At 37.9% G+C, this 58,287-nt stretch overlaps 2 protein-coding genes across 2 annotated transcripts; one reads left to right on the top strand and one right to left on the bottom strand.

The window, feature by feature from the left end:
• Window positions 1-10,363: 10,363 nt before the first annotated feature.
• On the bottom strand, window positions 10,364-12,261 carry LOC5568782 (facilitated trehalose transporter Tret1). The gene is made up of 7 exons (XM_001658097.2): window positions 12,088-12,261; window positions 11,794-12,026; window positions 11,604-11,734; window positions 11,204-11,541; window positions 10,724-11,139; window positions 10,603-10,668; window positions 10,364-10,540 (listed from the first exon to the last, which is right to left on the bottom strand). Exons 1-7 carry the CDS (start codon window positions 12,146-12,148, stop codon window positions 10,397-10,399), a joined length of 1,389 nt encoding a protein of 462 aa, XP_001658147.1. The 5' UTR covers window positions 12,149-12,261; the 3' UTR covers window positions 10,364-10,396.
• A 5,444-nt stretch (window positions 12,262-17,705) lies between these two features.
• LOC5568783 (facilitated trehalose transporter Tret1) lies at window positions 17,706-37,363 on the top strand. The gene is made up of 6 exons (XM_001658098.2): window positions 17,706-18,007; window positions 18,090-18,322; window positions 32,998-33,469; window positions 36,455-36,870; window positions 36,940-37,005; window positions 37,069-37,363. Exons 1-6 carry the CDS (start codon window positions 17,860-17,862, stop codon window positions 37,243-37,245), a joined length of 1,512 nt encoding a protein of 503 aa, XP_001658148.2. The 5' UTR covers window positions 17,706-17,859; the 3' UTR covers window positions 37,246-37,363.
• Window positions 37,364-58,287: the final 20,924 nt, after the last annotated feature.

Raw genomic sequence — 58,287 nt, 5'->3', positions numbered from 1 at the left:
CATGGCTGGATTCTGGTAATAAGCATCATATGCATTTCTCAACTGTGCGTAAAGTCTTTGGTACTCCGCGTGGAAGATGTTCATCGCTTCCCTGGACTTCCAGCGGTAAAACGATTTGATCTTCGGTTTCGCAAAAGATATCCACCATGCCAACCAGCTGGAGAAATTTCTTCGCTGTCGTGTCCAAAATTGCCACCGTATTTGGAACTGTTCAATATTTTCGGCGGTCAAAAGATGAGGCCGAAGGGACCAGAAGCCACGTCCTTGTTCGCGGCCGAGGTGGGGAAGGCAGATTCGCGCTGTTAGTGCCTTATGATCAGTGAACGAACATACATGTGTGGTGGCATTCCGCGGATGCTCACACAGCCCTGTGCTTACGTATATTCGGTCGAGCCTTGACGCCGCATTGTGCGTGACGTACGTAGGTGCTGGTGTTGTAGGGTATAGTTTTATCCACACATCGTGGAGTTGCAGCTGACGAATAGTTGCTTGCAACGCTGGGCTCGTGTTGGCACTTGTTGCGTCACTCTGACGTAGCACGCAGTTGAAATCGCCTGCGAGGACGATGTGCGGTGTGTTGAAGCGAAGATAATACGAGATAGTTCCATTAAAGAATCTTTCTCGCTCGGCTCGGGCAGCTGTGCCCGATGGTGCATAAACGTTGCAGAGAGTCGTATTGTGGACTCGTACAGCAACGAGCCGGCCATCTAGGCTTTTTTCTACATGCGAGAAACCAATGTGGTCTTTTAGAGCAATCGCAGTTCCCCGCCTGGCGTGGTCTACATTGCTGATTACGGTGAATCCGGGAAGAGAGAGCTGCTCATTCTCCACCTCTTGGAGAAAAACGATATCCAAATCGAGCATTCGGATGAAGGATCGAAGGGCGTCAATTTTCGTTGCGTTTGTGATATTGTTGATGTTTATAGTTGCGAGATTATAACTGGAGAACTCAGCCATTAGTTCGCTTCGTACCCCACTTCCCGCTTGTTTTCGTTATCCTCTTCCACTCGTGGCTTCTTGCCGGGTGGTCGGACACGAAGTTGTCGTTTGGAGTTGGTTGAGCCGACGGACGAATCTGTTTCGTTGCCATCTGATATTCCACTAGTAGATCTGCGCACCATTCCGTTGCTAACAGAAGGCTGTTGACCTGTAGTGGCGGTCACTGACCCACCTAGTGGGGGAAAGAGTTGTTCGGAGGAGATTGATGGTGGATGCTGCTGTTGTTGCTTGTGTTTCGGGATTGGTTTCGGCGGTGGCATCGCTTCGGTCAGCGCCGAGATTGGGTTGGTTTTGTTCACTTTGGCTGTGGTTTGGGTTTTTGTTTTGTTCTGGTTTGCACCAGCAGCGATCGTGATATCGATCGCTTTGGAGCCGGAGTGGCTCATCTGCTTTGCGGCATCAGCATACGATTTTTGCACGAGCAGTTTTTTTATTTTGCACGCAGGTTAGTCCTACATGGACATAATCGCGGCAGTGCTTACATGTATTACGCTGCCCGAAATAGCCAACGGCTGTCAGCTTTCCGTCAATCGTAACCCATGATTCAATGTTGTGTTTCACAATCATTTTGACGATGCGAACGCCGGTCAGAATGCCTGGAAAATCAACGTCACTTCCGCTCCGCTGCTCACGTATCTCGATTACGTCACCGTACTTTCCGAGAAATTCGAAGATTTTGTCATCTGATACATCTTCGGATAAGTCGTAGAGTCTTACTTCCACTGCTCCATCTTCCATTGTAATGCGAAGCGGATACTTTTTTTCCATCAACCGATATTTCATGTTGGTTGTCGTGTTCTTCACAAATACGCTGTGCCAGCGTTAGATCGACAACTTTCACGAACGTAACACCGAGAGCTCTGCTGTTTTGGATACGCAACACTTCACCAGGTTTGATACCCAGAACAGTCGCACAAAATTTATGGACTTTGGCCACACCTGGCTTCTTCGGCACATTCGAAAAGTCTATACGAAAAGTATTCTCCCGCCGGCCCATGACGGAGTTGCACGATGCGCATCGACACTAGATGACACGGCGTTGAGAAAAGGAAAAACCGAAAAAAACGGACTAATAAATTAGCTTGTGTTCGACTTCCAGAGAACGATAGCAAAAACGCGTCTATTCAGCTCGGAAGTTGAGCGCTCACTAAGTAATAGCAAACTTTTGAGGAAAAGACAAGTGTAGGCGTTGCTAAAACTTCCTTCACTTGCTTAAAAATCTGTTGGTGAGTGTTGGTAGTGAAAGGATTCAATAAAGCTGTCTAAATCATGGATCAAATAGTAGCAGCAGTTGAATAATGATTTAATGTTAGTGGAAATTCCTCAGTTATAAATTAGATCCGACAACTCGACGTAGTTGGGAGGAATATGCTGCGGTGAATCGCAAGTCAGTTCCAACTGCATTTTTGTCAAAATTGAGTTGAGTTCAGTTTTCAGCTAAGCTTAGCTTTGCTTAGCTTAGACTGACTACACATATCAAAATTTTTGTTTCTTAATTGACCAAAACGCTTTTTGATTTCTTTCTGCAAATCCTGCCATATAATTTTCATAGCAGGATCGCGAGTGCGTTGAAATTGCCTTCTCCTCACGTTTTTAAGACGAATCAAGAGTTTAAGATCATCGTCTATAATCACGGATTCACATTTTGGAATTGCAATGCTCCTGGCTTCAACAATGGAATTTGTTAAAGTTTCAAGAGCATTGTCAATATCAATTTTAGTTTCTAAAGAAATGTTAACATCAAAATTAGAGTCAACATACGTTTCATATATATTCCAGTCGGCTCGTAAATAATTGAAAGTGGAGCTGATAGGATTGAGAATCGCTTCATGCGATATTTGAAATGTAACAGGGACATGATCAGAATCAAAATCAGCATGAGTAACTAATTGGCTACAAAGATGACTAGAGTCGGTTAAGACCAAGTCAATCGTAGATGGATTTCTAGGAGAGGAAAAACATGTAGGGCTATCAGGGTATTGAATTGAGAAATATCCTGAAGAACACTCATCAAATAAAATTCTGCCGTTGGAATTACTTTGAGATTTATTCCATGATCGATGTTTGGCATTAAAGTCACCAATGACAAAAAATTTTGACTTATTGCGAGTCAATTTTCGCAAGTCAGTTTGGAGCAAATTAACTTGCTGTCCAGAGCATTGAAAAGGCAAATAGGCAGCTATGAAAGTATATTTACCAAACTGTGTTTCAACAGAAACACCTAAAGTTTCAAAAACTTTAGTTTCAAATGATGAAAACAGTTGATGTTTTATACGCCTATTAATGATGATTGTAACTCCCCCACATGCCCCATCAAGTCGATCATTACGATAAACAAAAAAGTTAGGATCTCTTTTGAGTTTAGATCCAGGTTTTAAATACGTTTCGGTAATAACTGCTATATGCACGTTATTAGCTGTAAGAAAATTTAACAGCTCGTCCTCTTTACCATTCAGAGAACGAGCATTCCAATTTAAAATATTTAAATTATTATTTGGATCCATTAGAAAAACGTAATCCAATAACAATTTGATTTGTTAATTTTACACCTACTTGGACTGCTTCAGTCATAGTGGTGGCTTTGAACATTGCATCAATCATTAGATTGTTCAGTTAGAAAATTAAAATCAGAGGCAGACATGTCATGTGATTTCCCATTAGAATTTCCGGTAGACGAAGAAGCGGAATTACCTGTGGCGGTAGGGTTTTTTCCATTTGATTTGAAACAAGTAGAATGGGTACTCATAGTACGAATAGGGGAGGAGTTCAAATTTCCTGCTACGGTATCGACAAAGGATTTACCGTGGGTAGATACATTCGAAATTGAAAGATTCGAACGGCTACCCGACGGATTAAAATTAGTTTGCGAATGAGCATGATTATAATCTTCCTGATGGGTATGATTCCTAATCAAGCGATCGTTAACTGAAAAATGAGCATTGTTCGATACTCTACCAGGCAAATTTCGGAAACGACCGTTATCGTAACGGATATTATCTTTCATCTGCCTGGCACGAGCATCAATGACCCTTTTGCGTGAAGGGCATTCCCAAAAGTTAGCTTTATGAGGGCCCTTGCAATTGGCGCATTCAAACTTTCTAGTATCTTCTTTCACAGGACAGACGTCCTTAGCGTGAGAAGAACCTCCGCAAATCATGCATTTAGCATCCATGCGACAATTTTTTGTACCATGACCCCACTTTTGGCACCGACGGCACTGAGTGGGGTTCTGGTAATTTCCTCCAGGTTTCTGGAAATGTTCCCATGTCACACGGACATCGAACATAAATTTTGCTTTTTCTAAAGCTTTAATATTATTTAATTCTTTTTTGTTAAAGTGAACTAAATAATATTCTTGAGAAAGCCCTTTCCGAACAATGCCAGATTGGGTTCTCTTTTTCATAATGATTACTTGAACTGGGGAAAATCCAAGTATATCATTTATTCCATTTTTGATCTCTTCAGTTGACTTATAGTCACTTGAGAGACCTTTCAAGACAACTTTGAACAAACGTTCAGTTTTGTCGTCATAAGTAAAAAAATTGTGGTTCTTCTCTTCAAGATGTTTGAGAAGAAGTTCACGATCTTTAAGAGTTTCCGGCAAAACGCGACAGTCTCCTTTCTTTGCGATTTGGAAGGAAACCTTGATTCCCCTAATGGAGTTCAAGATCTCCTGCCTAAATCCCCCAAATTCGGAACAACTGACCACGATAGGCGGCACTCTTTGCTTCCTCACTTGAATCAAAGAGCCTAGGCTAGAGGTTGCTTCGATTTGGTGTTCGGAAAATTTGTCTAGAGCATCGAACTGATTGCTCATTTCGATACAATTATTCATTTCACCCTTGGAAGAAAGTTCGCATACCGGGGAAGCGTCCTTTCTTCCATTCTTGCCACGTGTAGTGACAGTTTTAAAACCCACTTTTTTGGAAGGAAGTAGTGAATTAAGAGATTCACCCTTCCTTTTGTTAGTTGTTGATACCATGTTTAGTTAATAAGCGAAAGAAGACGTGACCTTCGAGAGGTTTTTTCCCAAGACGGTGTCCAAGAAGGATTACCACCGCTAGCTTTCGCCAACGGGTCCAACGAAAAATTGAAGGCACGGGTCCAAACACGGATCCTAAAGGGATCAATAGTAGAAAAAATAGTACTGAAAAGTACTGTTTTAGTAGCACTGAAAAGAACCGTTTCTAATTTTAGCACTGAAAAGTACTGTTTATGTAGCACTGAAAAGTACTGATTTATTGCTTTAGGTAGTTTTTAAGAAAACTTCCAAGAGCAGAGAGAATTCGTGTACGCACAGCACGAAGGTACGATGCGCACTAGAACTTTGCAAGTCTTTTCAATACTCTTCACTCTTATTATCTGGAATCTTTTCGACATTTCCACAAAAATTTCATTTTTTTCGGTATAGTGTCTAAAACATAAAAATTAGGGATGAGATTGGGTCATGCAGGAACGATTGTGAATGGAATCAAAACTCAACATTTTTATCGTTTTACGGTGCCGTGTGTACTCATTCATCATTAGGATGTGTGTATTCTTTCTAAGTACAGCATCGCTGAAACATTAAACAAGTCTACTTGATGATTCCGTGCATTGAATAACAATGCAACGCATTTTGACAACTTCTCAAACCAGCAAATGTTTTTCAAGCGCAGCAACATCGTAAAATGTTATCAAATGTTTTTTTTTTAAATACGGATAATCTCAACAGCAGAAGGTTCGGTGATTTACCGAACAATCCGTAAAATCTTTGAACGAAATCATAAAGAAAAACAAGAAAATGGTTCCACCGGGATTCAAACTCCCGACCTACCGATCAGGAAGCAGGCTTGCTACCACTAAGCTAGCTTTCACTGCTTGTTAGTGGTATGCAAAAACTGAAATAAGAGGAAGCTCATGCCTGCCAGAGCGGATGTCACACGATTTTACAGAAGTTCGGTATAAATAATGCTGTTACCAAACTGTTCGTTAATATTTCACAGGGTTACAGTAAAATTGTTTATTTCACAGATTTTTTCCGATAAATTCATTGTTTCACGGATGTTGTCGGTAAAATAGTAGATTTCACAGGAAAATCTTTATTTTTGTTGTCAACAGTTCAAATTCGGTGATTTACAGGATGCTGCGATTTATTTTAAGTGTGTACACATGAGTTGGATCGCTAAAATACCGGGAGTATGACGTTAACAACTGCCTGAAATCTTTTGATCGTGGAATATCGCACCGAAATTTAACAATTTGCGAAGGTTTAAAATAATCACTGTTTCAGTACACTTTTGGCGAAACTGAAAAGGCTTCATGGCAATGGGGACGAGACTTTGAAAGCAATTTAAAGGAAAAAAAAACAAGAAAATGTATGTAAACTTGACGATAAAAGCTGGGTTTACATATTTTTTCCTCATAGTTCTTTAATTTATTGGTATAATCGTACTTTTAGTGGGTTAATCATACTTGTGAAACATCTTAGATGTCTTTTCGTCTTGTTTGCATCGTATTTCATCAATATTTTTCAGCTGTCAATGGTTTTGCAATCACACTCTCAAAAACAAGTTATATCAATTACAGTGACCTAATGTCACCCCCTCTAAGGGGTGAGATTGGGTCATTTTTCATTCACTTGTAGCGGCGTAGAGAATAAATATGTTTTTTTTTAATTTCTTGGACAATTGTTAATGTACCATCAAAGTACATACACACCAAATTTGAAGTTAATTGGAGTTGAATTGCGATAGTTATTCAATAAATAATTCGTACATATCCTTTTTTTGACCCATTGTCACCCCCAACGACGGTACTGCTTTCACTCAACTAGATGGTGTCGAAGAAAGTTGACGAGCAGCTCATAGAGGACTTAGACTTATTTGGCTTTACATCAATTATCTTGATAAAGCCTCGCCAACAATATTTCGCCAATTCCCTCGGTTCATGGCCGCTTCTCTCCATCCTCGACTGTGACCCACGCTCTCCAGGTCCTGGTGTACCTGATCAATCCACCTAGCTCGCTGCGCCCCACGCCTTGTTGTTCCGACCGGATTCGTGGCGAACACCATCTTTACAGGGTTGTTGTCCGGCATTCTTGCAACATGCCCTGCCCAGCGTATCCTTCCAGCTTTAGCTACCTTCACGATACTGGGTTCGCCGTAGAGTTGAGCGAGCTCGTGGTTCATCCTTCGCCGCCACACGCCGTTCTCCTGCACGCCGCCGAAGATCGTCCTTAGCACTCGGCGTTCGAAAACCCCAAGAGCTTGCAAGTCCTCCTCGAGCATAGTCCACGCCTCATGCCCATAGAGGACTACCGGTCTTATGAGCGTTTTGTACATCGTGCATTTGGTGCGGGGGTGAATCTTTCTTGACCGCAGTTTCTTCTGGAGCCCATAGTAGGCACGACTTCCGCTGATGATGCGCCTTCGTATTTCCCGACTAACATTGTTGTCAGCCGTCAACAAGGATCCGAGGTAGACGAACTCGTCCACCACCTCGAAGGTATCCCCGTCTATCGTAACACTGCTTCCTAGGCGGGTCCTGTCGCGCTCAGTTCCGCCAACCAGCATGTACTTTGTTTTCGACGCATTCACCATTAGCCCGACTCTTGTTGCTTCGCGTTTCAGGCGGGTGAACAAATCTGCCACCGTTTCAAATTTTCTCCCAATAATATCCATGTCGTCCGCGAAGCAAACAAATTGTCCGGATCTCGTGAAAATCGTGCCTCGACTGTTAAGTCCGGCTCTCCGCATGACACCTTCAAGCGCAATATTGAACAACAGGCACGAAAGTCCATCGCCCTGTCGTAGTCCCCGCCGAGACTCGAACGAACTGGAGTGTTCGCCCGAGATCTTCACGCAGTTTTGCACACCGTCCATCGTTGCTCTGATCAATCTTGTGAGCTTCTCGGGAAAGCTGTTCTCATCCATGATTTTCCATAGCTCTATGCGGTCGATACTATCGTATGCCGCCTTGAAATCGATGAACAAATGGTGCGTAGGGACCTGGTACTCACGGCATTTCTGGAGGATTTGCCGCACGGAAAAGATCTGGTCCGTTGTCGAGCGGCCGTCGATGAAACCTGCTTGATAACTTCCCACGAACTCGTTTGCTATAGGTGATAGACGACGGAAGAGAATCTGGGATAGCACTTTATAGGCGGCGTTTAGGATGGTGATTGCACGATAATTTTCACACTCCAGTTTGTCGCCCTTTTTGTAGATAGGGCATATAACGCCTTGCTTCCACTCCTCCGGTAGCTGTTCCGTTTCCCAGATTCTGACTATCAGCCGATGCAGACAAGCGGCCAACCTGTCCGGGCCCATCTTGATGAGTTCGGCTCCGATACCATCCTTGCCAGCGGCTTTGTTGTTCTTGAGCTGTTGAATGGCATCCTTAACTTCCCCCATCGTGGGAGCTGGTTGATTTCCGCTATCCGCTGTGCTGACGTAGCCATCGCCTTCGCTGTCCTGACCTTCTGTGCCTGTGTTCTCTGCGCCATTCAGGTGTTCATCGTAGTGCTGCTTCCACCTTTCGATCACCTCGCGTCCGTCCGTCAAGATGCTCCCATCCTTATCCCGGCACATCTCAGCTCGCGGCACGAAGCCTTTACGGGATGTGTTGAGCTTCTGATAGAACTTCCGCGTTTCTTGAGAACGGTACAGCAACTCCATCTCTTGGCATTCCACCTCTTCCAGGCGGCGCTTTTTGTACCGGAATAGGCGGGTTTGCTGTTTCCGCTTCAGTCTGTATCGTTCCACGTTTTGCCGCGTACCATGCTGCAGCATTGCAGCCCGCGCTGCATTCTTCTCCTCTAAAACCTCTTGGCACTCCTCGTCGAACCAATCGTTTCTTGAGCTCCGTTCCACATATCCGACAACGCTTTCGGCAGCGTCGTTAATGGCTGCTTTGACTGTCCTCCAGCAGTCCTCAAGAGGGGCCCTATCGAGCTCGCCCTCATCCGGCAACGCTGCCTCAAGATGCTGCGCGTACGCATTGGCGACATCCGGTTGTTTCAGCCGCTCGAGATTGTACCGGGGCGGGCGTCGGTACCGTACATTGTTGATGACGGATAGTTTTGGGCGCAGTTTCACCATCACCAGGTAGTGGTCGGAGTCAATGTTGGCGCCACGATAGGTTCTGACGTCGGTTATGTCGGAGAAGTGCCGTCCATCGATCAAAACGTGGTCGATTTGCGATTCTGTCTGCTGAGGTGATCTCCAGGTGTACCGATACGGGAGGCTGTGCTGGAAATAGGTGCTACGAATGGCCATGTTCTTGGAGGCGGCAAAATCTATCAGTCGTAGGCCGTTCTCGTTCGTCAGCCGGTGGGCGCTGAACTTTCCAATCGTCGGTCTGAACTCTTCCTCCTGGCCAACCTGAGCATTCAAATCTCCTATGATGATCTTGACGTCGTGGCTTGGGCAGCGGTCGTACTCGCGTTCGAGCTGCGCGTAAAATGCGTCCTTGTCATCATCAGTGCTTCCGGAGTGTGGGCTATGCACGTTGATTATGCTGAAGTTAAAGAATCGGCCTTTGATTCTTAACTTGCACATTCGTTCATTGATCGGCCACCACCCGATCACGCGCCTTTGCATGTCACCCATCACTATAAAAGCTGTTCCCAGCTCGCGTGTGTTGCCGCAGCTCTGGTAGATGGTATGATTACCTCTAAACGTTCGCACCAATGCTCCTGTCCAGCACACCTCCTGCAGCGCTACGATGTCGAAACCGCGGGTCTTCAGTACATCGGAGAGTATGCGAGTACTTCCAATGAAGTTGAGAGATTTGCAGTTCCACGTACCGAGTTTCCAATCGCTAGTCCATTTTCGTCGCTGTGGTCTTTGCCGATTGTTCCGGTTCGTATTCTCTCGTTGACGTTCCTGTGCTGATGTGTTTTTACGGCTGGCTCGCAGGGCCTGACACCAACCCCCTAGATTTCCGGAGGACCATTCCCCCTAAATGTTCGGAGGGCCATAGTGCGCAGTTTAGCTTAGAGTCCTTCTCTGGCACTCGGACGATGATCAGCCGCCCCTGACATGGGGAACAGACGCTGTTGTGAGCCGCTCCTAACGTGGAGTACAGACGCTCCAGGTTTGCAACAGCAAACCCCCCCTTCCCTGTCAGCATACGACCAAAGTTCCCACCGGGGGTTGGTTACCCGATCTTCCCCAAGGTTACTCGTACCCCGGCCAGTACCACGAGGAGGTAGGGATAGGAGTTGCTGGGCAAGAGGCTAAGGACCGCACAAAGGGGTCTATTTTATTCCTGCAGGTACGCGAGGTACCAATGGTACGCCATGCCCAGCCATTTACCGCGCCAATAGAGGACTGCAAATAATTTCTTCAGAACGCAGTGTCGAATTCAATCTTCTTCGTCATATGCCACAACTCCTCATCTCAAAAATGAGTATTCATACATTCTCAGGTGCTATCAGATTTTTTCCTTTTGTCTCTGGAATGACTACAGCAATAATTATAACACCAATAAAACATGTTGCAGTAAATACTGCAGTTGCACCGTATAGTTTAATCTCCTCCAGCATAATCGGTAAAATCTGAAATAATGACATTTTTCAATACGAGTAATAAGTATAGAAACTTTAGAAAAAAACTTTACCTTGAGTACAACGAATGAAAATATTGTAATCGAAATCATGCTGATCGTATTTCCAATATTGCAAATCTGTAAAACAAATAAACATTTAATGAAGCTCAATGCTTACCTCAATTAGACATACCTTTGCTGGAAGTATCTCCGGTAATATGAAAAACGGAATGCTACACAATCCGACACAGAAGAGAAACACCGTAATCGACAGACTCACGACAGGAATCCAGCCATATCCTGTTAAATCGAATTGATGCTCTTTCAACCACGAAAACGTTCCAAGACAGCTCAGGCCAACGCCGGTGCCAAATGTTGAAAACAGCAGCAGCACTCTCCTTCCGGTCAAATCTATGAAAATAAAGGAAGCTATCGTGCCGAAAATCTGGATCGACGCAATGATGATAGCTGATGATCCGGGACTTAAATCGGAACCGGACTCTTGAAAGATTGAAACTGCGTACGTGAGGATAGCAAAAATTCCAGCGAATTGATTCAGAAACATCAAAAATATCCCAATGAATATTCCTTTCTTTGCTTGAGATGAAGCTAAAATTAATGGAAGAAGTAAATTAATATGAGGGTAAAATGTGCCTTTTTAAGACCGACTCACTGAAATCGCTGAGCTGTAGTTTGCTGTTTTGAGATTTGCTGTTTAGAACAAAATTTTGCATAGCTTCGAAGTCACGTTCAAACCCGGTCATGTCTTTTGTACCAGTGGTAATTCCTTTGAAAAATTTAAGGGATTTTGCTGCTTCTTCTACTCTTCGTTTTCTGAGTAATGTTTGTGGGGTTTCCGGTATAAAGCACATGATGATTCCGAATAAAATGGGTGCTGACATCATCACGATGGGAACTGTCCTATATGATAGCAAATCACCAACGATGTATATTACTAGAATACCAGAGTTTCCAAAGAAAGCCAAACACGATCCCAAAATACCACGAATTCTGAAAATAAACACATTGAATAAGTGTGTCCTACTCATTTGGAACTGTTTCAAATTAATTACCTGTTATCGGAAATATCTGCTATGAAAAGTGGAAACGTTACCATGATACCACCTCCCGTTGCCCCAGCCAGAAATCGTGCAATGTATAGGTGATATACCGATGTCCCAAAGTACACAATCACCCAAAAGCTCTGAAAATAGAGTCAAGTAAGTCAAGCTTCCCATGTGAATACTTATCTTCATGAAGTACCATGTTTGGAATAATTATGCACGATATACATCGTTTTACACCAAGTCTGTTGGTAAGACTTCCATAGATGATTGCACCAGCCAGACCTCCCAAACAAAGTATAGATCCTATCCATGAGCCTTGTTCGACTGTAACTGGTCCTGTTTCGAGAGGCGAATCTTCCGACTGGAGCAACGGTAGGAACGGAGAAAGCCACCCGAGTGTAGCGCCATGAGCAAAGTTGATGATGTTAACTACAAATATATTAACGTCATAATTCAGATATTTCTTAATGTTACAAAATTTTTTATTCACTCGTGAAAACCGAAAAAACTTGATTGACAACACCGCTAGAAATTCTCGATTTTTCACTCATTTTCAGGCGCGGATGTCGTTCGCCGAAACAGTCCAATCACAATTCGAGGTGAAGTTAATTTAAATGCGGTAGTCATTGTGGATAGATATTATCCCATCCCAGCGAGAAAGACAGACTGATTCTGGTAGCGTCTGGGGCTTTGTTTGCTATGCATGTAAATCAATCACCCACCCAGTGAAGATTGCTTCCGTTGTAACTTGGCTTAGCTGTCTGTAATCATCTGTTCGCAGTTAAATTTCCGTGATAAGAGCTGTGTATTCTCAAATAAAAAACTGGACAGTAACTTGTTTCCTAGTGGGCGAAAACGAAATTATGATGAATCATTCATTGGCAATGAAAAACAAAATTTAGACCATCCATATGAAATAATTCAGTCAATCATAGTCTAAAACAGGTACCACAATCCGGAGTAACATTGATCGGTTGTTTGGATTATTCTTAAAAATGCATTTTTTTATTGTTTAGAGAGGCCTTACCCAGAGGGAAAAACCATGCATTCAAAAATGTAAGAGTTACAAGTTTTGTATTTTTAAAACAAGTGCTGGCAGCCATCGTTTGGGACTATATACTGTATTTTATTTTCTAAATGTTTTGGGCTGATGTTTAGCTGATATGGGGTAACATTGATAACTCATGTAAACAATGTTCGGTCATATTAAAAATAACGTTACCTCATCAAATCTTGGCCCCTGAAGCCAAATAAGATGGCCGAACTCTTACAAGTCATTTACTTTTTTTCAGTAATTTTGAAGTTAAAAACAGCATGAACCATGGAATACGCCAATGTAGGCAATTTCCTTAAAGAGATTTGGGATTCTTTGTAGTAGTTTATTCATTTCGCTAAAATGACAATACTTATAAGCATTTTGACAACGTAATTGTTTTCAGCAATACTATTTTAAGTAAAAACAGCAGTTTTGTTGCTTTATCATTTTCACTCGTTGAGGTATGAATCTTCGGTGGTGTCATTCATCATGGAAATCATTGTTTTGAAAAGTCAGTGCGCATTGTACCTTCATGCTGTGCGTACACGAATTTTCTCTGCTCTTGAAAGTTTTTTTAAAATACCTAAAGCAATAAAACAGTATTTCTCAGTGCTAAAATAAAAAGAAGCGATACTTTTCAATGCTACTAAAATAGTACTTTACAGTACCATTTGTTTCCGCTATTGATCCCTTTACGATTCTTGTTTGGACCCGTGCCTTCGATTTTTCGTTGGACTCGTTGACGAAAGCTAGCTGTGCACAATGGACGGGCTCCATATAAAGGGGCGGCCAAAACCAGGGTTGGGAAAAAATATGAAATTCATTCTACAGTAGCCAAACAAAGCCAATCGCATTCAGCGAAGCCAGTGAAACTCACGCCTATCGCTGCTGTAGGCAAAGAGCCTTGAAAATTGCAAAACACCCGTTGCTAAGGGCAACCCAAAATTACTGTAGAAAAAAGTTCTATTTCCCGCATTTAGAGCCTTCAATGACACTAACGATTTAGAAAATTCATGCACCCAACATAGGCTACTTGATGAGATTCACGTTTTTGAACTACTGTACTGGGAAGCTTTTATTCCATGAAATAAGATTAGAAATCGGTTGAATTGTTAAAAAGTTGAAAACTATTTTTCTGGTCACCCTATTTTGGAAATGATCAGCCTAATCAAAAACTCCAAAAACACGTATATCCTTATTTCGGATAGGGAACAAAATAACAAATTTTCACGGAATTTAGTGACCCACTAAATCGGTTTTTCATGGAATGGCTGGGGGCAATCATAAGTATGATTTTTGGGCTTGCCCTTCGCGTAGGCGAGTCGTCGAGGCTCGTGCCAGGCAGATGAAAGATAATATCCGTTACGATAACGGATGTTCCCGGAATTTTCCTGGTAGAGTATCGAACAATACTCATTTTTCAGTTAACGATCGCTTGTTTAGGAATCATACCCATCAGGAAGATCATGGTCATACTCATTTACAAACTAATTTTAATCCGTCGGGTAGCCGTTCGAATCTTTTAATTTTGAATGAATCTACCCAAGGAAAATCCTTCGCCGATATCGTAACAGGTAATTTGAACTCCTTCTCTTTACATACCAAGAGTAACCGTTCTAGTTGTCTTAAATCAAATGTAAAAAACCCTGCCGCCACAGCTTCTACTCCACCTCTTCGTCTACCGAAAATTCTAACGGAAAATCATCAGATAATTTACCCACTTCAAGTGATATGTCTGCCTCGGATTTTATTTTTCAAACTGAACAATCGAATCTAATGATTGATGCAATGTTCAAAGCCACCACTATGACTGAAGCAGTCCAGGTTGGTGTAAAATGTACTATTAAATAGTTATTGGATTACGTTTTTCTAATGGATCCAAATAATAGTTTAAATATTTTAAATTGGAATGCTCGTTCTCTGAATGGTAAAGAGGATGAGCTGTTTAATTTTCTTACAGTTAATAACGTGCATATAGCAGTTATTACTGAAACGTATTTGAAACCTGGATCTAAACTCAAAAGAGATCCTAATTTTTTTGTTTATCGTAATGATCGACTTGATGGGGCATGTGGGGGAGTTGCAATCATCATTAATAGGCGTATAAAACATCAACTGTTTTCGTCATTTGAAACTAAAGTTTTTGACATATTTGGTGTTTCAGTTGAAACACAGCTTGGTAAAAATACTTTCATAGCATTCTATTTGCCTTTTCAATGCAAGTTAATTTGCTCCAAACTGACTTGCGAAAATTGACTCAAATTTATTTGATGAGTGCTCTTCAGGATATTTCTCAATTCAATACCCTGATAGCCCTACATGTTTTTCCTCTTCTAGAAATCCATCTACGATTCATTTGGTCTTAAACGACTCTAGTCATCTTTGTAGCCAACTGATTACTCATGCTGATTTTGATTCTGATCATGTCCCTGTTACATTTCAAATATCCCATGAAGCGATTCTCAATCCTATAAGCTCCACTTTCATTTACTTTTGAGCCGACTGATGAAACATATATTGACTCTAATCTTGATGTTAATATATCTTTACAAACAAAACTTGAAATTGTCAATGCTCTTGAAACTTTAACAAATTCCATTGTTGAAGCCAGGAGCATTGCAATTCCAAAATGTGACATAAAATTTGAATCCGTGATTATAGACGATGATCTCAAACTCTTGATCCGTCTTATAAACGTGAGGTGAAGGAAATTTCAACGCACTCGCGATCCTGCTATGAGAATTATATGGCAAGATTTGCAGAAAGAAATTAAAAAACGATTGTCACAAATAAGAAACAAAAATTGTGAAAATAAGATTTTTAAATTGGACCCTGGCTCTAAGCCCTTTTGGAAATTATCTAAAAATTTTAAAAAACCTCAGAAGCCAATGCCGGAATTGAAAGAGGAAAACAAATTATTACTAATTGCGAAAAATCTCAAAAACTTGCTATGCAGTTTGAAAACATGCACAATATTAATTAAGGACTTACTAGTCCAATAGAAAATCAAGTTACTCAGGACTCTTAAGTTATGAAAATATTCTCAATTAAGTGAACGTTTTAAAAATTCCTGGGAGACTGATTAGGAAGAAGTGAGAACTATTGTTTAAAAATTCAAAAATATGAAAGCTCCTGGCGATGATAGATTTTTCTTCATCCTCATCAATAAACTTCCAGAGAGTGGCTTATCATTTTTAGTTGATATATTTAACAAATTTTCAATTTGTTTATCGGCATATCGGTCTATTTTGCTCGAAGTAAGAGGGAGCATGGAGAAGAAAGCAATGAATACAAGATTTATAGGTACCGTAAGGGAACGGCGAGAGAAATTGGATTAGATGTTGAAGAGGGCATACCATATGAAACAGTATTACTTGAAACGTCCTTCCTTGTGGCTAATGTCCCCTATGGGAACGGCTTGGGTGTGTTTTGAGAACGAGACAGCCTGTTAACAAATGTGCCTATTCAACAAATGTTTTGAATTAGCATATTTTCCTGACAAATGGAAAAATGCTAAGGTTGTCCCAATTATTAAACCAGATAAAAATCCTGCAGACGCTTCTAGCTATCGTTCAATCAGTTGACTTTCCTCCATCAGTAAATTTTTTGAAAAGGTCATTTTGAACAAAATGATGGCCCACATCAACGAAAATTCAATTTTTGCCAATGAACAGTTCGGATTCCGCCTTGGACATTTGACCACTCATCAACTTTTACGTGTAACAAATTTGATCCGTTCCAACAAATCTGAAGGCTATCCTACTGGTCTTGCTCTTCTAAACATAGAAAAAGCATTCTACAGTGTTTGGCATGAAGGTTTGATCGTAAATTTAAAAAACTTTAATTTTCCAACATACATTGTTAGAATAGTTCAAATCAATTAGTTATCAGAACTCAATCTGAGAGAATTCCTGTACGAACTGGTGTTCCCCAAGGCAGCGTTTTGGGACCAATGTAACAAATATATGAAATGCCTCTATCCCCTTAATAGAAAATCAAAACTTTGTCTTAAGAACAAGCTTTTGATATTCAAACAAATTTTCAGGCCAGCCATGTTGTATGCTGTACCAATATGGACTAGCTGTTGTAATACCAGGAAGAAAGCTCTGTAGAGAATTCAAAATAAAATTTTGAAAATGATTCTGAGGCTTCCTCCCTGGTATAGTACCAATGAGTTACACAGAATATCCGATGTTGAAACGTTGGAACAAATGGCAAATAAAATAATTAATATTTTCAGGCAAAAATCGTTTCAATCTTCTATTGCCACGATTAATGCGTTATATGTTTAGGTTAAGTTAGGTTAAGTATATTCAAAGCATTTTTTTCTCTTATAAGCACCTTTAAAAAATCTGAACTGCTACGGCAAATGAAAATTAATATGTTGTTAACAAAATGTTATAAAAATCTTAGATTGGTGTTACCAAATTAGGATGATAGTGTTGTCTAATAACACAGAACACCTAGATATAAGAAATGATGAATGTAATGTTTGGAATAATACTAATAAAAAAAATTAAAAAAAAAGGTTGCTGGGCTAATGACCACATAAAGCAATCTGCAGGTACGTGAGGTACCAATGGTACGCCATGCCCAGCCATTTACCGTGCCCTATAGTTATTCTGTAGAGTTCAAATATTACAGTGCATTCGATTCAAGAAATTACCGTGTAAAGTAAACATAAAACAAATTAAAACTGAAGCTCAGTTATTTTGAGCAAAACAACAAAAATTCCCGTTTTATTCAATGTTAATGGTTCAAAAGCCGTGAAAAATATTACCGAGCAAGTAAATCAAGATAATTCTTTGAGAAGCCGTTACAGCCACCTTGAGGTTCTCAGATCAGTGGTTGGGAAGCTCTGCTGTACAGCAATATATGTAAGATACCCAGCACGTTCGAATCTTATTAATCAAGTGCTACCGATACCCTTCATCAGTATAAATAATATTACCAAGGATATATTTCCCAAATCAGGGCAATGCAGCAAATCTACAACTTGCAACAACGCCATTGCTCACCTGAATCAGATTACCGGACTGCTGATAAGAATTAGTTAGAGATTTACCCCAATGACAGACAGTCGACCGGTTGATGTTTGCTCATCACATATCGTCATCGCAGTCACCGGCTGTGGGCGCTAAGAGCTTCAGCGGAAATCTCGTTCCGGAACGTGAACTGGCCATCATGCTGAAGGAAGCTCTAAGCCTTCGGTAAATCTCATTTGCAATGTGTGGTTTAATTTGCCCAACGCAGCAGGTGCATGTCGTTCATTCTATTCGAAGTGTGCAAAGCGAAATGGGATTGAGCCGGGCAGTATACCAGGAAAATTTTCCATTCAAATCGACTCTAAATCAGTTTTTGGGCGCCATTGCCGGTCAGTTTTGTGGCTTTAATCTGCAAGTCGCGCATGCAGCATGTACTCTCTACTCAACTCATGTCTGGTTTATCTTCGGCAGTTAACATCATCACAATCAGCCATGGGGCAGCTATCGGATGGGTGTCACCGTTCTTGCCCTATCTTCAATCAGGCGAATCGCATCTGACGTCTGGTTCGGTTAGCATCGAGCAGGCATCCTGGATAGGGTCTCTCCTGTGCATCGGAGGACTTATAGGGGCACCGGTGTTTGGGCTGTTGGCCGATCGATTCGGTAAAAAGCTCGGTCTGCAGCTGATCGTCATTCCGCATGTGGTTAGTATAGTGATATAAACAGGTATATTTAGATCTACTTCTGCACAGTGTCGACTATTTTCCATCCTCCTCAATTTTCCTGGTGTTTTTGAACATTTTTTAGAATTTTATTAACTGTCACGCTACTGTGACAAAAAAAAACCGTAGACGACGGTTACCCCAAAACAGCGTCACACTGATTTTTCAAAAAATCATAACGAAAACATTGTGGACAAACGCTTATAGAAAAATAACAAACATGGCGTAGCAAGGTAGATAAGTAGGGGGCTGAGCTAAGATGGTCAACCTCAGAAAAATCAGCGTTACAATGGTTAAGAGCTCATATATCAGCCATCAGACAAGAATATTACTATTTTATTTCACCGTTGGAAACATTCAAGACCAGCAGTGCAGGGGAACATATCGAACAGAGTCGTAGCAAGGCAAATGGAAAATGGGGGGATCCCATTTGGAATGTCTACCAAAGCTTTAAAAAAATATTTCGATGCCGCTACGCAACCAATTTTTGATTTTGTTTCACGATTCGACACTTCTAGTGTAGATCTTCAATAGAAAAATACTAGACATGGGCATAGCTAAGAAAAGCAGTAGTAAGGGGCCTTCATTAACCCGTTTAGGCCTGAGTGAAAGCAAAAAAACTAAAACCCTCACCGCTCAGCGTATACATAACGGATTCAATTTTTTTTTCAGTATACTGGTCCACATATCTAGTTCCAAAATGTGGCCAAGAAATCTCGGGAATGTTCCTGTGGTCGGAGATATTTTGGTGGGTCACAGGGTCAGGTTGGGTAAAAAAGGGCTATATTTGGGACACTCCAAGTTGTTATTATTTATTTGCAATGGCAATCATTTTAATTTGCATGAATCATTAAGATCTGATATTCAACATTATAAATGAAGAGTTAAGCATCGTTTAGAATGTACTGGATGCTTATTGCCCTAATGAACCGGCCATAGATTTGTTGGATACTAAACCGTTTCAATTCTCTAACAGAAGAGATTCAACATAATTATTTATGTTCAATCTCTACTGGCCCAGATAGCCGTAGCGGTAAATGCGCAGCTATTCAGCATGACCATGCTGAGGGTCGTGGGTTCAAATCCCACTGGTCGAGGATCTTTTCGTAAAGGAAATTTTCTCGATTCCCAGGGCATAGAGTATCTTCGTACCTGCCACACGATATACACATGCAAAAATGGTCAATCGGCAAAGAAAGCTCTCAGTTAATAACTGTGGAAGTGCTCATAAGAACACTAATCTGAGAAGCAGGCTTTGTCCCAGTTGGGACGTAACGCCAGAAAGAAGAAGAAGATTTACTAAAATACGTTCCCATGGGTTTGACACATATAATAAGATACAAACTGGCCACTTTGTCGTAAATTGAGGCATCCTGGAGACCCAAAATGGTTATTTCAAGGGTCAAACAAATGCAGGACACTAGTTTATCCAACTCAATAGTGTCTCAAAAAGTTTACGCTGATGCGTTTTTCTTGAAATTCCTTGATGAAGTGGCCACATTATAGCCGATTCAGGAATTTATCTGTAACTTGAAATTTGCCTACCTCCAGGGGCACAGAAGTACAGAACAATTTTCAACCGACCTGATCCAGTAGCCCACCTGAATAACTCCGGACACATGAACATTCCCGAAATTCTTTGACCACTTTTAGAAACTAGATATGTGTGCCAGTATACTGACAAAAAATAATTTAAATCTGTTAAATACTCGCTGAGCGGTGAGAATTTTAGTAATTTTTCTTTCACTCAAAACTTTCTTCAAAAAAACATCTTAAAATTTTCAAAAAATTATATTCTTACAATTAACAAACTCATTTTGGATTTTCTATTACCATTTGAATGTTTAAAGTTAAATCTTTCAGAGAAAAATAATATTGCACATAGTCGTAGTAAGATATAAGGGTTTTAAGGGGGATGCCATTTTTCTTGGTCCCGTTTGCCTTAAAATCAAAAATCATAGCAATGACATGTAGTTTTTTCCCCATAAAATTTATTGTAGAAGTCAACTACATAATATTGAATAGAGATATAGAGTAAGGTGGGGCAAAAGTTCGACCTTAGTGGTATAATCAAAGTTTCCAGGAAAACAATAGCAGTTAAAACAAAACAAATACCATACAGTGAACCTTCAACATATTGGCTATAATTTTTCTGAACAAACTTGTGTCAAAATATTTACCCAATTTTTAGTTATAACAGTTTCAAAATCGATTGTCTTATTCGAACTTTTGCCCCACCGGTGGGGCAAGAGATCGAATCTAGTGTGGGGCAAAAGTTCGCTGGCTAAAACACAAAATATCGATCCTTTTATGACAGGCATAATTTACACCAGCCGTATACTTAAGTTTGACGAAAAATACACACTAAATTTTCATCAAAAAAATGCCCAAAACCGGGTTAATTGTAATATACTCAAAAATAGCAGTTTTTCGCAAAACTAAGTAGAAATTTAAATTTTTGGTGACAGATTTCGCACGATCGGACGAATTTAACTAAATTTGAAGATAATATGTGGATTTTAGGCAATTTGCAAATTTTTTCCGTGATTTTATATATGGATCGAACTTTTGCCCCGCTGATTTGAACTTTTGCCCCACTATGGGCCAAAAATTGTTTTCAAGCATTTATGCAAAAACTAATACATCTCAAAGCAACCTTATGATAGGCCTAGAAACGCCCTTACATAAAATATTGAAAAAGATTTTATCTTCAATTGGTTCCATGCAATGAAAGATTGCTCAAAAATTACAATATTCACGTCGAAAAACTACAAATAGCCATAACTTTTCCAAATCTCAATTAATTTTTATGATATTTGGATTGAAAGTCTCTTACTTGAATAGCATTAGAACCACCATGACATTAATAAGATATGTTTTGAATTGAGCTAGAAATCTTAAAAAGAAACTCTTACCCCACTCGAACTTTTGCCCCACTTTACTCTACATTTTTGAAAGCGTTTAAAATGTAATTTACCTAAAAACTAAGGAAACACATTTTTCCATGCTTGTCTGTAGCTCAAAATTCAAAGCAGTCGTATATGTAGTTTTTTCGACATAGAATTAACTCTCAAACCCCCAACGTCTGACTTTTCATTAAAAATGAACTTTAAAAAATCATAATTTGGCCAATTATTAATCAATTTTGGATCTTTTGGTCTCAAACAAACCGCATACTCCTCAAGATTTATTGTGTTTCGCAAGAAATGGGATTGGCCACTTGGTTCCGGAGTTATTCCGGATTCAAATGGGGTATATTCGTTCCGGAAGTGATGGTTCCTTTAGATTTTTCAAGATTAGCGGTAAGAAAATTATTCATTGTGTACTTTCTATAAGTAAAAAGCTGCCAGAAGGTCGAATGACATTGGTTCTCATTCATTCTTTCCATTTCGGATACCCGGTTACCTGGCACCGGTTCCTGAATGTACCCAGAGAGGACATTTTCTGAAACTCAAAGAATACTACCGTGCGACGGCTCAAAATTCCTGATTTTTTATCCGGAACATCATAGATAGAATGCCAAAGACCAATATGAGGTTCTGGCCACATCCGGATACCCCGGAATCGATTCCGGTAGGGCCTCAGTGGGACACTTTTGTAATTTTACTCACTCATATCGTGCGACGGCTTAAAATTCATGATTTTTTATCCGGACATCATAGATATTATGCAAAGGACCAATTGAGGTTCTGGCCACATCCGGATACGCCGGAATCGGTTCCGGGAGGGCCTCAGTACGACACTTTCGTAATCCTACTCACTCATACCGTGCGACGGCTCAAAATTCCTGATGTTTTATCCAAAACATCATAGATTTAGTGCCAAAGACCAATATGAGGTTCTGGCCACAGCCGGATACCCCGGAATCGGTTCCGACAGGACCTCAGTGGCACACTTTTGTAAATCTTCTCCTTCATATCGTGCGCCGGCTCAAAATTTATGATTTTTATGCTGCACATCATAGCTATAATGCCATGGATCAATATTATATTCTGGTAACATGCGATTACTCCAGAATTGTTTTGATAAGACTCATATGCACTCTGTGTAATCTTCGTTGAATCCATTGAGATAGCTTTGGATCCATATCGATTAGTCCATGAGACATTTCTGGCTAACCGTTTTTGTCAACATAAAAAAAAACACGATAAAAAACCGTGTTTTTATTTTATTTCTTTTATCGCGGATTTAAATGTTGTTTTAGCGATTCGATTATCGAGTCCGACCTGTATTTGAATCTACAGACATATTAAGATTAGTTTGTTTTTCATTACACAATGCAACTAAATTATCTATTGGTACTACAGATCGGACTCGAGTATCGATTGTTTTTCACTCCAGATAATCGAATCCTCCGGATAATCGAATCACTAAAAAAAGTTGAAATCTGCGAATAAAGAACTCAAATATTTTTCATTCGTAATTATATTTATATGATGCAGTGGCGTAGCAAGATATTATTTCTAGGAACATTTGGGGGTCTTGAGAAGAAAAAACATTTTTTTACCAACCTGCCCATAAAAGCATAACTGTCCCATATTGAATTAGTAGACATTGAGAAAACAGCGTTCAAAGTTTGAAGTTTGCATTTTCATACAAATGTTTATAATTTTCTGGTAAATTTTTGAAGCAATATTCATTTAGCTCCACCACACAGAACATTCATTTTGCTAATATTGATCAGTAAAAAATATAAAGTTGAACATAATTCCAGTTTTGCAGTTGTTATTTGGGTTCAAAGTTCATATAGAGACTGTTATGCCTTTATTTTTCAATATGGGACTGCACCAACTCCATATTTTTTCACAACATTTTCAAACAAAGTGTATAAATTTTCATATGCAAAGTGAAGTGTATATAAAAACATGAATGTTGCGATGAAAAAAGGTGTTGGTTCGAAAATCAATATGGGACAGTTATGCTTTTATGGGCAGCAACGTACACAAAAAAAAACTTTTTCAAACCCCCTTTTCTTACCTACGTCCAAAACTGCTAAACCATTCATATTTATAGTGCAATACTAAATTATCTCAAATTTATGCACAAACACTGAAAAACAAGAATATCAAATATCGTACTCCGGATAATCGAGTCTAAAATTCCGGATAATCGAATCCCGGATAATCGAGTCCGACTTGTACTGAAATTTATATACAAAAAAAAAATACATCATGGGTTAGTCCCCGATCTTGGTTATCTTAATGTTTCTTTGTGTTTTTTGTTTTCAAAATAATTAAATTTAATCCGTGTTTATAAATACAAAAGTATGATTAAAAACAACTGTTTGATTTTGACACGGCTCGATATTGGCAACATGATTTTTTTCTGGAATTCTGACAAAATCAAACGGCACTATACCTTATCAAAATTTATAGAGCCCCTTTCATAAATGTTATTGAAAAAATTTAATATTTAGAGAAAATTCTAAGACATGTGCGCTACAAATTCTTTTGACTATTTCATCCTATATATCCTCTATGACAACATGTCGTTTTTTGGAATTCGTTCGCAATACTAAATACATTCTTATACAATTTATTGTTAACCTTGATGCAATTGGCTAGAGAAAAGTATAATTTTAATTTTAGAATATCAGTTAATCTTGGGGCAGAAGTGCTCCAAATTTAAATAATAAAGAAATTTGAAAATGTCTTTGAAAGTCATATGATGAAATTCTGTATCATTTGTTAAGCTTTGATGCTGGTTCATAAACTACATCATTTTATTAATTTGTATTCGTCCTTAAAATGAAGCCATTTTTTTACACCTTCACACTTAATTTAGAATGCCGAATCTCGGCTAATTTTCACCGAGATCCGCACAGCCGAGAAGTCGGCAAACAAATTTCCTGGGATCTCAGTAAATAAAAGTCGAGTATCAGTAAAGCATGCTTCGTTGCTAAGCAACCGGACAAACTGTTAGTTGAGTCTCGGTTAAAATCGGAAAACCGAGATTGGCACAGCCGAGCTCGTGAAAAAAAATCTAAGTGTGTTGTATCCCTTATTATACAGTCGACTCTCCACAACTCGATGTTCTATAACTCGATATATTCTATAACTCGATGAATTTTGCGATTCCTTCTAATTCACATACATCATGCTCTCCATAAGTCGATGTTTCTATAACTCGATGTTTCCACTAGTCGATGTCACGTGGGAGGAAAGCTTCCCTCCATAACTCGATATCCATCTAAGACCCATTTTTATACAGGCAGACATGAACCATTTCTGGTTTGGCAGTGAATAAAGGACTTGCAAGTTGTAATAAAAGTTTAAAAACATAAAAATAAAAAAAAAATAGAAAAAATAAGGGATTTTTCGAATATTTTGAAAGTGTACAAAGATATTTTTTCAAAATACTATCAACAAAATGATATTGTCTGCTTGCAGAAGTGATCATTAAAGTATAGGGAATATAGAAATTTGAGCCTTTGATTTTAAAAGTTTTGTTATCGGTATGTTCTATAACTCGATAATTCTATAAGTCGATGGTCCCTTGAATATCGAGTTATGGAGAGTCGACTGTAGTTGCTAACGACAGTATTGAAATTAGTTGCCAAGCTCTTCCGTGAGCTCCTCCCAACCAAATTCACCTAACATCAATTTCTCCAGACTACCAATTCCAACACTGTTGACCAGTTCCTTAGATGAGTCAGCATTCGCATCACGCTGAATTTATTCAACGCGTATTGACCTTCAAATCTATATTAGATTTTCGTCCATGCTTACTCTTCCTCCAGACTATAGCTCAGCCTCCAGGCTATATCTCCACGAAGAGATTCTGCTTCCGCGTCCAGGCTCTGTGTCTTAGTCCAGGTTCTGTTTCCTTCGAACCAGCCTCAGCATTTCGCTAAGATTTCAAGTATCTAGTCAGAACCTTTATATTGATTTATGGAGTGATGCTGTTGGATAAACAATTCGGGGTATCCGGATGTCACCAGAACCTCATATTGGTCCACGGCAATATAGCTATGATGTTCATGATGACAATTCATAAATGTTGAGCCTTCGCACGATATGAGTGAGTAGGATTACGAAAGTGTCCTACTGAGGCCCTCCCGGAACCGATTCCAGCGTATCCGGATGTGGCCAGTACCTCATATTGGTCTTTGGCATTATATCTATGATGTTCCGGATAAAAATCAGGAATTTTGAGCCGTCGCACGGTATGAGTGAGTAGGATTACGAAAGTGTCCTACTGAGGCCCTCCCGGAACCGATTCCGGGGTATCCGGATGTGGCCAGAACCTCATATTGGTCTTTGGCATTATATCTATGATGTTCTGGATAAAAAATCATGAATTTTAAGCCGTCGCACGGTATGAGTGAGTAGGATTACGAAAGTGTCGTACTGAGGCCCTCCCGGAACCGATTCCGGGGTATCCGGATGTAGCCAGAACCTCATATTGGTCTTTGGCATGATATCTATGATGTTCCGGATAAAAAATCATGAATTTTGAGCCGTCGCACGATATGAGTGAGGAAGATTACAAAAGTGTCCCACTGAGGCCTTGCCGGAACCGATTCCGGGGTATCCGGATGTGGCCAGAACCTCATATTGGTCTTTGGCATTATATCTATGATGTTCCGGATAAAAAATCATGAATTTTGAGCCGTCGCACGATATGAGTGAGAAAGATTACAAAAGTGTCCCACTGAGGCCTTGCCGGAACCGATTCCGGGGTATCCGGATGTGGCCAGAACCTCATATTGGTCTTTGGCATTATATCTATGATGTTCCGGATAAAAAATCAGGAATTTTGAGCCGTCGCACGGTAGCATTCTTTGAGTTTCAGAAAATGTCCTCTCTGGGTACATTCAGGAACCGGTGCCAGGTGACCGGGTATCCGAAATGGCCAGAATCAATGAGAACCAATGTCATTCGACCAGACTTCTGGCAGCTTTTTACTTATAGAAAGTACACAATGAATAATTTTCTTACCGCTAATCTTGAAAAATCTAAGGGAACCATCACTTCCGGAACGAATATACCCCATTTGAATCCGGAATAACTCCGGAACCAAGTGGCCAATCCCATTTCTTCCGGAACACAATAAATCTTGAGGAGTATGCGGTTTGTTTGAGACCAAAAGATCCAAAATTGATTAATAATTGGTCAAGTTATGATTTTTTAAAGTTCATTTTTAATGAAAAGTCAGACGTTGGGGGTTTGAGAGTTAATTGCAGAAGTCGAACATGTATGAATACCAACTGACACTTCTGATTGCACTCAAAATGTATTATACCTTAAAAACTGATAAAAATCTATTTCATGAGTCTGTTTGCCTGTAATTCGAAAACCATAGCAATAACAAGTAGTTTTTTCGGCACGAACTTGCTTATTAAAGTTAAATGAATACGTTTGTCAAGAAATAGACATTTTTATGACACTTAAAATTTAATTAATTTTAAAAACTACGAGAAACCCTTCCTCATGCCTGAAAATCAAAATTCAAAGTGAAGACATGTTGATTTTTCTAAATAAATTTGCGCGTAGAGGTTAGATGAACATGTTTAAGTAGAAATATAAGTTTCTGATCACACTCAAAATTTATTTTACCCAAAAACTATGTAAAACTCTGCTCAATTAACATATATGCTTGTAGATAAAAAATCAAGTTGATACTATGTCATTCTTCTAACATAAAATTAATTGCAGAAGTGGAATTAACATGTTTGATTTTCAAATTTTTGGTTACTCTCAAAATTTATTTTACCAGAAAAACTACGTGAAAAACCAAGTCCAATAGACCTTTTTGCTTATAAAGAAAAAATCAAAGCAAAAATATATAATTGATTCAACTTCAAATTGATCGTAGAAGTTAAGTAAACATGTTTGAAAAGTAATGCAAATTGTTGGTTACTCTCAAAATTTATTTTACCAAAAAAACTACGTGAAAAACCAAGTCCAATAGACTTTTATGCTTATAAAGAAAAAATCAAAGCAAAAATATATTATTGATTCAACTTCAAATTGATCGTAGAAGTTAAGTAAACATGTTTGAAAAGTAATGCAAATTTTTGATTACACTCGAAACTTATTTCACATGAGAAACTAAAAAAAAAACGCTCTATCAGCCTGTTAGCCTGTAAATCGTAATTGAATGACATATATTTTTTTCGTTAGGGATTTACTTATGAAACTTATATTAACATGTTTGGGTTAAACATATAATTTTTGGTTGCTTTCAAAATATATTATACTTACACTGTTATAAATAATGAAGTTTACACGTCATGTAAATTTCATTTATGCAATGTAAACATGACGTCATGTAAATTTAAGTCTGAAATCATGTAAAAATGTGTTATATGTTAAGTTAAAACCTAATGATCCTGCTCAATTTCATGAAATATAATCGAAGTTTACATGACATATCATGTAAATATCCATGATACATCACGCTCCAATTATGTGCATTATATGTCTCAGAAATTTACACGTTTCGTTCGAACTGTGTAAAAAACTAAAACATAATCCATATTTTTAAATTGTATGTCTCTTAATCAAAATCTAGGGCAATGTAGTTTTTTGACATTTATTTAATTGCAGAAGTAGAAATAGAAATTTGTGATTATACTCAAATTTCCATCATGAGCCATCATGTTTGCCTATAAATTGTAATTCAAAGCGATGAAGTACATTTTTTTCGTTATATATTTACAAATAGAAGTTATATTAACGTATTTGACTATAGAATATAATTTTCGATTGCGTTCAAAATTTATTAAACTTAAAAAAAAACTATGAATATAGTCCCATATTTAAAATGTTATGGCTCTAAATCGAAATCAAAGGGGATGACATGTAGTTTTTTTCATTTAATTTATTGTGAAGCCAAGCGAACATTGTTGAGTAGAAAAAAATTTCTGATTACACTCAAAATCTTTATTAAGGTACCGTGGGGCAAGTGGGTAATGGAATTACAGAGGAATTACAAGCTTGTCAGCAGTATCGAAGCTGTTCGAAATTATCGTCAGTGAAGTCATTCTTAGTCAGTCGAAGCACTACGTCTCACTCGATCAGCATGGTTTTATGCCTGGAAGATCTGTCACTACGAATCTGCTTTGCTTTACTAATACATGTATAACTGCTATGGAGGGCACAGGTTGATGTGGTCTACACCGATTTGAAGGCGGCCTTTGACCGAATCGATCATAATATTCTATTGTCGAAGCTTATTCGCCTTGGTGCGACTAATAAACTCGCATCATGGCTCGCCTCCTATTTGATCGGAAGGCAGCTACGTGTTAAAATCGATTCCTGCGTTTCGACCCCATTCTGTAATTCGTCGGGTGTACCCCAAGGAAGCAATTTGGGTCCCCTATTGTTTACACTGTTTTTCAACGACGTCGCTTCTACATTAGGTGTGGACTGCAAAATCATCTATGCTGACGACATGAAAATTTATCTGGTGATTCGATCAGTGGAAGACTGCCATCGTCTGCAAAATCTGATAGACAAATTTATTGACTGGTGCCAACTGAACAAGTTAATTGTCAGCATTCCATAGTGCTCTGTAATGACATTTCACCGCTCGAAACGACCAATTTTGTTCGACTATAGGATGAATGGATCCAGACTTCGTAGGGTTGATGAAGTGATTGATTTAGGAGTGACGTTGGACTCGAAATTGACCTTCAAAAATCACTATGCGTCAATAATAGCCAAGGCAAATCGACAGCTGGGCTTCATATCGAAAATAGCCAAAGATTTCACAGACCTGTACTGTTTGAAATCACTATACTTCGCGCTGGTACGGCCAATTCTCGAAACTGCTTCGATTGTTTGGACGCCAAATGATGTTTCCTGGACATTGAGGATCGAACGTGTCCAACGACGGTTCATTCGGATGGCCCTGCGTCATCTACCCTGGCGTGATCCACTGAATCTTCCTGCATATCCTGCTCGGTGCAAGCTACTCAACATGGACACCCTTGAGAAAAGGCGTAAAATTCAACAGGCGATGTTTGTAGCTAAACTTCTGAACAATGAAATTGATTGTCCACGACTGCTTTCCAAGCTAGATATTCGGGCTGCTCAACGACCTCTCCGGCAGCGATCATTGCTACAAGGATTTCACCGAACTACGTTTGGATATAATGAACCAGTGTCGTCGATGATTCGCTCATTCACTATGGTTGAAGATTTCTTTGAGTTCGCTGAAACAACTGTGTGTTTTAAAAACAAGATTACTCGCTCGTCCATTTTGTAATTTCTTTGTTATTAGTTCATTCATTAAGACCTTGAAGTCAGATGGATAATAAATAAATAAATAAATAAACATTTCCAATGTTAGTTCTTACATTATAGGACAGCAATTGCATTTCCGCTCTGTAGAATTTCGACCGCTCGTTATTTGTTTTAGAGTAAGTCGAATATGACGTCGGTTAACTCTTCGGGAGAAATCAAACGCAATCCTTCAATAACGTATTTAGGGTCTTTTTTATGTGGATAGACTTATACCCCATTTTTATGTTTTGAACTAGCTTTACATAGACATTCCACGAGATTTACGTGTGTTCTCTAATATTGCAACTTTTCAGTCAACGTCTTCCTTTTAATTGGCTACCCGAAGTAAACATATTGATATTGTAATGTTTGGCAACATCTTTTAGAGAATTTCCATGATTTCTAATAACTTTTAAGGCTTGAGTATAGTGTTTCTTGAATTATCAGCACGTTATGTTTTTCTATGATAATTGTGAACCATGTTTACTTATGGCTACTAAAAGAGAAAACACAAATTCAATCTCTAATGATAAACTTTTCACTTGCCCCACCTGATAAGAAAATTGACGATGTTTAAATTTAGTTATTTTTAGGTCTACGTCGAATGAATTCTAAAACTTTTTTTAATGCAGTTTGAAACTGTCACAGAGGACAACTAAAAAGTGGTACAGGAAATTATTTTCCGCAACTTTTTTTCCACTGAAAATATTAAAATAAGATTGTACGCCGCCAACTTGTTACGGAGTAACAGTTGACAGGTTAACAATTTTTCACTCTATTATGCAATAATGGCTGAAAAATCTCAGAAATCTCTTACCTATCGTAATGTTCTCAATGACCTCAAAGGTTTACGCATGAGTTTAAAACGTTAATTCACATATTCAGTAAAATATATCAATTGTTTTCACTTACCCCATTTACCCACTTGCCCCGCGGTACCTTATCTAAGAAACAACAATATTTCATGAGACTGTTTGCCTGTAAATGGAAATTCAAAGCAATGACAGTGAATTTTATAAAGATAAATTTCTTTGAAGTAGTTAAGTGAACAACGTTTAAGAAAAAAACACTTTTTTAATCACACACAGATTTTATTTAAAAAACTATGAATATCACAGTTTGAAGTAATTTTTTTTGAGTAATCAAACATTTTATTACTACTCAAACATGCTCACTTGGCTTAAACAATGTCAAAAAACTGCATTTTACTTTAGATTTCAATTTCAGGTTACGGCTTAAAACTGATATTTTCATGGTACCGTTATCCGGGGAAAAATTGATCACTGGGGTGGATTTGATCAGGTCGGTACCAAATGGCATTTCCTTTCATGGATGCTTCATACTTCGTTGCCATCATAGACATTAATTGTTTTCTAGTTTATAGATGTCTATTTATGATTTAAAATCCTTTCATTTTTATTAAGGTTAGTTCTGCATAGAAATATTCCCAGATTATGAAGGTGTTAGCAATACTGTTGGAAATATCGGTACTAAACAATCCGCTGGTTCTAAGGCTGTATGTAAATGTTGAGTGTTAAAAATGTTGTGTAGCCTTCAGTTTGAACTGCTGACCTCAGTTTTGAAATTGTACAGCATTATAAAAATAGTGTTTTGCTCATAAAACCGTTTATTGTTGAATAACGTGATTATTTCAAGAGAAATTGCATACATTTTGACGTATAATGCAGATTTAAAAAGATTAATTTTGCAATAAAATGATGATATACACGAGTTGTAAGAATTTGGACATCATTTCCAGACCCAAATTTAGTAGATAGGATAATTTTGCATTCTAAAATATGCTTTATTATATAGTGATCAATTTCGCCCAAATGTGTCATTTTCAATTTTTGGTATTAAAACTAATTTAATAAAATGTTAAATTTTATTTCATAAAAAATCGATCACATGAGCTGATAGAGATCAATGAAGTACTGATTTTAACGAAATAATTTTGACAATTTTTGAATCCCAAAGGGTAACATAACAAAAAGTTGTGAAATAGTGTTCAATTTGCCCCCGGATTAAGTATAAGGGCAAAATAATTTTGAGTGTTAGTAAAAAACTCCGTTTTTATTCCTCAAACATGTTAACTTAACTGCTATAAAGTCATTTATGTCGAAAAAACTTAATGTCTCCGCTTTGAATTTTGATTTATAGGCAAAACTGCTCATGGAACAGGATTTTTCTTAATTTCTAAGGTTACATAAAATTTGAGTGTAATCAATCCTTTTTTAGTATCTCTTTTATATATAAACCCAACTTCTACAATAAATTTGATGTTGGGAGAACAATATATCATTCTTTGAATATCTTTTAACAAACATAAATATTTATTTAACAGGGTTTTACGTAGCTTCTTGGGTAAATTAAATTTTGAGTGTAATTTGTATTACTTCTCAAACATATTACGTAAACTTATATAAACAATTTTTTGTTGAAAAAATAATATATTATCGCTTTGAATTTTTTTCACAAGCATATAAAATTATGAACTAGGATTTTACGTAGGATCTTGATAAATACATTTTGTGTGTAATCAAAAATCTATATTTCTACATAAACACGTTCTCCCAACTTCTCTTAAAAAATTTATTTCGAAAAAGCTACGTGCCACCGCTTTGAATATTGATTTAAAGGCAAACAAGCTCGTGAAATCGTGTTTTTCGAAGTTTCTTAAGTTAAATAAATTTGAAGTGTTATCAGAAAATTTCTATTTCTTCTTAAACATATTCATTTAATTTCTATAAGCAAATTCAATCCGAAAAAAAAACTATTTGTCATTGCTTTCGTTTTTAATTAACACAAAAACAGACTTATGAAATAGAATTTTTAGCAGTTTCTTCTTTCTATCTATATATCTATCTTCTATCTTCTTAAACATAAACAAAAATGAAATGGTGTTTCTATGTCACGAAATGGCTTGAGAACGAGTCAACGGACTTACCCTATTTTTTCGTAATTAAATTTGTGAAGTGTTTGAGCGTAGAAAAAGTTCGAATAGTTTTTATAATAGTCAGAAAAACGGGAGAAATTAACCCGTCATTTTGTATGGAAAATTGCATGCCATTTTTCAACAGCCTACTTGATTGTAAGGCAAAATATGGCGAGACCACTAGTTTTTAAATAAAATCTGAAATCCATTTTTGAAATTTAGTAAGTCATCATCTTGCCATTTGATCCGCCATGTTAGGAAAATCTTAAACCATTAAAAAGCATTGTCGAAGATATGAACTATCTACGTCGTATTGTTTACAAAATGTTGGAACTAATGTCCAAAAAGCTGATCAATATTACCCCAGATTATGGTACTCATTCTTTTGATATAATGTTTCACCTTACATAGGTACAAAGCGTTGTTATTCAATTACTTACTTTTTTCTTACCATATTCCAACTGGCACTAAACCACTGATACTATTCGCAGGCTTTTTGGATATGCATACTCTACGGACCAAATGTGTACTTCATCTATCTGGGTCGAATCCTGGCCGGGAGCGGAGGAGGCGGAATCCTACGAGCAATCCCCCTGTACATCGCCGATATCGCTCACTGCAAACTGCGAGGAATGCTCGGATCAGTATTGGTCATTTCACTCAACGTCGGAATTCTGTTGGGATTTGTGCTGGGAAACTCATTGTCGTACTTTACCGTGCCCATCGTGATGCTCGTGGCGCCAATCCTGTTTGTTGTTAGCACCTGCTTTCTTCCGGAAACGCCCTACTGTTTGTTGAAACAAAACCGAATCGAAAAAGCCGAACTATCTTTGATGTTTTACCGGGGAGTTGATGGCCATTTCCAGAAGACCGATGACTTTAGGAAAGAATTTGAGCAGCTGAAAAAACTGTCGTTAGTGGCGAAAGACCCTTTCGAGCATAAGCTGAACTGGCGAGATTTCTGTAAGGAATTAAAGATTCTTACATGGATGTAGTCAAGGAGGGGGGGGGGGGCAGATGAACCATTGCTATATTTCCTAATATATTTATTTCCTTTGATTATTTAAGGAATTACTTCTTAAGATGTATATATATTTTTAATTCTTTATTAGTATCATTCCAAACATTACATTTATTTCTTATATCTACGTGTTCTGTGATAGAAAACACTTTTATAAAAATTTGGTAAAACTAACTTTATCATTTTTGACATTTTGTTAACAACATATTGCAATAGAAGATTGCAACGATTTTTGACTAAAATTATTATTATACTTTTTTTTTAGACATTTGTTCCAATTTTCCATCATTGGATATTTTATGTTACTCATTGGTATTATACCAGGGAGAAAGCTTGAGAATCATTTTCAAAATTTTATTTTGAATCCTTTGCAGAGCATTCTCAACGATTAAAGTTTCGAGAGCATTATCGATACCGTCGATGGGGGTGACAATGGTTCTAGGGGGTGAGATTGGGTCAAAACGGAAAAATATGTTTCATGAAATATTTCAGCTAATAATGCTGATATCACTAAAATTTATAATTCATATGTTAAAGAACATATTATTACACAAAACTAATCACAATTTACATTTTTAGAAATAGTAGTTTCTGTTTAATATATCAACAAACTGGTATGTTGATACTGGGGAATATTTACAACATTAAATTTCTCCTCTGCAAAGTATCACGCATGTACTTTAACCTCTATTGTTGTGAGGCGATCAGCCTTGATAATGGTTTTTCGAAGTGAAATGATCCTCAACTCTACTTGACTGAGGTTGATAATAGAATGAATCGTTTATTCAAAGTTTCGTTTAACATTAGGTCCTACTGGAGGTAGCTGGATATCATTTGCATGTATTCGTGTGAGCGATCGATAACGATCGGTATCGAGAAAGAAAGAGAGAGAATGAATGCACATGTGGAGAAGGCAGTTTCAAGGCTGAAGGCACTTGGTGATAACTTACCGACTGTGCTTTGAGAAATTGAAATATGAGTATGACACATTATTGTCATGTCAGATTTGTCGAAACGGTTGGTGGTCATCGTCCTGCTTATGCGTACATTGCATGTGTCGCCTAAGCAGTTCGATGCTATGGGAACGTTTTGACTTTCGCGGTAGGTACCACTGGTGTGGTCCTTCTAGAAACTATGGTTGCTATGCGGGATTGGATGACATGTGGAATACAGATGCCACAGTTGTAATAGTAGAACGTTGCAAGTCTTTTCAATACACTTCACTCGTATTACCTGGAATCTTTTCGATTTTTCCACAAAAATTTCATTTTTCTGTACAGTGTCTAAAACATTAAAAATGGGGGTGAGATTGAGTCATGCAAGAACGATTGTGAATGGAATCAAAACTCAACATTTTTATCGTTTTACGGTGCTGTGTGTACTCATTCATCATTAGGATGTGTGTATTCTTTCTAAATACAGCATCGCTGAAGTCTACTTGAGGCCGTGCATCGAATAACAATGCAACGCATTTTGACAACTTCTCAAATCAGCAAATGTTTTTCAAGCGCAGCAACATCGTAAAATTTTATCAAATGTTTTTTTTTATATATTATTATTTATTAGTATTTTAATATTAACATCTCACGAAAATATCACACTTAAAAAATATTACGGATCACAGTGAAATTTCACCGTAATCTCAACAGCTGAAGGTTCGGTGAAAAATCACCGAACAATCCGTAAAATCTTTGAACGCAATCATAAAGAAAAACATGGCAAAATGGTTTGACCGGGATTCGAACTCCCGACCTACCGATCAGGAAGCAGGCTTGCTACCACTAAGCTAGCTTTCACTGCTTGTTAGTGGTGTGCAAAAACTGAAATAAAAGGAAGTTCATGCCTGCCAGAGCGGATGTCACACGATTTTACAGAAGTTCGGTAAAAATAATGCTGTTACCGAACTGTTCGTTAATATTTCACAGGGTTGCAGTACAATTGTTTTCACGGATTTTTTCCGATAAAATAAGAGATTTCACGGATTTTCTCCGGTAAATTCATTGTTTTCACGGATTTTGTCGGTAAAATAGTAGATTTTTCATGAAAATCTGTATTTTTGTTGTTTACAGTTCATATATGGTGATTTATTTCACAGGATACTGCGATTTATTTTAAGTGTGTACACATGAGTTGGATCGCTGAAATACCGGGATAATGACGTTAACAACTGCCTAAAATCTTTTGAACACCCAAAATTGCAAAATTTTATTTTCAAATGACGATAACAGCTGATGTTTTATACACCTATTAATGATGATAACAACTCCACTACATGGTTCATCCAGTTGACCATTACGATAAACGAAAAAACTCTTTTGAATTTGGATCCAGATTTCAAATAAGTTTCAGTCATAACTGCTATATATAGCATATACACTACCCACCATAAGTATGGAATCACGTATTGCAACACTCATACTGAATATTGCAGCACCTTGGAAAGTTTAGCATCACCTGAAATGAATATTATCTCTGTGATTCTAAGGTGCTAGATCAACATATTTTTGAGGTAATTTTCACCAACACGTCTTACAGCCCCTGCATTTTTTTTATTTTAGTTGAAAAAACTTGTATCGCTGGATTTTGGGTGATGCTAAACTTAAAAGTGCTGCAATACTCTGTATTGCAAAGATTCCATTATTATGGTGGGTAGTATATGTACGTTAATAGCTGTTAGAGAGCTGTTAAACAGCTCGTCCTCTTTACCATTCATTGTGAATAAAAGAGGAGGATATGTGTCCTTCATAGTTTTACGTTCCAGCAAAATATGCATAGATTTTGTATAATAATCGTTTTTGTGTGGAATTTGTGAATGATCTTTAAAGGTTGCTTGACCTCCCCTCCTCTTAACGCCCTGGCTACGCCCATGTCATTCAGTTCTTATGGTTCAGGTGATAACCATTTGCTTCATTTCGGTTTTCCAACAGGTACAAAACAAGCCCGCAAGGGACTGGGAATCGGAATTTTCCTAATGGTTCTCAATCAATTCTGTGGCGCTTTGGCCATCATCACCTATTCGGCAAACATTTTCTCCGAATCCGGCTCTGACCTATCCCCAAATGTGTCCTCAATCATCGTGGCAATCATTCAACTAACCGGAACGTTAGTGTCCTTTGTTTTGGTGGATAATTTGGGTCGTAAAATTTTGCTGCTGATTTCCACCATAGGAACCACAGCTGGATTGTTCTCCATGGGAATTTTCTCATTTCTGCAACACAGCGGTCATGATCTGAGTGAACTTGGCTCTTTACCAATTCTCAGCTTATCATTCACCATTCTGTTCTCATCGTTCGGTATCCTGCCACTGCCGTATGTTATTTTGGCCGAGGTGCTACCCCAGAAGGTAAGTACACTATTTCAGTTTACGTTGAAATCATTCAACTTTTCGTACATTGATCTCTTTTAACAACAGGTTCGTAACGTGGGTAGCACGATCAGCATATTGATGATTTCGTCGAGTGCATTCGTGGTACTGAAGGTAACAGCTGAAGCCACATTTTAATCTAATTTCCTTTATTTGAATGCATTTGGTTTACTGCAGGTTTTTCCAATCATGATTGACAGGGTACACCTGTATGGCGCCATGTGGTTTCACGCATCGATTTGCTTGATAAGCATTTTTATAATTTTATTTGCTGTACCAGAAACGAAAGGAAAAGATTTGTTGACTGCTGATGAGAAGCCAGAGTTCGTCGAGCGGAAGGAAGTTTGCACGTGAGCTAAACTGTAGCCAGAGGAAAACTGAGAGATTGAGGGTTAGTCCTTTTAGGTTTATACTTGGAATAAAGTGTATTCAACTGAAGTTTCCACTTCAACTGAAGTGTTGTTATGTGAAATTGACTTCTGTCTGTCAAATACTTGCTGTAAATTGGAAATCGACATGCAATTAATACTGGACACTTGATATTAAAGAACAAGTTCAATTCTAATGTATTTTCAGACGAGGCTTCTTTTGAAATTATTTCTACTTTCTTCAAGTTTGAGGATTTGTAATTCTTTAAATTATGGATATATTTGGATAATTTTTACATATAGTTAAGTTGAACATGAACGTAACAAATACGCTAAATGAAAGACTAATCCATCAAGGATTAACAAAAATGCATCAAAAGCGTAAAATGATGTTTCTCAGGACAAAAATAGGGCTATTTTGGAAACTTTTAGAATTCAAAACAATTTTATGGAAAACATATTTTTTCTTACACTTGTCCAACTGATTCTGAAGATTCTTATCGATTTTGATGTTCTTCTGAAGACTTTTATATAAATGAACATTAATTCAAATAATTTTAAAGCTAGTAAGAAATGCACATGTGTAACACTTTTCATCGAAACACGCCACTGATTATTTTAGTTTGCATTCATACTGCAAGTTTATTTCCTATTGAATGGATTCTCAGTAACAAATGTTTGTTTGTTTAATTAACACAAAGAACGATGTATCTCCCAGATACTGGAATGATTGAATAGTAAAGTAGAAAAACATTTATTCTGATTCTACCAGTTATATGATCAGTTTTTTGAACATTCCTGTAATTAAAAAGTTTGTTTTTACTTTATTTATTATTGTACCTTATTTACAACCGATGCAGTATAGTTTTTGGTTCTCAAAAGTTTTGAGATGGAGTACGTATGTTTTATTTATTAGCATTTGAACAAGGTCATTTAGTTTTATATTGCAAATCTAGGTAAAATAAAACTGAATACAAAATTCAATCATTTTATTTTGCTGATACATATTGAAACATATATATGCTGTTTCATTTACTTTTTTCAATGCTTTTTTAAATATTTTCAAGTTATTAACTATACAGTCTACAGTATAAACTTTATAAAAAAAATAAAAGTCTAAAAATTTGAGTTTTGACAAGCTATTATCATAAAACTAATATATCGTACAAAAACCTACCACAAATAATGGAAAAAACATGACTGATCGTGCGTTTTGTGAAGCACTTTCCATAGTTTATGAAAAATGTGAACAATGTTTACAAAGTAAATATTTTGTAGAGTGTGAATATTTATCCAGCCTTTTTTATATATTTTTTTCTATTTATCCTGTTATTTTTGTTATTTCTATGCCGTGTTGTTGAGCATATATTGATTGATACAAGTGCCTTTTTTATCTTTATTCACGAGTTTTTTTTTTAGCCCTTGGCCAGTACATCTCGGGACCAACGGTTTTACTTCGCTTCGACTTTGAAGGAAGTCGTTACTATAATTATTTTGTCATAAGTAACTATCTCGGGGATGGAATTCGATCCCAGGTCCTCGGCGTTAGAGGCATGTGTTCTAACCACTAAAACAGGCCCGTCCTCAAGGGCTGAATTTCTCAGAGTGGGGTTATGTGAAAGTTCGTGATATTTAGGTATCTATCTTACCGCATTCAAAGCAAATTTTGTCAAGATTTGCAAACACCAATATTAAATGGACTGCTTGAAGAGAATATACTGTAAATGACAAATTAAAAATTGCTTGCCAAGCATAGTGAATAATATTAAAGATGCCACAAAATTTATGAAAAAGTCCAATGAGTTTCAAGTCTAAGTAGCCAGTCATTCATTCTGGCAGCCATGTTGATACCGCAGCTCACAAGGGATTAAAACTCGGTCTTCATAGTTAAGATTGGTTTAAAAATACAATACAATGCAAGTGCAATACGAACTAATTTTTATTAATTCTAAATTGTGACATGATTTGGCAACAATCATACAAATGACGGCCTTCTACAAAGGTGTTAAACATCTTAAAACGCGTGTTTTTGCTGAACATTGCACCTCTCTATCTCTTAAAGTAAAAGAATTACCAGTCGAATTCGTTTTAATAAGGCTTATTTGTTTAATAGTAAAAACCCATACAAAGACGCTTATAGACAAAAGTTTTTATCAACTGCTGATAGGGGAGATATGGTACTTTCATGATTTGTAAGAGTTGTCTGAGCCATTTTGCGCCGAAGCCAGTTATAGGGGCCTAAACTACCCCTTGAAAAAAGAGTAATTCATGATTGTTAGAGGTCATTCACATACAACGGCATATATCTCAAAAAGTATAAGAGATAGAAAAATCATGTCTTCGACAAAGTTGTTTCAAACTGCCAATTCTACAACTTTGCCCAAGACACCATATGTCTATCTAAATGTTTTGAAAAAAATAGATTTTCTATCTCACTGCTAGGTGGATTGATCACAAAACTTTTTTCGTCAAAAGTTGCGCAATAATATACCAAGAAACTTCTCCGAACAAACTATATCGCTAAAATCAACGGTTAGGGCGCTATTCAAAAAGCGCATGAAAACGAGAAAATAAAACACAGTGCAATATCATCATCGTAACTTCAACAGCAGTCTTTTATTTAAATAACCGTGTTACATAAAAAGAAAACAATTTAAACCTTGTAACTTACCGGAGTACAGCAAATCATTATTCATTTCAGTACTATTAGTATTAGACCAATTTGCTTTATGAACCAGTCTTCAAAATCACATACAGTTTCGATGTTTGTGCGATGAAAATCTAGTAGCCAACAGAGGGCCGAATAATATTTCTTGCATGCGATTGTACACGCTGATACCAATTCACCGAACGATGATAAGAATACAAATTTTTCTTTAACAATGTTTGCACGTTTTTGGATTCTTCTTATTTATATCTGTATATATCTACTTTTTGTACTATAACAGCCTACATATATTTGAAACATTTTAACTCTTTTTCATATATTCCAATTGGGTCCTAAAGCCCTGTCCCAATTTTAGTGCTAAACGCTTAAGTTTAGGCCAAAAACACATGTTTACTCAATTTTCTAATGTTTTCCGTTAATTTAAGCCCAAAAACATTTTTATTAGATTTTGTCACATCCTTTGGCTTAAACTCAAATGTTGGGTGTATTTTGTTTTCCGTGTCCCTTACGAAATGTCAGATAGGAACAACCCCAGTGGTCGAACTAAAACCCCTGTGGTGTTTTTGTCGACTAAGCGAACGTCAAACATGATCAAAAGTGTCAAGGTTCATTTATGGACCAAATTTTTAAATTAAAGTTTAAACATGATATAGCCATTATTTGAGCGGGAAAAATTGCTAAAGTAATTACAGTAACATGCTTTTTCGTGTTATTGAATAAAAACAAGATTTCATTACAAATTTTAGGACCCAATTCATGCGCAAATATATAGAGGCAATTGCAAATACAAAGAAGAAGAAGGGTTGATATTTTTAGAGTGTACTGATGCGATGACACAGTACAAAATTTGAACGGCTTGCGCATAATTGGAATAAAAACAAAGTAGAATAAGAAAATAACACATGTTTGGATGGGCATCTAATTCTTCCGAAAGAGGTGCACATTGCGAAAAAGGACTAGGGTCGATGTACCAATAGCCGCATAGCTAAGAACAAATATTCGTATAAAATAGAAAAATAAAGCCTGCGGAATTATTTTTAGATCATCTGAAAGCTTTTTATCTTGGCTTTGTGGAAAAATTATGAAACATAAGAAAACTCATGTTTTTGTATTTATTATCGCATGTGCCACTATAGGAACACATGTGCCTATATAGTAGCACTATTCCTAATTTCTGTTCCTATAGTAGCACTAGTCTCATGGAATAGGCAAAACACAAATCAAAACCATATTTTTACAAAACTTTTATATTTTTCCTTTGAAGTGTGGATCAAAAGCGTTCGATTGATGTAAAAAAGTTCCTAATTTATCAACTATTTCATTTAATAACAAAATAGTTTCTCTTAGTAGTGCTACTATAGGAACAATAGGTTAACTATAGGTGCAAGGGAGCTAAAATTTTAAGCAAAACTATTTATTTCGATCATTTTTTGAACAAAATCGAGCTGTGTGTCAATGGTACTTAGATAAATAGCTACTGATCTTCATGTCAAAAATTATTTTGCTACGATTACCAGCGAAACGGCCGTAAAAAGCCACTAGTGTGACTATAGGGGACCGTCCACTAAGGGAACACCGACCCTACATGATTATTGAGCTGAAATCGAATTCATGTTAACTTCTGCGTTCATGAGTCCTCTCATGGCGTATGGGTAACGCGCCCTAACTAGAGATCAGGGAGTCGTGAGTTCGATTCTAACTGAGAAGACGTGTAACTTTTTCGCAAAACTTCACATCAATTTGTCCATTTAATTCAATTGCAAAAAATATATGTAATGTTTAGCTTTCGGTAGTTGTTAAACTTCCACTCGGCTGGTTAGTCGTAAACCACGATTCATAATTAAAAACAAGTATTTTTGAGAAGATAATTTCATAAGCTTAAATCGCTGAAATTTTTGATATGGTGTTTTTTTTTTCGTTTTTGAGTTATGGCCAATTTTGTAAAAAATGTGCAAATGTGCCATTTTGATCCTTTTCTTTGAAAAATCTTAACTCAAGAAAGAAGCATCGCAGAAAGTTTTTTTCATGAAAATGAAAGTAAATTTTCTCAATTTGTGGAAAATTATCAAAGATATATTTTTGAGCAGGTAATTTCATGTACTGTTTTTTCGTTTTTGAGTTATGGCCAGTTTTGTGGAAAATGACCATATAAGCCTTATCTTTGAAAACCCGTATTTCAATCAAAGCATCGAAAAATAAAGATTTTTTATCAAAGCGATTGCAAATTTTCTAAAACATCTGAAAAAAAAAGATATGGAATTGGTTTTAATGAAGTATAAGTCGGATGATATTTTTCATAAAAAATTACACCGCTAAGAAAAACTGAAAAAAAAACTGTTTCTGCCTCAATTTTTTATTACACTTTCTTTTCTATAGAACAAATAAGTTTATTATTATTTTTATTTGATTTTATTTATTCAATTATTCAGTATATAATATACGTTTTCATCTTAATACTATCTATTTTTTCAACCGGGAAGATTGTCTTTGGTTGCTAACACCAGAAGATGTTCGTTTCTGGTTAATCATAATCATGCACTTCATGCAGATTTTCATCTTTTCCGTAATCCACTGAACACCATTCGAATGAAACTTGGTCATCAGAGTATAGCTAATCGAGCGTAAATTTGTCCTTACTGATTTGTGGCCGTCCAGTCCGAAGGGGTTACAGCATAGCGAATAGTATTCGTAGTATTGAACTTTGTCCATTTCAACAGGTAATAACGAGTAATATACAGCTGGCAACACTTGCACTTTCTCACTGCTCTTTGTTAGTTTTTTGGTAACTTATGATTCTCAAGCCATTTCAACGCTTTAAACCAGAATTGGTAAATACCTAATTGCCATATTGTCTACCCATTGATTTAACTGTCAATTTTGTAGTTACCTAACAGGTAGCTGGAAAAAATCCCTACATTATGATTGAAGAAATCTTTGTTTCCTTGCTGTTTCGTTCTTAAGTAGTTTTGTTTATAAACTTATAAATTTGTAATATTTGGTCATGTTTAAGGAACGAAAAATGAGCGTATTTAAAAAAATGTTTAGAATTGTTTTTTTATCGTTATTTTCACATATACTTTGTTTGTAAGCTGGAATAGCTAATCGGGTTATCATTATTTATTTTCCTTAACGGTGAAAAATGTCATGGGAAACTTATTCCATTTCAAAAAATCTCAAAGTTTTGAGAAAATTTGATTCCGATTTGACAAAAAAAATGTTTCTGTGACGCTTTTATCTTCAGTTATGATTTTCGAACGAAAAGACTTGTACGAGAAATCTAAGCATTTTCACAAAACTATGACCAAACGCAGGAAAAAGAAGTACATCTTAAAAATTTCAGTGATTGAAATTTATAAAATTCTGTTCTCAAAAATATTTCTTTGAAAATCTTACACGAGTTGGAACATAGTTTTCCCGGCTTTTCTTTACGAATTTTCTCAACGGTGGAAAATTTTGTGGAAAACTTTTTCCAGTTAACATTTTTTTTTCTATTCCTTAGAAGATTTGCTTTCATTTTCATAAAAAAAACTTTGTTTCTACAATGCTTCTTTCTTGAGCTATGATTTTTCAAAGAAAAGGCTCAAAATAGCACATTTGCACATTTTTTACAAAATTGGCCATAACTCAAAAACGATTTTTTTTTAAATTTTCCACGAGTTGGAGCATAGTTTTTCCGGCTTTTCTTTACGAATTTTCTCAACGGTGGAAAATTTTGTTGAAAACTTTTTCCAGTTATTTTTTTTATTCCTGAGAAAATTTGCTTTCATTTTCATAAAAAAAAACTTTGTTTCTATGATGCTTCGTTCTTGAGTTATGATTTTTCAAAGTAAGTAGTGTCAGGGGTAAACAAAAAATTTCCAACTGAGTTTGCCGGGAAAATAGGCGACCCTGAATTTTTCTCAATTTTTTTTATTCATATATTGATGAGCCCTGCCTGTGGAAAAAGTTTCATGAAAATCTGCGACCTTTCGGCCCAAACCCGTACGGAAATAAAAAAATCCCCTGCTGCGTATTGGTGGAGAATAATTTTTAACTTTTAATAATTATTCATTGCTGTTAATACTGCATTGTATGCCGTAGTTTTAAATTTTTAGAATCTGGTTCAAAAGTTGAACGAAATGAGAAGGCATTTACTTTTGAAGATACCGACTTTTCAGGGAACTATTTGAACGAATCATCGAAGCAATTATGGTTGGGCTGAATTTTCTATCGAAAGATGAGATATTACATCGGCTCATATTGATTCAACAATGAATTTATCTTGGGTATTCATAACAAGAGCTCATGCTCTATCATATTGCGTTTGACATATTTTAAACACCAACGTTTTGTTAATGATGTTAAATTTATAAAAACCAGTCAAGATCCTGAAAGCTTTTAGCGTCGCTTTCAGTTATGCGTGCGTGTAGAACTTTATCAATTTCGCCGAAACGTTAAGTCTAGCCGAATCACTCTGCCAACGAATTCTACACAACCCGATGCAGGAAACCAGTTCTCATTAGCTGCACGCATCCTTCATGAATGCCAGTAAAACAATAATTTGCATGTTCCTTTTCTCTGAACTTGGCGCGCTTAGCAAGACCAGAATACTAAACCAGAAAACGAATTCATCCCCAATCGAACCGGTACAAGTACAGGCTTAGTAGTTTTTGTCTGTTTGTCCAAATTGACGACCACTTGTGGGGCTGTCGTATGGAATCGCAATTTTCGATCTCAACGAGGGGGCACGTTCGTACGGTACGGTAGATACCGTTTTGATTTATAACTCTTCCGGATTTTTTTAAACGGTATCCGCAAGGTCGAATGAAGCTAGAGGTATTTGTTCATATTTCTGGCTTGATTCGAAACGATCGGTGTACATACAAACTGTGAATGTGATGGAAGATCGCGTTATCAGTAGCTGTGATTTGTTTGAATATACTACTCCACTATTCACGTGGATAGGCCCGAGTTCCACTATCTGCGTACCTACGCTATTATCGAAGGGGTGTTGATTCATTGATAACTACTTATTAAGTACTAATTGTGGATTGCTTTTCAAAGGCCAGCTGATGGCGCAGACATACCGGACATGACATTTATAAAGAGATTCTAATGAATGAAATGAATATGAAGTTTAGCTTTCCATATTTTTAGCACTTTGAAATTATTGCAAATCAATTACGACAGTAAACTAAGTTGCGTTTTGCAAAATAGGGTATTTTAAGTAATTTTGACAGAGCGTTCCACGTCTATATTTCGGCCACATCCATATGTTTTGCCATAAATGGCCAAATTGTATACGCATAATGGTCTGTCCAATATACTTGACATAACATTCATCCATAGAATACTTCAATTTTTGACAAATGGTGTATTAAACAACTAAGGTACCGTGGGGTAAGTGGATACAGAAAAATCAATAATCAACTTCATTGTTATGTACAGATTACGTGAAAAATGTAATTCACACTTTTTTCTGTGGATAACAAATGAGGGACTAATATGTGTTATTATGGTGTTATTTTATATTCTTTGAAGAGCACTCATGAAATTTTTGCGGAGAAATCTGAAAAGTATTCAAAATCAATGAAACAGTCAGTCAAGTCATCGTGCAAAAGTTTGGGTTCACGCCCTGTCGTTTTGCTTCGTCACGCTTAGTGAGCGACTAAGAAGTTTTTCTTAGACTTTTTTTTTAAAGTTTTTCCAAAATTTACAAAAAAAAAGTGTTGATACATCCTTGCACGATATAGTGCTGTTTAACGCCCTGTATAACATAAATAAAAATTCCCTAACTGTATCAGCGCCCTGTATTATTTTGACATTATCTCACAAAGATCTTTGCGTGGAAATTTACTAACTGTATCAACGCGCTGGTAAATTTCGATCTAATATCACCTAGATTAGTGAAGCAATGAGTATATTAACGCCCTGTATGACATCAATCAACATTTTCTAGGAGTATCAGCGCCTCGGAGTGATTGAACCATACTTCACGTAGATCTTTACTAGGTCATGAGCAAGTTGACATCCTGTAGCACATTAATCGAACTTTTCTAGCCGTATCAACATCTGGTGAATGAATACAAATATAAATATGAATATTTGCGAGGTCTTGAGCACGTTAACGCCCTGCATGACTTCCATCGATATTTCCTAGCTGTATCGAACCCTGGTGAATTTTGACCCAACCTCACGTAGATCTTTTGAGGTCATGAGCATTTTACCGCCCTGCAGGACATAATCGCAATTTTCTAGCTGTACTAACGCCCTGATGAATAAAAATAATTAAAAATATGAAATTTACGATGTCATGAGCATTTTAACGCCTTGCAGGACATCAATATAAATTTTCCAGGCGTCTCAGCGCCCTGGAGTGTTTGACCTTATCTCACGTAGATCTTTGCGAGATTATGATCATGTTGACGCCATGTAGGATGTTAATCGAATTTTTTAAGCTGCAACAACGCTGTATCAACAATATAATTCAAACTTATACATAAAATCGTGGCATTTTTACGATTCCGTGGTTTGTTCTGAAACAATACCAGTTACACCCTCCCATTTAATCAATCCGTCCTCTCCCACAATCAACTAAGTCTATGTTATTTTTTTTTTTTTTTTTTTTTCAAATGGATCTACAATATAATTTACACTTCCAGTGAGAAATGATCTCTTTTAAGGAAGTGCATTAAATGTAAAATCCAAAATAATTCATGTAACAAAAAAAAATTAAACAAAGTTTGCTGATAATTGTTAATTACAAATTATGCGTGGATTTAGATGTTGAGTATATTCAAGGAGCTACTATTTCTACGAGGCCAACAAGCCTTATAGGACCGCCACGCTGTATGGTGTTCGTTGCACATGCATTCTTGAGACGCGTAGTATCACTGGCTTCGGCCAGACATATACCAGCTTATTACCTGAAGGAACTGGCATTTTTACGAGGCCGACAAGCCTGGCAGGACCAGACTCTGGGTGTTGGTCGTAGATGCACGGCGTTGATGAATCAGGAGAAGCGAATAGCAACAAATGCTATTAACGGTTATCATATATTTTTCTTTTACTCTTGCTTCCATTTTACTAAGCATAAGAATCATCTCCATCCTTTCATATGGTCATTCCGGTTCCTGGTAGCCAGTCAACGTAAGCAATCCAAGGGCCAAAAATCGCATTCGTAGAAGAGGTTTCATCAAATAGCACCTAAATGGGTGAAGGTACTGCAAGTTTGAAGTGAGTTTAAGGGTCTTAAAATCATTAAAATAAGCCAAAAAGCTTACCAAACTTATGCTGAGTTCATTAACATCGAATAAAAGCGATACGCCACTTCTAAACCTACACCAAAAATGCAAATTTTTCACATGATGTTATTTGGAGACCAATGATCATTTTCCACTAAATAAATTTAGACTACAAAAGATTTTGGGAAATTAGTCCCACCATAGTCCAGTGATAAGGCTCGAATTATGTTTTACATAATTATCATTTCACATTATATTGTTTGAAAATAACTCAAACATTTACGGATAAACAGAACAAAAATTTTCAGAAGCTCAAAAATTGCAAAATGGTGAACCTCTAATATATTTTCCTCGAAAGACGAAAAGTGTCACTCAGTCTACTCTGATTTAACGCTGACCACATGAGTTTTACAACAACAAAAAATCCTTGAATTATTCCTACAATAATTGCTCATTAATTATTTATGCCCATGACATTTAATTTATGACATTTTCATAAAAAATATTATTATTATTATTATATTTATTTGAGAGATTTTCAGCCCTACGCTGGTTCATCTCAAACTCTTAAAAAAAATTCTGTACAATTTACTCCGCAAATTCCATAAAAATTATTCTAGATACCTACAAACATTTATAAAAAATCCTGCAGAATTTTTTTCCTTCCTGGTTAAGCCCTTCGAGCTTCTCGATGATATAAATTAATCTGTAGTATGTTTTCTATAGAACTGCAACTATTGATAGAGTGAATCTTAAAGTATTTACTGAATTAATCCCTGGAGCAGTTCTTGAAGAAACTGTCGAGTGAATTTATGAAAGGGTTAACAAGAGGTAAACTTCTCTATAGATTCGCTGACGAAAGTTATCGTCGGGAAGCCTGAATGAGATGTGAATCTCTTGAAAAGTATATTCAATAATCTGTTCGAAGCTAAATCTTTCGATTTTTTTTAAATGAAGCACTTACAGACTTCACAAAACAATCCTAGGGAAATATTCTAAGCGAACTCTGTGGATAGGTTCGATAGGCGTGATTTTCACTGGCTTTGATAACTAGAATTTGATTTGCTTGGCTACTGCGAATCTCTGAAGAAATGAATAGATAACATTAAATTTAGGACTGCCTTGGATACGAAGTTATAAGATTTTGTAGAAAATTCTTGCATTGAAATAGAATCCTGCGGAATTTCCTAAGAAACATAAGATTTAACATTTATTCATTTAATTAGTAAAAATCTAAAAAGTTAAATTTGTGAAGCCCAAGCAAGCGGATTTGTTTTTCACGTCGTCGGAGTGAAGTGCGTTTTTTTCTGATTTCCAGCTTTTGCGTGTTGATGCCGGAATTTGTGACTTCAGTTGAGGATGGATTACCAACCGGTGAGTTCGTTTCATGCTTGTGCAAATACAAATCTGTATCATTGCATTGTTTCAATTATTTAACTGTTAAACAAACTGTGGATTATTTGTCACTGTTAGTGTCGGCATAAGCCTTTATTCCTGTTTAAAAAATGAGCTACTCGTACATATTCTTGTATATATTTATCGCAATTACCAAAATTACCTTTGAACAGTTCGACATTAAAATTGTCGACGCACCGATAGGTAACTTATATAAATCGAGGCTACATGAACCGCATCACTTACCAAGGTGAATCCTGAGCATGTAGCTTATGATCCCTCCCACTAACAAAACTCCTTCCTGTGAAATCCATGGAGATGCAGAGGTGATCTCAGTCTCTAGTAGCAATGGATGTCACACTAACATTTCTTTCCTTCCCCGATGACCGTAAGGACGTGGCCGGCACCGTTATTGACATTACTAAGTTCGTAGTCCTCGAAATTGTACATTGAAGATAATATGCTACTCCCAAGCTACTTCTGTTGTTTCCCTGAGCAATTTTGATTATTCCTGTCAATCACGGAGTTGTACAGCATCAATGCATATGCTTATTCATTCATTTAGTTAACATCTAAACAGATAAGACTGAATCAACAATTTCACGCCACAATACTCGGTTCGTGGCTGCATCTCTCCATCCTCGGTTCTACCCCACGCTCACCAAATCGATACGCACTTGATCGGCGCACCTAGCTCGCTGCGCTCCACGCCTACTTGTACCAATCGGATTCAAAGTGAACACCATCTTTGGCGGGTTGCTGTCCAGCATTCTTGCAACATGCCCTGCCCATCGTATCCTTCTAGCTTTGGCCACCTTCTGGATACTGGGTTCGTCGTAGAGTTGGACGAGCTCGTGGTTCCACCGTCACACACCGTTTTCCTGCACCGTTCTAAGCACCCGACGTTCGAAGACTCTAAGTGATTACAGGTCGTCCTCGAGCATCATTCACGTTTCATGCCCGCAGAGGACTACCGACCTTATGAGCGTGGTGCGGGTGTGAATCTTTTTTGACCGCAGCTTCTTGTGGAGGCCATAGTAGGTCCGACTTCCACTGATGATGCGCCTCCGTATTTCACGGCTAACGTTATTGTCAGCCGTCAGCAAGGATCCAAGGTAGACGAACTCGTCGACCACCTCGAACGTATCTCCATCTATCGTAACACTGCCACTTAGGCGAGCCCTGTCGCGCTTGGCCCCACCAGCTAGCATGTACTTTGTCTTGGACGCATTCACCACCAGTCTTTTTTGCTGCCTCGCGTTTCAGGCGGGTGTACAGGTCTGCCACCTTTAAAAGTGTTCAGCCGACAATGTCCATATCATCCGCGAAGCAAACAAATTGACTGGATCTCGTAAAAATCGTACCCCGGCTGTTAAACCCGGCTCTCCGCATAACACCTTCTAGCACAATATTGAACAACAGGCACGAAAGTCCATCACCTTGTCGTAGCCCCCGGCGGAATCCAAACGAACAGGCGTTCGAGCTGCGCGTAAAAAGCGTCTTTATCATCATCAGTGCTTCCGGAGTGAGGACTGTGCACGTTTATTATGCTGAAGTTGAAGAACCGGTCTTTGAGCCTCAACTTGCACATTCTCTCATTGATCGGCCACCACCCAATCACGCACCTCTGCATTTCACCCATCACTATAAAAGCTGTTCCCAGCTCGTGTGTGTTGCCTCAGCTCTGGTAGATGGTATGGTTACCTCTAATCGTTCGCACAATTGATCCCTTCCAACACACTTCCTGCAACGCTACAATGTCGGCATCCACGGTCCTTTAGCACGTCGGCGAGTATGTATGTGCTCCCGATGAAGTTGATTGATTTACAGTTCCACGTACCGAGCTTCCAATCGCTAGACCCTTTACGTCGCTGTGGTCTTCGCCGATTGTCCCAGTTCGCATTCTCTCGCTGAATATTCGTTGCTTGATTTTTTTTTTAAATTTTCTGAGGGCCATAGTGCACAGTTTAGCTTAGAGTCCTTCTCTGGCACTCGAACGATGATCAGCCGCCCCTGACATGGGGAATATATGCTGTTATGAGCCGCTCTCAACATGGAGTATATTCGCTCCAGGTTCACAGAAGCAAAAGCAAACCCACCACCCCCCCCCCACAGTATTTCGATCGGCCGAAATCGTGAACTTAATTCTGTAGCACCTTTAAACGTGATTTTTTCGGAATGGTGTCTTCGGACGAAAATTTTCTAAAAATATAGCGCATATATTGACGGTAAATGTTAGTTCGCAACTTTGCCACCGGCGACGCTGCGAAAATATTTTTTTAATGACGATCTTTAAATATGATGTCTTCGGCAAAGTTGTAGATAATTCAAATATAAACAACTTTGCCAAAGACACCTAGTGTGTATTCAGCCACATTTCCAAAATACGGGAGTATTTTATGAACGACCCCCTAAAACAAGTTTTTCTTCGGTATTTTGAAAATACGAAGTTTCCGGTAGCAACAATGTTCTACAAAATTATGTACAGTCAAAATGAATCATTCTCTAGAAGACACTAGTCTTCTAAAGATCAAGGAAAAGCAGTTATAACCGTTTAAGTGCAAAAATCAGTCATTTTTGGGGTCCGTATATTTATTCGGGTCGCAGCTGGTGGCAGATGAAACCTATTAGGATTCAAAATACATCATTAGTAGTTGTAAATGTTGATAGCGTCATTAGTATCCACGAGTATCCCTTTTACTTAGAGGAAGTTTTATCATTGACTCTTATTACCATGTAGTACTTAGTTATAAGATGAGTAGAGGGCTATGTGGCTCCATACTTCTTCTTTTTCTTCTTCTTGACACATTTTTCATCATTACGCACAACCAATAGGTTCCAAATACATTTTTGAAGAAAGTTCTCAATCTCCTGAAAAGACGCTTTACGAAATGACTCGCCCTACAACTATTTTTCACTTGAGATTTTTGCGTTTTTTCGTACATCCCAAGTAACCAAATAGCACTTTAATTCACTCTGCGTGCTAGCTTTATACAGCCGACACGCTTAATTGGTCGAACAATAGGGGCCCAGATAGCCGTAGCGGTAAACGCGCAGCTATTCAGCAAGACCAAGCTGAGGGTCGTGGGTTCGAATCCCACCGGTCGAGGATCTTTTCGGGTTGGAAATTTTCTCGACTTCCCAGGGCATAGAGTATCTTCGTACCTGCCACACGATATACGCATGCAAAAATGGTCATTGGCATAGTAAGCTCTCAGTTAATAACTGTGGAAGTGCTCATAAGAACACTAAGCTGAGAAGCAGACTTTGTCCCAGTTGGGACATAACGCCAGAAAAGAAGAATAGCACTAAAAGACCAAACAGATAAACTAGCAGGCTAGTGTTTACTATATGACACGTGCAAGAGCGATGCGGTGAGTAGCAAATTAAGTGATGTATCAAATTCAAATCCAAAATCAGGCAAGTGCCTCAATATCAGATCATTTTGTAAATGAGTGTTGCAACCATAAGAACTGCGTTAACATTTAAACACTGATTTGATTCACAGAATAGTGATTCAATGATTTATTCTCTTCTCAACAGAATATTTCACCAAATTTGCATAGCTTGCACTTACTATAGTGTCTATGTACGAAAAATAGCTAAAACTGCAAGCGAAAAATAGTTGTATGGCGAGTCTTTTGAAAAGACTAATTGAGAACTTGCTTCATAAAAGTATTTGGAACCTATTGAGTGTGTGTATAAAGATGAAGAATGTGTCAAGGAGAAGAAAAAGAAGAAATTTGGAGTCACATAGCCCTCTACCCATCACATAACTATGTACTCCAGGGTAATAAGAGTCGTTGATGAAACTTCCTCTAAGTAAAAGGGATACTCGTGGATACTAATGACACACTATCGACATTTACAACTACTAATGATGTATTTTTAACCCTACTAGGTTTTGTCTGCCACCCAAATAAATACAAGGACCCCAAAAATGACTGATTTTTGCACTTAAATGGTTATAACTGCTTTTCCTTAGTCTTTAGAAGCCTAGTGTCTTCTAGAGAATGATTAATTCTGACTGTTTACACAATTTTGTAGAACATTGTTGCTACCAGAAACTTCGCATTTTCAAAATATACGAGAAAAACTAGTTTAAGGGGGTCGTTCATAAAATACTCCCGTATTTTGGAAATGCGGCTGAATACACACTAGGTGTCTTTGGCAAAGTTGTTTGTATTTGAATTATCTACAACTTTGCCGAAGACATCATATTTAAAGATCGTCATTTAAAAAAAAATATTTTCGCAGCGCCGCCCGTGGCAAAGTTGCGAACTTATATTTACCGTCAATATATGCGCTATATTTTTAGAAAATTTTCGTCCGAAGACACCATTCCGAAAAAATCACGTTTAAAGGTGCTACAGAATTAAGTTCACGATTTCGGCCGATCGAAATACTGTGCCCCCTTCCCAGCATACAACCAGAGATTCCACCGGGGTTGGTTACCCGATCTTCCCTAAGGTTACTCGTACCTCGGCCAGTACCACGAGGAGGTAGGGATAGGAGGCTAAGGAACACAGAGGGGTCCATTTTATTCCTTCAGGTAAGCGCGATACCAATGGTACGCCATGCTCAGCCATTTATCAACCAACTCTATGAGTATCCCAACTAGAGTTCCAACATCTTTTCTCAGGTATTAATGCTAAACGACCAGCCCTCTTGAGTATGCCGATAGGTGATTTTTCCTAACACTTGGAACAGCTCGATTGAACACAGCATCATTGACACAAGAGGAGGAAAAGTCACACAGAATTCATATCAAAAAATTTCGTCTCGCCTATTCAACTCACTGTTCTTTTTATTGTAGAATTTCATGCATTGCAAAATTTCGTGCCTCATAATGTTTTATGGTATTTCATGAAATTAAATACGTATTTCCAGTAAATTAATAATCAAGTAATTTTCAGAAGTGTTAACGTCCATAACTTTGGCAATACTGTAACCGGTTGGTTACAAAATTGTTGATTTTTGTTTTTGTTGAATATCGGACCCTTCACGTTTCTTGTGCAAATACAGCAGAAATACCACAGTAGTGAAAGGGTCCTGTACCGCTGTGAATGTTTTTCGTTGCTACCAATGCTGCAGAATGGCAGAAGAAATGGCTAAAGGTAGAAAATATGTAGAATGACGGAATATGGGAATTCTTGAAGAGAACGGCCATTGCCAAGAATTGGCCTCTTTTAATATCAGGCGTCCGTGTGCTGTAGATGTGTTTTATATAGTAAAAAGTGCAGTGGTTCAATACCGATAATCCCCCCCTCCCAGCCCTTAGCAGGAGCTAAGTGGGCGTAAGGGAACAAACCGAGCTCAAGTAACAAAATACCCTGCACTATTACGAGCAAACAGATTGTAATTGTTCCTGTCCAATAGGACCTCTTGTATCTTGTTCTTGTTCTTGCCATTATTTTCACCGTCCAGCACACGGTTCGGCACGTGAAGCCATCAGGCTTCCGCGTCTAATCGTCAAAGACCGTAAGTCCTCTACAGAGGACCAATATCTCGGGCCCTTGGCCCTAATCACCAAGGAGATCCCCCTCTCGGCCGTCCAAGGTGGCCATGCCACAGCCGGCCGATTGCGTCTAAGAGGGAAGACGCCTGTATCCCACCGTCCAGCAACGCCCGCTGGCCCGTCAACGGACCGGAATACCAACCCGTACATCCGCCCGCTTCGCCATTCCGGCGAGAGTTCCGGCCGCACAGCAGGATTGAGTCGCTGTGTCGGCCATTCGCATCCACCAACCAACGGCAGCGGTATGTACCGGTACGAGTAATAGAATTAGATAACACTTAACAAATTTACACTTCATTGGAAATAACAGAACAACACGCACACGCCACAATTAGGAAATTAAATAAATGTGCAAGTAACGTGAAAGTTCTGTGGATTAGTTTTTGTATCGCGAAAAGCCCTTGATTACCCAGTAGCTAGCCGACCCTGGGATTGCCGAAGAGATCTTTCGTCTTGAGTTGGCCTGGCACTGTATGATTTACCGATTAGTTTCAATACTTAGAGAAATAAATGACACACCCGCTCCGTTTCTATGCCGCTTACAGCGCAACCATGCCAAATGCAAACACAGCCTTAATTGCCCAATGTTCTATACCAGTGATTTCAAGGGGGTAAGATCCGTCATTGTTTCGTTGTTGCCGTTGTTCGTGTCAGATGTACTTTTTCTCGCTAGTCGAAATTGTGGAATTTAACGTTGAAGTTGTTTCGAAAGTACTTCGGAGGCTTTGTAAAATCAAGGTTTCCATTCCGGTACTGCTGATATCATCACTGAAAGGCCTGAATTGATTTGCATTCCGCGAAAATAATTGAAAATATTCTGTACGATCATAGACTGCCGAAAGTGCCTTCGAGTTGAAACGCGATGTCAACCATTCATTTTTTGCAATGAATTGTGTGCTGGGGTATACCACGCTGCTTGTGTTGAGCTGAACAAAGAAGATCTTGCTGCTGTATCGCTTTTGGTTGTCTGATGAGTGTCTGGATGAGTTTGTTCGATGGAGGGAGAGAGAGAAAAGAAACAACCCGCTGAAACTGCCCCGGAAACGGAATGTGTTCTCCATCGCGACGTCGAAGAGCTGAAAACAAAAGTTGAAGCTATAATTCTATCATTTCTGCAACTGCGAAGAGTCCATCGGATAATATGGTGCGACACTCAACCCCGTGCGAAAAAATTGGCCAAAATTTGCGAATAGTATTTGTTTCATAACTTTTTTCACGAGCATCGGATTGCTTTGCGGTCTTCGACAATGTTGTTCATCGTAAAAATACCTATCAAGGTCTGTGTTCAGAATTTTTAAAGAGATCAATAGGCACCTCTGGCGATTTTTCCATGCAAAAGTAAGTTTACCCATAATAAATCCCATACAAACTTCGAACGGCTGGCGCGTAAATTTAGTATCACCGATCGAGCTGAAAATTTGCACAGTTGTTATGGGACCTAAATGCAATCCAAAAAGTGGACTGGAGTGAGAATTTTGATTAAAAAAACCATATTTCTTCATTTGGGATGATACACAAATTATGTTACGCTAAATTTCAAGTTTTGTGTAAACCTCACCTCCCCCCCTATGACATGTTTTTTTTTTTATAAGTCCTCCGGAATTTTTTTAAAACTTGTCACGCATGGCCTGAGCCCCCCCCACCTCCCCCCTTGGAGCGTGACGCAATTTGTGCATGACCCCTTGGTGTTTATTATGCACATATGCTCATTATGCCCCTAGTCCTCTATTTTGTTTTCAATTTATTAACCTTCCGTCAGTCGCTCAAAAAAAAAGTTACACCAGCGGTCGCATGTGTACTGAGTACACGCGGAGCAATTTTGATTGTCAATCTAAAGCTAGGCAAGATAGAGTATTGATGTCTTCGGCAAATTTCTTCAGTGCAACGGTACCAATCGGTCAGTGGACAAATGAAACTTTGTAAACATCTCCCTTCAGTAGCCATCGGAATGTGTCCCGGGGGAACCGATGAAGTGGACATTTCGCAATGCAACATTTCGATCACAAATATCTCAGGATCTAGATTTTTTAGCAAGATGGTGTCTTCGACAAAGTTGTTCAGTAAATCAAGGACTAACATGTGATAGGCTGCTTGTTTCGGAATTCTGTCACCAGTTGGCGCTAGTGAGCATGTAATTTTTCAAACACGGATATCTCAGGATCCTGATTACTTAGAAAGATGCGGTCTTCGACAAAGTTGTTTAGTAGGTCAAGAATAAAGAGTCTAAATTATAAAGAGACGAAATCTGATCATATTCAAAATAAATCAGCTAGCAACTATGCCAAATCTATTACGCAGCACTGCCAATATTGAATCCCACGCTTAAGGTGAGTCACAGGTTTTATGTGTTGAATTTTCACAGGTTTGGGTAACGAATGAAAAATTTACTGAATGTGTGGAAAATTGCAACCGACACTCATGTATTCAGAAAATATGCTACTTCAGAAGAAGCAAAGTTTTCGTGGGCGGTAACATTTTTGTGTAAGCCGTTTTCAGCTTGTGTGAAAAAGTGTTAGACAAGTCTCCTGCTCGATTGGAATGACATTGACAGTTAAGGGACCGTTCAAATATTACGTAACGCAACAGGAGGAGGGAGGGGGTCTTATATAGTGTTACGGTTCATACAAAATTATAAAATTTTCCATACAAAAGCTGTTACGTGGGGGTGGGAGGGGGTTTACAATTGACAAATTTTGCGTTACGTAATATTTGAATGAACCCTAACTTGGAATTCCAATTGGAACATTTTGCTTCTTTGCTTATAGTTTCTTTAGTCAAGAACTATCATATCATAGGCCATCTAACTTGAAATTCTGCCATCAGATGGCGCTAGTGAGCATGCAATATTTCAATCACGAATATCTCATGATCCCGATTTTTTAGAAATACGGTGTTTTTGGCAATGTTGTTCGATAGTTCAAGGAGTAATATGTGATGATCTATTAAATTCGGAATTCTTTCACCAGATGACATTTTTTGAAATCAGGATCCCGATTACCTAGAAAGTTGACGTCTTCGGCAAAAGTATTGAGTACGTCAAGGTCTAGCATGTGCGCTAGTGAGCATGCTGTATATTGATCGCGGCTATCTCAGGATAGCAGTACCATACCGAAATACCGTAAGGTGGGTCCGGGGAGATAAGGGTCTGAGACCAAGGGTAATATCGATGCACTGTACTAAAATTCAACAAGAATTGCTCAAGTACAGTGCATCGGCTGGTTTTAGTGGGTTGTCGTTGGTGCGGCAACCCCATACAGCCTGAGTTACCTTCTCAGGCGTCTGTTTGCAGCTTTCCCTATTGTAAACAAATTCTCAGGATAGCGATATTATAGCAAGATGGTGTCTTCAGCAAAGCTGTTTAGTAGCTGTTTAGTAAGTGAGTATGCATATTTATGATTAATTATATCTGAAGATCCCGATTACATCAAAAGATAAAATTTTCGGATAAACGATTCACTGAATCAAGTACAAACTTGTGGGGCCTCACTTGATTCGGAATTTTTTCGCTAGATGGTGATACTGAGTAGGCTATATTTCCAACCCAAATATCTAGGATCGTGATTGGATAATCATGAAAATGATGTCTTCAACAAAGTTGTTTAATCTGTCCAAGGCTAAAGTATTTTTAATATGTTATAATCCGTTTGTTTCGAAACTATGCTATTCAGCATGAAAATTCCATAAGTAAATACTTCAGAATCTTAACTACATTCAAATTTCCAGTAAATATTTAAGGGATCATCGACTAATGGAAATATTGAGTCATGGAACAGATATTCTTTGGAAAGCTGATTGAAGGGTGCATCATAGTAACCATGATTTTTGTTTTTGTTTCAAGTGTGGTTTCCAAGGATGGAAATCTAGTGATCATGATAAAACAAATGATGCATCGTGGTTGTTCTTTATCATGCGATCATAGCAACAACGATAAACCCTTAGTCGTCAAGCCATCATAACAAACTTCGCTCCGCGAAAAATGAATCGCTCGGCATGTGTGCTAACGATCAATTGTTCGCAAACCGAATTCATAAATTGTGGAAGATTTTCACGCTTTCACTCTACGATATGACTTCTAGCATACCATTTTTGATCCTAAAGTCAATCGTGCATGGAATGTGAGAAAGTTTATCCGTGAATTTTAAATTGATTCGCATTAATCGCAACTTGTTACAATATCCGACAAACCCTTTGTCCTACGACAAACAGTTTATCGGATGCTCGATA

Source organism: Aedes aegypti, chromosome 2 (assembly GCF_002204515.2).
Source record: "Aedes aegypti strain LVP_AGWG chromosome 2, AaegL5.0 Primary Assembly, whole genome shotgun sequence".
Classification (NCBI taxonomy): domain Eukaryota; kingdom Metazoa; phylum Arthropoda; class Insecta; order Diptera; family Culicidae; genus Aedes; species Aedes aegypti.
The sequence above is the reverse complement of the archived record's forward strand: the minus strand, read 5'-3'. Positions and strand labels throughout refer to the sequence as shown.

Coding starts and splice junctions, on each gene's coding strand:
- LOC5568782 (XM_001658097.2), bottom strand. CDS start 12,148: ATGAGTGAAAAATCGAGAATTTCTAGCGGTGTTGTCAATCAAGTTTTT. Junction 12,027..12,087: donor AGTTTTTTCGGTTTTCACGA/GTGAATAAAAAA, acceptor ATATATTTGTAG/TTAACATCATCAACTTTGCT. Junction 11,140..11,203: donor ACTACAGCTCAGCGATTTCA/GTGAGTCGGTCT, acceptor CATTAATTTTAG/CTTCATCTCAAGCAAAGAAA.
- LOC5568783 (XM_001658098.2), top strand. CDS start 17,860: ATGTGTGGTTTAATTTGCCCAACGCAGCAGGTGCATGTCGTTCATTCT. Junction 18,008..18,089: donor GTTTTTGGGCGCCATTGCCG/GTCAGTTTTGTG, acceptor TATCTTCGGCAG/TTAACATCATCACAATCAGC. Junction 37,006..37,068: donor GTGCATTCGTGGTACTGAAG/GTAACAGCTGAA, acceptor GGTTTACTGCAG/GTTTTTCCAATCATGATTGA.